Source organism: Cnephaeus nilssonii, assembly GCF_951640355.1.
Source record: "Cnephaeus nilssonii genome assembly, chromosome: 20".
In the NCBI taxonomy this organism is placed as follows: domain Eukaryota; kingdom Metazoa; phylum Chordata; class Mammalia; order Chiroptera; family Vespertilionidae; genus Cnephaeus; species Cnephaeus nilssonii.
Window position 1 is genome coordinate 2710095 of NC_137091.1, and position 70764 is coordinate 2780858.

General features: G+C 53.8%; 1 protein-coding gene across 1 annotated transcript; it reads right to left on the bottom strand.

Moving 5' to 3' along the window:
* Positions 1-304: 304 nt before the first annotated feature.
* Positions 305-24082, bottom strand: MMP2 (matrix metallopeptidase 2). Its single transcript, XM_079800032.1, has 13 exons — positions 23399-24082; positions 20090-20316; positions 18937-19085; positions 17760-17888; positions 17382-17555; positions 13774-13947; positions 12305-12478; positions 10662-10817; positions 9550-9685; positions 7716-7852; positions 6552-6711; positions 2593-2702; positions 305-1155 (listed from the first exon to the last, which is right to left on the bottom strand). Exons 1-13 carry the CDS (start codon positions 24041-24043, stop codon positions 1052-1054), a joined length of 2475 nt encoding a protein of 824 aa, XP_079656158.1. The 5' UTR covers positions 24044-24082; the 3' UTR covers positions 305-1051.
* Between the last annotated feature and the right edge of the window lie 46682 nt (positions 24083-70764).

Consider the following 70764-nt stretch of genomic DNA (forward strand, 5'->3'; position numbering starts at 1 on the left):
AAAGGTTCCATGAAATGATGCATGTACCGTGCCTGGCACATAGTAGGCCCCCTATTCATGGCGGGGGATGTTGTTCATTCGTGTTAGAATTGGAATTATTGTCCACGAAGAAACTGAGATTCAAAGAGGCTGCAATTACAGCCACAGAATCACTCACTGTTTCAAGCCCCTTTCCCTGGGGCAGAGGGACCCCAGCACACACCTGAGGACCTCTCAGGTGTCACCTGTGCCCTTCAGGGAGCAGACGTCTGGACTGTGCAGGCCTCCTCCTCCTGCGGGGGCTATAAACACAGACGCAAACACGGCCACTCAATTAGTGTCTTTATTCGTACTGTTGACATTTCCCATGGGGAATTGTTGAAGGGCGAGGAGGGGAGGGCGGAGCAGGGAGCCGTGGCTCAGTTTTCCTCCATCCGGTGGAGGAAAGGAGGGGACAGATTTGGAATAATAGAGTGAGCCAGGGAACCATCGCAAGGTGGGCTGGGACGCCTCACCCAGTGACTTCAGACGGCCCGAGTCCTTCTGTCAGGAAATGCGATTTCAAAGTGGAAAAGTAAAAAAAAAAAAAGTTGGAAAGAAAAGGACAAAGTGCATCCAGAGAAGGTTCTCAGGCAGCCAGCAGTGGGAAGCCAGGTGGCTGGGTGGCCTCCTGGCCACGCCTCTCCCCCAGGCCAGGCGAGGCCAGCCTGTTGGGCCACCAGTGCCCTCTTGAGACAGGCCCTCTGGGCTGGGAGCCACAGGAGGTTGTGGAGGGAGGAGAGCCTGAGGTGTGGCAGCACCAGGCGGCCCTGGGCAGGGCCGCGTTGAGGATATCAAAGCCTCTCTTTGGAGTGGCCTGGAAGGCCGGTGGGCTATGGAGGGGTAAGGAGCCCCTTTCCTTGGGCACAGGGCACAGTCACTCTCCGGAATCTTCTATTACCAGGTGGCGGTGAGAATGCTGGTTAACCACAGAGCTGAAGGCTGCCAGGCCCGTCCGGGTCCTTCCCTGGCGCTCGGGGCCCGGCGTGCAGAGCGTGATGGAGACGCCGGGCCGGTGGGCGCTGCGGCCAGCTCAGCAGCCCAGCCAGTCGTACTTGATGCTTCCCAACTTCACATTCCTCAGACTGTGATTCTCCAACATCAGGTAGTAATGGCCCTTGAAGAAGTAGCTGTAACCTGGGACGAGAGAGGAGAGACTGTGAGCACCCCAGGCCTGCTGGCCCTGGAAGGTTCCTGGGAGCTTGGAAAGCCGCGTGCCCTCGGAGAGCAGCGTTTAACCTGGAGGGGACCCTCCGAGGCTGGGAAAGGGACATGGCTGTGGGAGTCGGCTCTCGGAGTCGTCTTCAAGCGGGGAACAGAGATACTCTTAGGGCCTGTGGTGAAGATGAAATTAGACCACACGTGCTACTACTAATGTACATAGTGCTCCTCGGAGCACCATCCCTAAACCGGAGGCAACAAACCAGGAGGCTGCTCCTCCCACGGGCCCACAGATGGGTATTATTTGGCACACACAAGGTTTTTTGTTGTTGTTTTGTTTTGTTTTATTTTGAATTCTGCAAGTCGCTACCGTGTAAACATCTGTACGTGTCACAAGAAAATACGGACTTTTTCTGCTTCCTTTGAAAATAATTGGAATATCCAGCCACATCGGGCCCCGTCCTTGCAGGGCAGCCACCATCAGAAGCAGAGAAGCAACTGCATCCCCTTGTCAATGAGCCATGTGCTCTCTGGTTTGCCACAGACCCCACCACTCCCTACTGTCTGCCTCGCCTACTTCACTCATTTGTGCTACCGGCCTGTCCCCTCTGGGCTTTGGAGTCTGTGACTCCTGACATACATAATCTCGTTTACTTCCTTTAAAACCCTGGCACGCAGTAGGTGCTCGTTGGTTGTTTATTCCTGATCATTCTTAACCTAGCACCTGATCGCGCCTGCTTTTTGTTGGACAGGTGGACCTTCAGCCACTAGAGGTCAGAGCCATGTGCTTATCCAGCATACGATAGGGGCTCAAAAAAAATCTTTGTGAATTTAATTAAAATGGTCTCTAAAAAGCCACGCTGGACCACTTCCAGGGCCCAAGAGACTCCCAGAAGCCTCCTCAAGAATATGGCTTTCAAACCCCAAATTCTACCCCTCGATGACACTGGTTGTTCGGTTCAGCAAGGGACCAGGGCACAGTGAGTGAGATGGGGGCCTTTGCCACATCAGCAAGAGGCCGTGGCAGTTAGTCCTGTCTCAAACGGAGCCATCCTTCTGCTAACGGGAGGCGGTGACAGGGCCTGTGGAGCCCAACAGGGCCTGGATCAAGCCCCAGAATGAATGCAGGGCACAGAGCCCATGTTCCTGGCCCCGCAGGCCTCCCGCCCACCCCCTCCCTGGCTCCAGGGCCTGCAGCTGTGAGGGGCCTCTCTGGGTCTTGCTGCCTGGAGCCTGCTGCGTGAGCAGAGGTCGGGGTCTGGATGCCTTCCCAGCACTGGGCTGAAGGGGCCGGTTTGTTTTCCCCAGCACCACGAGCCTCCCTGCACAATGAGGGAGTGTGTGCTTGTAGGACCGGGGCCCTGGGCGGGGGCGGGGGGCCCTAGAAAGCGGACAGAGGCCTGGGCAGCTCACCACCAGCATGCAGGTCCACCGCGGCATCCAGGTCATCGGGGATGGCATTCCAGGCGTCTTCGATGAGCTTGGGGAAGTCGGGATCCATTTTCTTCTTCACTTCGTTGTATCTGCAAGGGACGGGACATGGTGGACCCGTGGGGCCTCCCGAGCGGCCACCCCTCCCCGGGCCTGGATGGGAGGGCCCCGCTGACGGCTCCTGGGTGGGCCTGGGAAACCAGGCCTCGCCTCTCTGGGAGGCTGCCGGCTTGTCAGAGCAGGTCTGAACCCCAGCTCCCTCCACTCGTGCCGTGACCTTCACAGGCCAATGCAAACCATCCTGTGATGACCGCCCACGTGGAAGCAGCGTGTTAACAACTTTCATTTCCCTCTCCGTCCGTCCTTACGACCATCCTACGACACCAGGGTTCCCGGAATACCCAGCTCACAGACCAGAGGCGTGAAAAGGGTACCCAGCTTCTAAGGCGTAGTCCAGCCCAGGCCTCTCTGAGCCTCGATTTTACCAGCTGGAAGATGGGGTTATATTTCCTCGAATGTCTCGATTCATGTGTACACCACAGACAAGAACACACGCACAGTGCCTATCCCCGCAGCTGGCAGGTCATTGGGGACATATTATCTCCTCTACAAACTTTGATGCCCACGGCAACGTGACGGGCACTGGACGCGATGTGCCCACCACGCTTTCCCTAGCTGGCTGGGACAGATCGCTGCCTGTCCCGTGGAGATGACAGCGCGTGTCCTGGGGGCTGATCTCGGCCGGGACAGCGAGGTTACCGTGCAGGTCAGTCCCAGGGCGCACAGCTCTCCCTGCCCTGCCCTGCCTTTAATCCGGGTAGCGACTTGGAGCACGTGGTTGGCATTTGCGACTTTCTGTCTTTGTAATTTCGGGAGAACGTTTTAAGTGCTGGGGTCACATGGATTCCTGCCCTTCTCCACTGATACTCCACCTCGTCATTATTCTGTCAACATGGAATGCGCTCCCACTCCGCGCCTGCGGGTATCTGGCGTCTGGCCTTCCGGGTGCTGACTGCCTGGCCAGCTCCGTGTCTGAGGGCCATCCTGGCGACAGCCACGCGCCCCTTTACCGTGGGGCACAGCTGACGTTTCTTCCCCACAGCCGGCCTCCAGCCCAGACGCCAGCCACGGCTTCCCCTCTGAGCGCCCTCCTCCAGGGGCTTCCCTCTCGCCCAGCACCCCGAAACTGCCAGAAAAGCCTTCCTTCACCCCAGCCCCATCATTAGACTTCTTGCAAGACCCAGCACACTCTCTCCTGACCTGGGGTCCCCACACCAAGCGTGCCCCTCAAAATCCCAGCACGCCACCGGCTCACCTCCACCGAGCCCTCAGCCTACACCCTCTACAAAGTGAGGGTCGCTCAGAGCGAGGTGTCCCTGAACGTGCCCTCGTTGCTTTCTCGCTCTACCCAAGGACGTTAGGGCGGGCAGGCATCAACCCCATTTTCTAGATGAGGAAACTGAGGCTCAGAGAAGTGAAGCCATTTGCTTCCACATTCCTTTCCCCGGGGAAGAGCTCAGCACCGTGGCGGGAGAATGTGCTCCGAAGGGGCCCCCATCTCTTCGCTCTCTCTCTGTCCCCAGAGTCTCCTCCGCAGTGTCCCCGCTCGCCTGTGCGCTGCTTTGAAAGGTTTCCCTGCGACACTCTGGAAGCCCCCTCTGCAGCTGGGGACATGGCCGTCAGGAACACGGGTTCCACGGGTGTATCCTTGAGGCACACAGGACTCAGTCTCCACACCTGGAAAATGGGGCTAATAGGCATATCTGCCTCCAAGGAGAAACAGGTGGCATGCACAGCCTCAGCCCGGCACGAACCACTGTTGTTGTGCCTAAGTGTGTTTATGTCTCTCGCTGTACTGGAGGCTTCACAAGAAGGGGGACTATTTCTTGACCCCTGTCTTTCCGCCCCCCGCTCAGTGCCTGGCACACAGGAGATGTTGAATAGATATTTGAGGGCTTTGTGGAAGCTTCCAGAAACAAAGGCTGAGCACTCCCTGGCATGAAGGAGGGGATGGCCAGGCTGGAGGCAGCTACTCGTCCTCTGTTGCTCTGGGGCCTCTCTCATTCTCCAGGAAGGGGGGTGGGAAGGTCTGGGGTCCCTGCAGACTCTGCACCAGGACCAGCATCTCCAGCTCATGGGAGCGAGCCCTGGCCCTTCTGGAATCGGTGCGCAGAGCCGCGGAGGGAACCTACAGCTCTGCCACTTTTAAGAACCTTGATTCTGGGAGGTGGGCTTGCTGCGGAACAGGACTGGGGGCAGTAACTTTGCGAGAAACCCCAGCACAGCACCATCGTGGACTGTGTGTGTGTGTGTGTGTGTGTGTGTGTGTGTGTGTGTAATGTGTGTGCACACATGCATGTTCACATGTGGATGCATCTGTTCCTATATGTGGACATACCCAGATGTCCACATATAGGAACATGTTTGTCCAGCCTGGTTGGCATGGCTCAGTGGTTGACCACTGACCTATGAACCAGGAGGTCATAGTTCGATTCCCAGTCAGGGCACATGCCGGGTTGTGGGCTCAGTCCCTGGTGTAGGGTGTGCAGGAGGCAGCTGATCCATGATTCTCTCTCATCATTGATGTTTCTCTCTCTCTCCCTCTCCCTTCCTCTCTGAAACCAATGAAAATAAAACGCCACGATTCAAAGACACTGGGGTTCTAAGGCTCACGTCTGTGAACGTGTGCCTCTCACTGCCCACATGCTAAGGTCGGGAGATCCGGAGTGCCCACCATGCCGGATCCGGCTGCACACGTGAGCCCGGGAGGGCTCCGGGGCCTGTGGGCGGGGAGCCCGCCCTGGGGTTTCCTGGCTGGCTGTGTTCTTTGGAGGCTTGAGATATCAATCAGCTTGAGCTGCTAAGTATCTTAGCAGTGTGTCTGGAATTCCACCCTTCGGAACGCCTGGGCAGCCGGGGCGGGTGGTGGGCGGGAAAGTGGGAGGAGCGAGGGCCCTTGGGAAGAAAGCAGGATTGTTCCAGGGAGGACAGACCCAGGGCCAGAGGCAGCGGCAGCCACAGAGGAACGTGGGTGGGTGAAGACGCCCGGCCACCCCATCCTTGCACAATCACCTCCTCCCCCTGACCAAATGACCCTTAAGGTGCCGTGGAGGGGCCCCAGGGTGAGGGGACAGGAAAGGCAGGTATGATCGTGGCTCTGTGGCCAACAACACACAGTGAACCACAATTTCCTTCCCTGGGAACTAGGACAACATTCAATCACCCCGAGGCTGCTTCTCACTGACCATTCCCAGCTGTGGGGCCGCGGCCCCTTCACCTTGACCCTGACCTCTCGAACTGAACCCTTCCCTTTAGCTGACCTGGAGGAGAGCTACCTGCTGGCAAGCTGGTCCCCGACTCGGATGCTGGCTCCTGGGGGAAGCTGGTGCGCCCATCTCTCAGGCTTCATCATATTTTGCCCTCTCCCATCCCTGCCTCTACACCCCATTTCTTGAGACCCCCCCACTATTTGGGGGGCACAGTGTAGAATAGCGAAAAACAGCATGTTCTCTGGGACCCAGAATTCCAGGGTCCAAAGCCCACACTGCCACTACCTGGCTGTGTGACTTTAAGCTGCATACTTAACCTCTCTGAACCCGTGTCCTCCTCTATAAAGAGGGAATAGGAAGAGCACCCATCTCCTAAAGCCCTTGGAACAGTGTCTGTAGGAGAAGCACCACCTTTCTTTTCATTACCCTTCCTTCAGTGAATCATCCCGAATTGTGAAGCTCCACACCAGACATGGGCCCATCAAGAATTCTGAGAAGGGGAAGGCGGTTCTAACCAGAATTGTGCCCATCAGGTGCCTACGTCATCCCTTGATGGCTTCTCAAAGGGGCTGCCGTCCTGGCAGGTTAGAGGCCAGAGAGGGGACATCCAGGGCCCACCAGCCTCCGAACGTGACCCAGGAGGCACGCAGCCGGCTCTGCGGCCCTCCTTACCTCCAGAACTTCTTCCCAGCAAAGATGTATGTCTTCTTGTTCTTGCTCCAGTTAAAGGCGGCATCCACTCGTTTCACACTGGGGGGCAGCCCCAGGCTGGTCAGCGGCTTGGGGTACCCGGGCTCCAGGGTGCTGGCCGAATAGACCCAGTACTCATCCCCTGGGGTGGAAGCAAAGAGCAGGTCAGGGACTGGCCAGCCCGTTCCTCCCCTCCTCCGTCTGCCGGGGACCCCGCTGTGGCCACTCTCAGCAGGGACATGCCTGGGGTCAGAGGCCCGGCCAGGGCTCAGGTGGACGGGGTTACAGTTGGTTATGGAAGGTGCCTGGCCAAGGAGGGGACTGGGGAGGAGTCCAGCCCTCACTCCACTCACCAGCCGTGTACTGTGGGTGCCACGCCTGCCACGTGGGGGCACCTTTTTCTAATTTGTGCACAGGAGCCCTGGGGACCAGCACTGCCCTGGCCACAGCCCACGATCCTGGGGCAAAGGGGCCTGGGAGTCGGCCGGTGGACGGGTACCCACGGGGTTGGCTGAGCCTTCGGCTCCTCCAAGAAGCTCAAACCTGCCGGTCCTCCCTCCCACGTCCCAGCACTGACTGCAGCCCCGTAACAGCCGGTGTGTGAGCTCTGTGAGGGCAGGGGCTGGATCCCCCGCCCATGGCAGGTGCTCAATCCACGCTGGATAAAAGCAGGGCTCCCCAGACATTCACCACGTGACCCTCTCTTGATGATTTTGACCACTTCTAGAGACTCCTTATACAGTTATTTACTTCTAAGGAATTCATTTTGAAATGTTTAAAAATATGTTCATTTTAAAGTTTAAAAATAAAAGCAAACTGTGTGTGTGTTTTTAAAATTCCAACTAAAGTTGTTGCCTGCTAGAAGCTCGAGCTGGCATCAGAGACACCAGCACGCAACTGCAATGTTCCTTCTGGAAAAGGAATCAGAAGGAGGGAGAAAGAACACAAGGTAATGACGTGCTCGCTCCGTGGGCCGGTGCTCTCTGATGCTGGGGTCGGAGCCAGCCTCCCAGACGAAGGCCACGCTTCCGGATGTGGTGGTTGGAAGAATGGGTCCCTAAAGCGGAGGGAGCACGCCCAGGTGCCCGGGAACCGGGAGGCAGAGCCCCGAGGAGCCGAGGGCCCGGCAGGATCCTTCCCACACACCTGCGAAGAACACCGCCTTCTCCTCCTGGGGGGCCTCGTACACAGCATCGATCTTGTCCGGAAGTTCAGGCCAGAAAGTGGCCACCAGCAGGGGCCCCGTGGGCTTCTCGCCTAGCGTCACCGACCGCCAGATGAACCTGAGGGCGGGAGGGGGACAGTGGAGCGGAGGCGGCCCTTCCCCAAAACGTATGGACCGCCGTCCTGCCCCACCCGGCTCTCGGCTCCTCCCCGCAGAAGCCAGGGACTCGCGCATCTCTGTTGGCTTTGCCCTTGCAGTTCCCCCGTCTCACGCACCCTCCCAGCCGGTCAGCCCCTCCCGTCCACCTGAGTCCACGTCTCCGGAAAGGCCCCGCCGAGGGCTGCCTCCCTGCTCTGAATGCGGCCACAAAGCCTTTGACCCACTGATGCTTCTGCAACCACGTCTTTCGTTCTGCCCTGTATGGCTGTCCGTGTTCTCTGCCTCCGTTTCCCAAACCAGACTCATGATGCTCAACTTGAACGTGCATCAGAGTCATCAGGGGGATGTGCTCAAATGCAGATTCCTGGGGCCCACTCCCAGAGATCACAGGCAGAGGGCCTGGGGGTGGGAGCAGACACCCACACTTTTCACACGCACACCCTAGGGGGTTTAGGGTAGAAGGCCCACGGACCCCTCTGAGAACACGGATCTAGGCATTAAGTAGCCTCTCTACCCGCAGCATCCCGTCCCCACCCCCAGCTCCTCAAGTCTAACCAAGTACTTGGCACCATCCATGCCAAGTGATTAGTTGTTGATGATACCAGCTAGCATGATGGACACACGGACGCTGTGCCAGGTGTTGTTCTACGGACGGAGCTCACCTATCCCTTACAACAGCCCTGAGACAGGTGGGAAAATATGTCCCGTTTCACAGATGAGGAAACTGAGATAAAGATACCTAATTAACTGGCCTACGATCGGGCCACTGGCGAGTAATAGGTCTGGGAGTCTAACCCAGGCCTTCTGGCCCCCGAGCCCGCTCTGTCAACTAGTATGCTCTATGAATGGATGGCTGGACAGATGGGTGGATGGAGGAGGAGGAGGAACTGATCATGGATGATAGATGTGTAGATAATAGATGGGTAATGGGTGGATGGATAGATCGATGAATGGATGGATGGGTATTTGTGTGTTTGCACGGATGGATGATGGATAGGTCTTTAATGCACCCCTCATACCATCTGCCATTATCCAGGAGGGCTAGGGCCGCGGGATTGGTCTCAGCCCTTGGTCAATAGAGTGGGGGTCTTTATAGCACGAAGGACACCCCCTTTCTCTACTCTGTGGTCACTTGCTCCCCGGACATAGGACAGTTTGGCCATTGGAGAAGGCCTGTGACAGCCGGGATGATTCTTCCCAATGTTCCCCTCCATCCCTCTGTTAGAAACACAGAGCCGTGTCTGATGCCATGTGACTCTGCAGAGCCGGCCCTGAGGGTAGGCCTTGGGCTGGGCCCTGGGATTTGCTCCCGTCAATGGGATCCCCTCAGACGTGATGTGAGCCTTTAACTGTGCTTGTGCGGCCCGACTTGGCCTCCTGTGCTTCTGCCATCGGCCACGAGCGGCCACAAATCCCAGGAGAATGAGTGACAGCAGCGCATGCCCAGCCACCCTGCAGCCTGAAGCCAACACGCCTAGTAGACCCACAGACTGGGAGAAAGCAAGAGATGCCTGTGGGGGTAAGCCACTGAGACCCGGAGGTCATGTGACACGCAGGGGCCCTTCCAGGAAGCGTCTAGTGGGGTCCCTGTGCAAGGGCTGGGGGTGCCAGCAAACGGGGCCAGGGCAGAGGACAAGCAGCAGGCCCCACACTCACCGGTCCTTGAAGAAGAAGATCTCCCCGCGGATCTGAGCGATGCCGTCAAAGACGATGTCTTGGGTGCAGATCTCGGGAGTGACGGGTCCCAGCGTGGGGGCGGGGCCGGGGCCGGTGTCAGTGTCAGGATTGGGCCCTGGGGGAGGACACCTGACCTCAGTCTCTCCCCCGCCCCAGGGCTTCTCCGCACCAGGCTGAGCCCCAAGGCTCCCACCCAACCTGCTAAGGTACCGAAGAAGCACTATGTTGGCCTTCGTGTAAGGCGGGGAGGAGAGGGAGACTGCCTGGACGTGGGGAGAGGGGCGTGGAGAGAAGCCAGAATCCCATGGCCCTTCACACTTTATAATGCTCTTCACGGACGTCACCCGAGTCGGTCCCCACTTCACAGATGAGGAAACTGAGTCCAGAGAGGTGAAGACCGGCTCCGTCTCTTACGGCCGGTGAGGGGCAGAGGCAGCATACAGCCCGGTGCCTCCCCCTCCATCGCGGGTTCAAGTTCACTGCTGGTTCCCCCAGCCTCTCGGCTCAAGCACCACTTGCACTCTTTCGGCGTGGTCCACGCAGCACCAGTACCGTTACACATCTACTTTTTCTAAAACATGGATCTAACTCTTTAGACTCCAGCCTCGTGGCAAGCACTAATAATAAAGCAAGCACCGGTCGCAGGTCCTAGTTGTATTGTTCCGATTACACATGCAAATAAAAGAATCGTCAGGAAAACTAGAAACCTGCATGCCTGTATCATCAAGGCCATGGCAACGCTGGGAAATCCTGCCCCGCGTTGAGCTAATTCTCCTGGATCCTAAACCTAACTTGGTGGCTGCGACCTGGTGACCCTGGGGCCAGGGAGGTGACCTCTCTCAGGTCTCAGTTTACTCCCTAAAAGATGGAGTGCCAAGAGGGGCGTGGACACTGATGAGATCTGGAAAGGAAAGGAGCTGTCCTGGGTCCCCGGGGAGGGCTGACCCCTGCAGACCAGGTCAACACCGGTGCCTCCTCCCTTGTCGCCTGCCATCCCGGAGAGCTGGGACCTTCCTGTGCACCCCCTGCCCCTCCATCCCGGCTGCACGGCCTCCCAGACGCCCGGCCCACAGCCCCGAGCTGAGGCTCACCGTAGAGCTCTTGGATGCCCTTGATGTCGTCGTGGGACAGGCGGAAGTTCTTGGTGTAGGTGTAGATGGGGGCCATCAGCGCTCCGGGGTCCTGCGAGTGCTCCAGCCCCATCGCGTGGCCGAACTCGTGAGCTGCCACCAGGAAGAGGCTGTACCCTGAGGGCGCAGGGGGGGCAGAGGAGAGAGACGAGAGAGGAGTCAGGCCTGGCTTCAGAGACAAGGACGTTGGAGGCCTCCTGCGGGGGAGAGGGCCTGGAGGGGCCCGGATTGATGCTTCCCGCTCCTGAGAATTCTGGGATGAAGAGACGAGGCCTAGTCCTTTCCCGCAGGCAGGCTGCCCGTGTGCTTGAAGGGAAAAGTGAGCATCTGCGCGTCCGCTGAAGTCCCACTGGCTACACATCGTGCCTCCGGGCGCTTTGTGTTTCTCTATGGAGACCAGGGCAAAACCTGCTCCGAAGTCTCCAAACCGATAGGAGAGTGGGGACAGGCTGGCCCGAGGGTCCCCCACGCCTGCCCCAGGGACAGCAGTAAAAGCCATTCGCACTTCCAGTGGCTGCCCAGGCTCAGCCGAGGGCAAACCTGTTGTGGGATGAAGTGCGTCCCTCCAAACGGTGGGCTCCAGTCCTAACCCAGAGGACCTGTGAGGGTGACCTGATCTGGAAACCAGGTCTCTGCAGGTCAATTAAAATGTAAAGCCCAGTCGGCCTGGCTCCGTGGTTGAGAGTCGACCTAGGAACCAGGAGGTAATGGTTCGATTCCTGGTCTGGGCACATGCCCGGATTTCGGGCTCCATCCCAGTGTGGGGCGTGCAGGAGGCAGCTGATCCGTGATTCTCTCTCATCACTGATGTTTCTATCTCTCTCCCTCTCCCTTCCTCTCTGAAATCAATAAAAATATATATTTTTTAAAATGTAAAGGCCCACAGGGGTAGGGTGATCCCTCAATGCAGTAGGACTGGCGTCCTTATAAGAAGGGATATGGAGACGAAACGGAGGGGAATGGCCACGTCATGACAGAGGCAGGAGCGCAGTGATTCCCCCGAGGAAACGTGGCCCCGCTGACACCTGATTTTAGCCTTCCAGCCTCCGGAGTACCAGAGAGCGCATTCCTGCTGTTTTAAGCCACCGCGTCTGGAGCTCTCTGGGCAGGCAGAGAGCTGCTCAGGCCGGCTGTGTCTCTGCACCCCCATTCACAACTTGGTGAAGGATAGTGCACGGGGGGCGGGGGGAGGTCAGGGAGGCTCTGGGGCTCTCCGCTGCTGCGTGGAGGCGGAGTGGGAGCAAAGATGAGCTCCCCTTGTTCTCCCCTCTCCTCCCGCCCACCCCCACCCGGGAGGCAGCTGTCTGTGGGAGTGGGGATGCCCGGTAGGAAGGGGAGTACCGAGCCCAGCACGGTGCCACGGCGGGTAGTCTCGGGGGCAGCGGGGCCTTCCGTCGGCAGCCGTGCCTCTGCCCGGATGGGCGTGGTCTAAGCAGGGACACGTGTCCACCGAGAGCGGGTGTTTCTGGGGAGGGCGGGTCCAGAGCAGGTGGTGTCCCCTCCGTGATGGGCAGGACCTCAGCAGGGACGCGCCCCGCCCCGGTGAGTGGAGGGCTCTGTCTGTGCTGAGGTGGGTGGGGCGGGCCCCGCGGCCGGGCCTGTACCTTGGTCGGGACAGAAGCCCCAGGTGCGGTCGTCGTCGAAGCTGGCGGAGGTGGAGCACCAGGCCTTCCCGTCGCTGCGGCCGTCGCTGGTGCAGCGCTCGTACTTCTTGCCCAGGAAGGTGAAGGGGAAGACGCAGGGGGCGCCGTTCCCGTTCCCGCCGATAGTGGACATGGCTGTGGAGTCAGGGGCGCGGGTCGGGGCCGTGAGCAGCCCGAGCCCTCCACCACCAGGGACGGCGACGTGACGGGGACATTCACACCCCCCCGACTGAGCCCTCGCCCGAGCAAGTGCTGGATACACTCTCACCCACCCACCGACAGCCCTGTGCGGTCGGGACCGTCCGCCCCATTTCACCGACGGGGAAACCGGGACCCAGAGATGAAAAGATACTGCCTGAGCCCTGGCCGGTTGGCTCAGTGGATGGAGCGTCGGCCTGCAGACTGAAGGGTCCCAGGTTCGATTCTGGTCAAGGACATGTGACTGGGGTTGCGGGCTCGATCCCCAGTAGGGGGCGTGCAGGAGGCAGCCGATCGATGATTCTCTCTCATCATTGATGTTTCTATCTCTCTCCCTCTCCCTTCCTCTCTGAGATCAATAAAAATATATATATTTTAAAATTGCCTGAGCAGATACTGCTAGGCAGGGTCCAGACTTCAAACGCAGAGCTTTAATCGGGTTCCATGGACAGGGACCGAGGGGCCAGAGGCAAAGGGGCTGGACAGGGATGAAGGGGCAACACCCTTCGCTGGACCCCAGCTCCGTCGCAGCGCGCCCTCGGGAAGGCTGCCTGCTCCCCTGCAGAAGGGAGCTGCTCACACGTACCCGCGGGACGAAGGGAGGGGGGAGGGGGAGAGGCAGACGAGAGTTCGTGCTGACAAAGAAAGGCCAGGGAGAGACTTCAAGATCCGAAGAGGAACAGCAAGGAACCTGGGGAGCATTGTGCTGAGCGATATACGCCCCTCAGAGAAAGGCAGTGCCCCATGATCTCACTCACAGGTGGGACCTAATGAACCAAATAAGCGGATGATCGAAAAGAGACCCAGAGACAGAGAAGCATGGGACAGACTGATGGACCTCAGAGGGAAGGCGGGGTGGGGGTGGGTGGGAAGAGACCAGCCAGTGAATTTGTCTGCATAGAGGCATTACCCGTGGACACAGGCTATGGGGTGGGGAGGGCCTGGGGGGGGAGAGAGGGCTGGAAGAGGTTCACGGTGGGAAACGGGGGACCTATGTCATACTTTCAACAATAAAGCTTTTTTAAAAGAAAGAGAAGGGATGGTCAGGGAGGCTGAGGGAGTGTGAGCCATGCAGAGGGGGTCCCTGGTGGGCCTGACACCAGGCAGCACCGACTGGGCTGAAGTGGCGATTGGTTCTGTGCTGCTAAGTATTGGGGCAGAGCCCCGGCCTGGGGAAAGGAGGCTGGGGTCCTGTGCGTGTTCTGGGGGAGGCGGGGGGAGGGGGCACGCACCGGTCTCCGGGCAGAAGCCGTACTTCTTGTCGCGGTCGTAGTCCTCCGTGGTGCTGCACCAGCGGTAGCCGTCGCTGCGGCCCTCGGTCGTGCAGCTGTTATAGGTGGTGCCCTGGAAGCTGAACGGGAACTTGCAGGGCTGTCCGTCACCGTTGCCACCCAGGGTGAACAGGGCTGGGGTGGGGGGAGAGAGAGGGTGCACATGTGAGAGAGGCCACCCACCGGGCACCGGGAAATCAGCCGGGCCCCTGCTGGGCACAGAGCTGGCTTCACCAGTGAGGTGACAGCGTTCAAATATTAAAAATCACCCTAGCCCCGTGGTCGGCAAACTGCGGCTCTCGAGCCACATGCAGCTCTTTGGCCCCTTGAGTGTGGCTCTTCCACAAAATACCACGGCCTGGGCGAGTCTGTTTTGAAGAAGTGGCGTTAGAAGAAGGTTAAGTTTAAAAAATTTGGCTCTCAAAAGAAATTTCAATTGTTGTACTATTGATATTTGGCTCTGTTGACTAATGAGTTTGCCGACCACTGGCCTAGCCGGTCTGGCGCAGTGGATAGAGCGTTGGCCTGCAGACCAAAGGGTCCCAGGTTCGATTCCAGTCAAGGGCACGTACCTCGGTTGCAGACCTCTTCCTGGCCTGGGCCCTGGCCGGGGGCCCATGCAGGAGGCAACCAATCGATGTGTTTCTCTCACATCAATGTTTCTCTCTCTTTCCCTCTCTCTGAAAAATCAATGGGAAAATATCCTCGGGTGAGGATTAAAAAAGAAAAAATCACCGATACTGGTTGGTACGCAGCTGCTTCTCTGAGTCCTGGGGACCTCCCCGGGCTTCCTGGTCAACCCCAGCCTTCCCCTGGGCCCTGATGGAGGCTCACCCTTGTGGTGAACTCGTGGCGCACAGCAGGGAGCCCCCAGGAACCCTGCTCCAGCCCAAGGTCACTGTCCGCCTGCCTGGTCGGTGCCCACACCATGTGGATCATTAAATACATCATCCATGGTCGGCAGGACCACCAGAGTTTCTCCATTTGATGGACAGGGAAACTGAGGCCCCGAGAAAGCTGGTTCCGGAGCCGCTCACGGTCACATAAACGGAAGAACTGGGTGAGGGGTGTCATGGAAAGCCACAAAACACATGAATGTCAACCTCTCTTGCTCACTCCACCCACCCACCCACCCACCCACACACACACACACACACACACACACCGGGCTTCACCTCCTTTCACCCCAGGCGGTTTTCTGTGGTCCCTGTAGGAGGCAGTGGGGGAGGAAGAGGGAGGGAGAGGGGAGTCTTTGGAAAGCTCCATCCATGCTGACCTCCCCGAGACAGGGGCCATGACTGGAGAATTGGGGGCAGAGAACGGGATTCAGAGTCTGGGCTTATCTGTCTTGGGTTCTTCCCCTGTGGCCCGTGGCCTCATCCACCCCGGAGCTACACCATGGTGCATCTCTGGAATTGCCAGCTAGCAAAACCACAGTGCGTAACGAGGACCATCTGTGCACCACCGCGCCAGAGCTGACCTCACCAGCGCGTTAACTCCACCACCACCAGGATGGAGCCCAGTCGTGGGACTCAGGCCCCGTATCCTCACTGGCTCCTTCTCCCCAATCAAGAGACCTTCTCCTGCCCGGCTCGGTGTGGCTCAGTGGTTGAGCGTTGACCTGTAAACCAGGAGGTCCCTGGTTCGATTCCTGGTCAAGACACATGCCTGGGTTTTGGGCTCAATCCCCGGTGGGGGGCGTGCAGGAGGCAGCCGATGGACGACTCCCTCTCATTATTGATGTTTCTCTCTCTCCCTCTCCCTTCCTCTCTGAAATCAATAAAAACATATTTCAAAGAGAGAGAGAGAGAGAGAGAGAGAGAGAGTGAGAGAGAGAGACCTTCTCTTGCAACGCCAGCAACAATGGGATAAGAGGCCACACTGAGGCCAGATGCCTGGTGGCCTCCGAGTGGGGAAAGGCAAAGAGTTAACCGCCCCGCCTCTGGCTCCCCATCGGCTGTGTGTCTACCGCCCAGGAAGCCCCGATCTCCTCTCAGATCCTGACCCCAACAAGGATGAAGAGAAACAGACACTGACTCAGCAGTCAGGAGGGGCTGAGTAACACAACATCTGCCCCCAGACGCAAACACGTGCGTGCTGTGCGTACTTGCATCTGGCTAGATACCAAGTAAATGGCTAATGTCCCAAACTTATGAATTACAGCTGTTTTCGCTTCGAGCATCAAGGCATTCTTTACTCATCACAAGGCCTGAGGCCTGGGAGGGGGACATGGCACCTGAATCCCTCCTGGGAAATGCAGCCTGCAGAACAGACTTCTATTGGAAGTTTCTGATTTATTAATGGCTCGAACTCTTACTTAACATACAAAGCATCACATGGGCTTTGGTACCAAAAGCATAAACAGAACCCTTCTGTCAAGATGGCTTGGGGGAGCCCTAACCGGTTTGGCTCAGTGGCTAGAGCGTCGGCCTGTGGACTGAAAGGTCCCAGGTTCGATTCCTGTCAAGGGCATGTACCTGGTTGCGGGCACATCCCCAGTAGGGAGTGTGCAGGAGGCAGCTGATTGATGTTTCTCTCACATCAATGTTTCTGACTCTCTATCCCTCTCCCTTCCTCTCTGTAAAAAAACAATAAAATATATTTAAAAAAATGGCTGGGGGGGGGGGGCAGTCAGTATTCAATTGCCATGGTGTCAGATGGATTCACAAACATGTAGCATTACAGCCAAAAAGACAAAGGCATGTACGGATCAAGGAGTCTACGGGGTGGAGGAGAAAGAAGTATTTAGAAAAATGCTTGGATTTTCTCCCATTTTTCTGGCTTTCAATCTCCAGAATCATCATGTAGGTTGACTTGACAGAGTATGAAGGTATACGTACTATCATTCTCAGATTCCTGATTAAAAAGTGTGTCAAGGGTGTTTTTTAAAAGGATTGTGTAGGTCAACACCCGTTAAAAATGTTTCCCTCGATATGGCTTCACAATATCTGAACATGTTATGTTTTGGGCATTGACAAACACACACACAAATACTGGGTCAAGACACAGAGATGTAGACACAAGCAAAAACAGACAAGAGACCGAGAGGCAGATGGAACAGTCCCCATACACAGACACAGACAGACAGACAGACACACACACACACACACACACACACACACACACACAGAACCAGGAGTAACGGCTGAAATGCCAGGGGTCGGTGTCCCCCAGCCTTGGTGTCTGAGTCTCGGTCCCCAACCCCATTGCTAAACTTCTGATCCATCCCTGAGCCTCTCTCTCCTCGTGCCCCTGAGCCCCCAATCCTGCCCGGAGGGTACAGAGTGGTTCTAGAGAGAACCACTGGGCACATTAATAGTTCTAAGTTCATCCTAAGGTGTGCAAGAAAAAAAATAATTAGCACATCAAACCTGTGATTTTGCAAATATCGTTGCTCATGGCGAGACATAAAAAAGAACTGACTTAATGAAAGCATCAAGTGAATAATTATACAGGTGAGAGGCACAGTAGGGTGTCAAGGGGGTTGGGGGGCGCTGGCTGCCTGGCAGTGCCAGGCCTGGCAGCGTGGATGACGGGGGCAGCAGGGAGCCTGGGGCCGGAGGACTCACACTCGTGGGGGCAGAAGCCGTATTTGTTGTCCTTGTCGAAGTTGTAGGTCGTGGAGCACCAGAGGAAGCCGTCTGAGCGGCCCGCGTTGGTGCAGCTGTTGTACTCCTTGCCGTTGAACATGAAGGGGAACTTGCAGTACTCCCCGTCCGCGGTCCCGTACTTCACTCGGACCACTGGGGGGCGACACAGGGTGGGGTGAGCCTCTCCAGGCCCTTCTCCAGAGACCAGAATCCTGTGTGGCTCGCCTCCCCCTCCCGTCAGAGTCAATGGAGGTGCCCAGGGTTGTGGGGGAAGGTACGGTCCTTGTTGCTAGGTTACGGGGAGACAGGCAGAGGACTGGAGAGGATACTTGGGCGTGGGGACGGTCCCTTTCTTACCTTGCCCTTCTCCCAGGGTCCACAGCTCATCGTCGTCAAAGTGGGAGTCTCCCCCAACACCTGGCCCCGGGGCGAAGGCGTGAGCCAGGAGCCCGTCCTTGCCATCGAAGGGGTATCCATCTCCATGCTCTGGAACACATGGGGTCTCAGCTTCTAGCTGCCCCCCTGGGCCCTGACCCCCAGCCACACCCCACCCACCTGGCATGTGTCCCCTCCCCTATCCTGTTGGAGTTATCCAAGACTGGGACACAGCAAGTCAACAGACAGTTGCTGGCTGCATGGTCAGCATCCTGAGGTCTCCATGGTCAAGTCTATCACTGATACTCACATCTCTAAGCCCCAGGCCTACTTGGCCACCCAGGTCCACACCACCCACCCGCATCACCATGCTACTCACAGTGTCTATCCCACCTACCTCTATGTCTACACTACAGCCAGTGCTCACACCACCCTCCCGCATCACCATGCTCTTCACAATGTCTATACCACCTACCTTTATGTCTACACTACCACCAGTGCTCACACTACCCACCCGCATTACCATGCTACTCACAACGTCTATACCTCCTACCTTTATGTCTACACTACCACCAGTGCTCACACCACCCACCCGCATCACCATGCTACTCACAACGTCTATACCTCCTACCTTTATGTCTACACTACCACCCGTGCTCACACTACCCACCCACACGGCGCCAGTGGCCACAGGTGCTTGTCCACTCGCTCTCCTGTCTACACCGCCCCATTCTTTCTGACCTCCTCCCAGGCCTGGATTTCCTCAGGGCGGACCCGTGCTACCCAACAGAACTTCCTGCGATGACGGGGACACGCTTTGTGCGGTGCATCACCAACTGGCCCCCTGTGGCACAGAGCACTTGAAGTGTGGCCAGTGTGACGAGACACGGGACCTGGCTTTTACTGCACTGAACCCAATGGGAATGTGACCAGCCCCTCGTCTGTCGCAGCTGCTGTACGGGCGGCGCGGGAAGACCCCGTGCTCGCAGTTTACGCTGCCTCACACCCACGTGGCACTCCAGCGTCTGGTCCCAGCTACCACTCGGCGTCCACCCCTTCTCCTCTCCCAGCTCAGCTGCTCTCAGGACCCCGGTGCCTCTCCAATGGCTGAGCCCCTCCATCTCCACAATGAGCCCCTGCTGGTCCCAATTCTGCCTACCCCAGCGGCCGAAGTTGATCATGATGTCGGCGTCTCCATCGTGGATACGAGAAAACCGGAGGGGGGTCACGTTACTCCAGACTTGGAAGGCGCGGGCGAAGGCATCATCCACCGTCTCGGGGTCAAGGTCAGGTGTGTAGCCAATGATCCTGGAGGTGGGAGAGATGCAAAGGAGTGAGCAGGCACACGCACGCGAGTGTGTGTGCATGTGTGCAAGGGCGCATGTGAACCTGTGCGAGTGCACGGATGTGTGCAAGGGTGGCGCATGTGCACAGGTGTGAGAGTGTGTGCATAAGCATGTGAGGGGTGTGTACACAGACAGGTATACGTGTAGGTCAACACCCTACACGTGTGCAGAGTGTGTGCAGAGTGTGTGCACGAGTATGTGCCGGTGTGCACGAGTGTGTGCACGAGTGTGTGCAGGTGTGCATGAGTGTGTGCACGAGTGTGTGCAGGTGTGCACACAGACATACGTGTGTGTGGTGAGAACAGCGCGCCCAGAATGCCTTGCATCCTAGACCAGCCAACATCCTCAGGCCTTGTCTCAGGACTCTCACCCGCCCCTTCTGGCTGGGGGACGCACGGGGTAAAATCAGTGCACATGGGACATGGGGCCGAGCTCTCTCTCATCCTGGAATCCAGCACGAGCCGTACAGAGCAGAGGCCAGAGCCAAACAGGCCTCCGCAGAGCGTCATCCCAATCGACAACCAATGACAACTCCATCATATAACCGATTAGCAACCGATACCACAGTCTCCCCACCTGCCCCAAAGACCCCAGCCAGGAGACACAGTGACTGGCAGTTATTACACGCTTACTACACGCCCAACACTGAGAAATCCCTTCGCATACGGGACCCAGCTCAGTTCCCAACCAACTTACGAGGAAGGTTTTGTTTTAGCCCCATTTTGTAGATTGGAAAGCCAAGGCTCGGGGCATTGAAAAATAAGTAGCCCGATGCCTCACGGCTACTAAGTGTGAGAGTCGAGTCCAGGTCTGTCTGACTCCAGCTCCTAAGAACTTTATATGTAAACTCCTTAAGACTCCGAGTCCTCATAGGACACCTCCTGGGTCCCTGGAGCGGGGCAAGGCCCCAGGAGACCCTGTGTGCCCCGGCCCAGAGGCCCCGCTGCCGCAGCCCTGCCTCGGTACCTGTACGTGATCTCCTTCTTTTCCCACTTGGGCTTGCGGGGGAAGAAGTTGTAGTTGGCCACGTCGGGGTTGCCGCAGCGCGGCTTCTTCATGGTCGTGATGGTGCGCTTGTCGAGGTTCCCCGTCTCGGGCAGCCCGAAGAACTTCTGCATCTTCTTCAGCGCGTCCTTCAGCCCAATCAGGTTGCACTTGTCCTTGGGGCAGCCGTAGTAGGTGTTCAGGTATTGCTGGGAGAAATGAGCGCCAGAGGTGAGCAGCCACAGGAGAGCGGCATCGTCCTGACCACAGCAGGCGGCAGTCACCAGCCCCCGCCCAGCCCGTAGCCCAGAACAGGACATCCTCCAGGGGCCCACGGGCACTGGGTGGAGTGTTGGGTTCCCAAACCAACTTGGACGCCCACTAGTTGAGTGACGTAATAGCTGTAGAGAGCGTGACGTCAGCATGTAACCCTCATGCTCACAGCAGCTCTATAATGTGGTTATTATTACTATCCCCATCATACAGAGGAAGAGACTAACGCACAGAGAGGTTAAGAAACTTGCCTAATATCACACAGCTCACAAATGGCAGAGCTGGATTCGGACCCAAGCAATCTGGCTCCAGAGCCACGCTCAGAACTGTAATTCACTACCCCTCTTGACCTCCATCATCTTTTACTCCACCTCACGGCTGATGATGACATAGGAGTTATTATTCTCCCATTTCTTACATAGAGATTCGAGGGCTCTGTGCATGGGTGGCAGCAGCAGACAGCCCTGGCCCCACACCCTGGATCAGTCGTTCCAAAAATGCACTTCAGGGACTCTGCCCAAACGGAGGCCTCTGCAGAGGGTCAGGGGCCAACCAACTCGGTTATTTCTTCACCAAATACTTTTTGACACCTGCCATGTTTCAGGCCCTGTGCTAGTGCTGGGGTAAACTGGTGAACATGACAGGTGTTTCTAACTATGTTTTTTACTGACTTATTGAGGGGTGTGGGGGGAGAGAGAGAAACAGAGAAATATCTATGAGAGAGAACCATTGATCGGCTGTCTCCTGCATGCCCCTTACTGGGGACCGAGCCGGAAACCCGGGCATGAGCCCAGATGGAAATCAAACCAGAGACTTCTTGGTGCTTGGGATGACGCTCCACCCACTGAGCAACACTGGCCAGGGTGCAACAGAAATAAATGCAAAATTAAATGTGATGGGCGCTGAGTTGGAAAGGTGAAAGCAGCCAGGAGACCTTACGATAGGGACTCTCACCATGTTTGGAGTAGTTAGGAAAGGAAAATGCAGGGTATAATCTATATATATAAAAGGCTAATATGCAAAATGTCCCCTTGGGAGTTCGACTAGAGACCAGGAGTTTGATCGCTTGCTATGATGTGCACTGACCACCAGGGGGCAGCGCGGAACAAAGGACGTCCCCGACCGGCAGCTGGGAGGCCCCAATTGGCCCTGATTGCTGGCCAGGCCTAGGGACCCTACCTGTGCACGAATTCGTGCACCGGGTCTCTAGTAATAATAACAACCATGATAACTAACACTTACCGAGTGCTTACCATGTGCCACTTGGGAATGTGTAAGATTAGCTTTAACGGGCACCCGTATTACCCTCAGTTTGCGGAAGAAGCTGGCACTGAGAGGGGAGGTCACTTGCCAGGCTCACGAGGCCAGCTGGTTCGTGCACCTGGGATCTGAAGCCAGGCAGCCCAAGCCCAGCGCCTGCTTCTCAAGCCTCCCACTGCGCTGCCTCTGGGCAACATGGACGTGGAAGGTGTGGACCCAGGTCGCTTTGTCAAGGCTCCAAAGCTCCACCCTCACCCCTAACCAACAGCCACATCATGATGCCAGCCAGCTCCAGACCCATGAGAAAGAATAGCAGTGGTTGAGCACCGACCTATGAACCAGCAGGTCACGGCTTGATTCCCAGTCAGGGGACACGCCCGGGGGGCTCGATCCCCAGTGTGGGGTATGTGTGCAGGAGGCAGTTGATCAATTATTCTCTCTCATCATTGATGTTTCTATCTCTCTCTCCCTCTCCCTGCCTCTCTGAAATCAATAAAAATATATTTAAAAAAATATATCAGCCCCTAAAAATGTAAGCTCTCCCAACCCATTTATCCAAAAGGGACAGAGGCTTGGATGCTGGAAAGGAGGGGTGTTACATGCTGAGAAGGGGTTCCCAGGGTGGCCAGCGGGCACAGGAGTCCTGTCTTGAGTAGCCTGGGAACCAGGCTGAAGAACTGGGGATTTCTTGGGGCGGGGAGCAGTAAGATTTCAGATTTCTTATGGGCTAGAAGGAACATCCTGAGGGGTCCCCCAGCTCGAGGCGCTAACAGGTAGAGGGATGGTGCCCTTCCCCTGTGCCCAGCCAGGCGCGCGCTCACAGAACAGCATCCGTAGGAGCCGCTGCTGGGCGCCCCGCCAGGAGGGAGGGCTGGCTGGCTGCTTTCCCACCCGCTGGGCGCCTCCGCCCCCGCCCCACGCGCCAGGCCTCCAGCGCCTGCCCCTCCCTCCGACCCCGCGGGCCACCTCTCTCAGGTCCCCCATCCCTTTGCAGAAGTTGCAGAAATTCGAGGAAACTTTCCAAGATCCAACCGTTGACCCTTCTGGCCACCTTGTCCACTGGGCCAGGCGAAAAAGATGCGCTCTCGGCGTCACTCCCGCCCCCAATATTTGCCCAAAGGTCCCCTCGAGCGGTGTGTCCAAGGCCCCTCTCCAGATGTGTGCCAAAGGTCCCCAATGTTTGCCAAGCCCCGCTTGGCCCAGAGCTCCCAATGTGTGCAAGAGTTTACCAAATCGCGTGCCACAGGAGCCTCTTTCCAAAGTGCCGCGGGGCTTAAAAAACCCTCCACCGTTTGCTAACGGGACCCCTGCAGGCCTTTTGCCAAAGGCCTACCAAGATGCTTGCCAAGGGTCGGCCAGACCCCCTCCCCCAGATGTGTCCAAAAGTTGTTTACAAAGCCGCCCCTTTGCCAGATCCTTCAGATACCAGACAATGTCCCCGTTATTTACAAAAGAGCCCTTTCCTGCAGTTGGCCAAGCACCCCATGCCCTCCCCCGCGTCTCACGCCCCCTGCTGTGTCCGGAAAGTTTCCAAGTTGTTTATCAAAGGCCTTCGCCACGCACAAAAAGCCCCCCTACGGTTTCCAAAACAGACCCCACCTCCGGCTGGCCCAAGACTCCCGCTAGGCGGTTTACGGAAGCCCTTCCCCCACGTTGTGTGCCCCTCGGGGTAGGAGGAGGTGTAGCCGGAGACCCCCCCCAACCTCGCCTACAAAGTTTGTTTAAACTTGGCTCCTGGAGGCCTGCGGAGCAACTCACCACGGCCATCTCTTTGTCCGATTTGGGGGCGACATCACCCGGGAACTTGATGATGGGCGACGGCGCAGCGGCGATGTGGCCCAACAGGCAGCCCAGGACGCAGAGCGCCCGCAGCGCGCCGGCGAGCGCGCCCCGGGCCACGAGCGTCTCCATCATTGCGCTCCTGGGCCCCGTGCGTCGCCCCGGAGGTCGCTGGTTCTGGTTCGAGGTGTGTGGCCGCGTCCCCGCCTGGCTGGCCCCGCTCCGCCGCGCCGCGCTCCGAGGGACAGCTCGCCTCCGTGGCCTCGCTTTGCCCGGCGCAGCTGCGCGAGGCCCAGTCCCTGCGCCTCCGTCTGCGCGGCTGCCTGTGCTGCCGGTCCCCGAGTCCTTTTGTATGTTTAAAGCCCCAGATGTACAGCCTCCAGCCACCCCTGGGGGAAGTCTGGATGCAGCGGAAACAAGGGAGGGCAACCGCCAGATGTGGCCGGCTGGGCTGGGAGGGCGTTGGCAGTGCAAGGAGGTAGCGGTGGTGTGGGGGGATGGGGCGGCGCGCTCAGGCCCGCCCCTCACTGCCCTATTCGCCCCGCTCACTCTTTTCTCCTCTTTTTCTTCCTCAGCCTGTTTTCCCCGCCGCCTGCTGCTGCTCCAGGCCTCCTCTTGCACCATCAGTTCTCGACCTCTCTTCCCCTTCCCCCGAATGTGGGCACGAAGCCCAGCGACCCCCTGCGGGGAAACATCTGGTGTGCCTCTCCAGGATCTGAGGTCAGAGCAGCGGTTCTCGGAGGGGACGCAGGCCTGCCTGCACTCCCAGTGACAAGGTCAGAGATGGGGAGGCGGGGTCAGAAACAGATGGGGTCATTACAGATGATTAGACAGGCTGCAGATGTTTAAGGTGGAAATGGAGATGGTCAGAATGGAAAAAAGAGATACAACAGATACAGGGAAGGTCCTTCCTTCCCTCTTTCCCTTTTTTCTTCTGCAAACATTTAAGCATTTACTGGGCCTCGGGCATGATGCTAGGTGCTAGGTATACCCTTGGGAACACAAGTGCAGACCAGTGTCCCCTCAAGCTCTCCGTAAAGAGAATTAATTGGGTGCAAGGCTGTGATGGGGAACGCCTGGCCTCTAAACCAGCTCAGATGGGCCCGGGAGACTTCCTGCGGGAAGTGACTTCTGAGCTGCGACCTGAAGAGTCCAGGACAAAGGAGTATTCACGGGGTGGACCTGGTGGGGTGGCACATGTGTTTCAGGCACAGTCTAGGGCACCACCTGGGAAGGTCCAGAGATGAAAGACAAGATGCCTGGAGGGAAACGTTCCCTGCATCTGAGAAAGGTAGGGCGCAGAGTGATGAGCCAGGCCTGGGGGTCATCAGCGGGGACCAATTTGAGGAGCAAAGTTATGCGCTGAAAGGGTCAGCAATGGTCTGCCTGTGAGGGCCTCGGGGGGTCATGGTGATGAGTCTGGTCTTTATCTTAAGAACCGAAAACACCTCTCCAGCTCGGATCTCAGTGAGTTTAAAATCGGTCCAGGCTAGTCTGGCAGGCATGGCCTGCTGGCCCGCCAGAAGTCAGCCCGTATGGAGGCCTTTGGGAGGGACTTTGCCCTGCAGAAGGGCGCTGGGCCCATCAGTCTGACCCCCAGGGTGAAACCTTGGCTTTTGGGGAGGGTGAGTCTGAGGTCAGTGGGGAGGGGGGTTGCCTCTTGGCTGGGCCCCTTTTGGCTCCTGTCATGGGCTCTGGAGAGTCAGCCAAGTTGGAGAGGCTAGAGCTGGGAGTGAAAACGGAAAATGTTGTCTCACTGAAGCAGGGCCTGCAAACTCGTGGCCTGTGGGCTAAATCCAGCCTGAACAGCATTTTGAAACTTGGGAAGCTTCAAGTAAAATTCGGGCTTTCTGGTTTCATTTCAGAAATTCCCAAAGCTCTGGCAATCCCGGGTGCCCATGTCCACATGGCAACAATTAGGCAAAGCTAAATAACGGCTGCTCCCTTCAGATGAGGCAAGTACTTTGGTTTGCCACAGTCCACACCATTCTCTATCGTCTTGCCTGTGACTCAGCTCCCTTTTGCTCATTTACATCACTTGCCCCTGTGGATGAAAGGGAGCCATATCCTAAACCTGGCAGCTCAGGGGCGGCCTGCGTGGGGGGCCTTACAAACTCGGAGACCAAAAGTAACCACATAGGATGGTCTGAACAGAAAGATCGCTAACTTGGGTTAGAAGTGGGTCATGGTGGGTAGTCACATCCTAGGCCTGTAACTCCCGGGACATAGGTCAGTTTTTATCTTGCGTGAGTCTGTCTACTGACCTTTTGCACCTAAGATAACAGGCCTCTGAAATGTTAGAGTAATATCCGTTTTCAGACCCCTCGCCTCAGGCACATGGGCCAGAGCACAGACCACAGATCCCTTAGTTACCTTGTTCCCATCTTATGTGCTGCCCATGCTCAGTGTTAACTCTCCTGTGCCCACCGATGTAGAGAAGTAGGTGTCTCTCCATTTTACCTTTTATTCAATCCCAGAGATTTCCCCGCTTTGCTTCCCCTGCCTCCTTAGTGTACCACCGATGGACTTCCTGTAACCCTCCTCTGTCTCCAGCTTTGATTCCAGCGTCAAGGACAAGCTGCAAAGTGCCATTTTCTGGAGCATTTTCTTGAACCATCGAGATTTTTTGCTCCCACATAATTATCCTCAGTTTGGCCCAGATAAGCTCTTATAAGACTCATTCTTAGGCTGGATTTAAAATATATATAAGAAACAAGGAGGCATCGATCGGACTATCAGGCCTCAGAGGGAGGATAGGGGAGGGTGGGGGGAGGGGGGAGAGATCAACCAAAGGTCTTGTGTGCATGCATATGAGCCTAACCAATGGTTAAGTCCAACAGGGGGTTGGGGCATCCGTGGGGAGGGGTGTGGGATGGGAATGGGGGGATGAGGACAAATATGTGACACCTTAATCAATAAAGAAATTAAAATAAAATAAAATAAAATAAAAAATATATATATTTTTATTGATTTCAGAGAGGAAGGGAGAGGGAGAGAGCGAGAGAAACATCCATGATGAGAGAGAATCATGGACCGGCTGCCTCTTGCACACTCCCCACTGGGGATCAAGCCCACAACCTGGGCATGTGCCCTGACTGGGTATCGAACCGTGACCTCCTGGTTCATAGGTCGACGCTCAACCACTGAGCCACCCTGGCTGGGCTAGGCTGGATGTACCTCAACGTTTACTTGGCATAGGAGGTAGGATTCCAAAGAGGCACCCCAGCACCCTGTGGACTGGGACACGGTGCCCCTCCTCCTCCCCAATTTGCACTGCGTGGACTCGGATGCGTTTTTCTCAGATTTCCGGACCTTCCTCAGGTAGGAGGTCCTGTCTTTATTTGAGCTGTTCTTTTAAAAAATGTCCTCGAGGTGGCACTAACGGTTAAGGGCTGAGATAACTCGGGGATGGGAGGAAAAAACGGGTGGCAAGGTTTTCATTTTGGCTATTCAACTGGAAAATACTGTCACTCTGAACAAAACCTTTGACTGGATAAACAAGAATCTGAACTTGTTTGGCTCCAAAGATAAGGGCATGTACTCCCTTCAGTTCACATTCTTAGATGACCAAGGATCTATGTGGAGGGGGTTGAGGGTATCGCTCAAGACAAGCAGGGCCCCATAGGGAATGTCAGCACAGCTGTGATTAATTGACCCGTCCTGGGACACACACATAAAGGGTGGTCACCTAGTGCTCTGAGGCCTCACACTATACTAGACTAATCAGAGGGTTGAGTGACTCAGGAAGTGAGAGCCCCTTGAAGCTGAGCCCATAAGCATCACACCTCAACGCACTACTCAATCTCCCTAGAAATTGGTTCAGACTCTGCAGATGTCAAAAGAAAACTGAAATTTCCATGGGAAGTCAGGCCTCGAAGGCAGAAAAGCCCTGGCCCCAACCCCCAGCGTACGCCTACAGATATGCAATTCTTAGGGAGCCTTTACTGTACTTGCAGAAATGGGACGATTTCACTAGAAGCCGTAACTTAAGATGCCCTAAATGGAGTTCTTTTGACACCTAATTTTTTTTTGGGGGGGGGGGGGGGATATGACCCATGGAGGAGTGGGTGCGATGGGGACCCCACTCTAAAGTCAAACTGGATGATTGAGCCGCTTATCTCAATTGTTTTCTCTCCGGAAAGCTAGGAAGAAACTTGTCTGTGAGCTAAGGGAGGTTTCTGAAGCGGCTCAATGCCAACACTCCATCTCCCCACATCCCCAACCGCCCTGCTGTGCCCTTGACTTCCTTGTCTGGATTTACTCTCTTATCCCTCCCCCCCTTTCTTTCTCCCCTCCCCCCCCCCCCCCCCCCCCGTCCCTCTCTCTCTCCCTCACCTCCGCCGCAGCCCCCCACTGACCTAGGGGACACAGAATAAAAAACCAGACCAGGATCAACTAGCAAGAACAAACAGGAATCCGGCAGCTCCCTCTGCAGACAAGCCCTCCTCAGGCGCCAGCGCCTGTGTCCCTTGGACTAGAACAGAATGAAGGAATCGAATGATTTCCCCGAACCCTCCAGGACCCCGACAGGTTTGCAAAGGAATCTCATTTAACTGTTAGGACAGACGATCCTGGCTGTTCTGACCTGGACCAGTGAACACACCTACTGGGTTCTGAGAGGAGAGCAATAGAATGGACACATAAGGTTCTCTGGGAACAAAGAGAGGCGAACCAGAAAAATGCACGGAATTATCCCACCAGCTTTACCAAGCCAGACCTGAGGCTCCCCCTGCCTCTCCGCCCCCCCCCCCCCCCGAAAATGGATTGAACCAAGATAGAAAAGCTTGATGAACCAGCACTTGATTTCTTTAAAGATTTCCAAAAAAAAAGTTCAATCAAGATTGAGGTCTGCCTCTGGGCCGCTTTAAGGATCATCAAAATGATCGCCTACCGAATTAGGCATTTTGGGAAGGACGAGATGAAGAGCTTATAGCTCTGATTAACATGCTGATGAGCTGGTGATTCAGGGTGACCCTCCATCTAAAACGATTCAAAAGAGAGAAAGAGACAAAGTTGCCAAAATCATGAACTTACAGCTCCAACAATCAAGCAGTCAGAGACCTCCCCAACGCTCTTAGACAAGGGAGCGGGGAGTCTGTGCCTCTTGTGGAAAGCCGGTCGCCTTAAGAAGGATTGGAGAAAACGGAATGGGATTTAACAAGAGAAAAGAAACCGAAGCAAGCATAGGGCTGCTCCGACTCTGAGAGCATCTCCCCCCTGCCCCCCCTTCCGTACCGACACTTCAGGCGACATTGAAATGGCCACCAAAGGTGAACATGACTAAAGCCCTTGGGGCTATTGGAACAACTTTATCTGTTCTTACCCCTACCCAGCCGAGCGGCCCTCTCCCTCGGGGAAAAGCTTGTGTACAGATGGGAGGGATCTCTAATCCACCAGGATCTAAGTACAACCAGTCTGTTGCCTTCCAGCCAAGGTTAAAGGGCAACTCATATGTCTACTCAAAGCTCCTCAGCTCACCTTCCCGATAAGGTGAGGCTCTCTTGAAACCAGCCATGTCCACCTATTCTTCTCCCAGAAGGGGAAGATGGACTTCGAACTAATTAAGTGAGATACTGAGTCAATCTTAAAGGACCCTCCTTACGAGGAAATGAATCTTGAGACTGACTGTTGGAAGATGCTCCAGTACAGCTTTGGATCTTTTCCAGTACAGATACCAGTATGACCAAGTCAGCCACTTACTAAATTAACTATTGACAAAACTTTGCCTCTACCTAATATTCACCAGTATCCTGGAAGACCGGATGAGCTAAGTCCGTTATTCAAGATGACATTAAAGGAGGACTTATAATTCCATGCATGAGCCCTGCAATTCTGTCATCCCAGTAAAGAAACCCAGTGAGCAGGGATGGGGATTTGTATGGGGACTCAGAGCTATAAATAAAATAGTTATTCCCACCCGGGCCGGCGTGGCTCCGTGGTAGTGTTGGCCCTTGCACTGAAGGGATGTGGTTTCGATTCCTGGTCCAGGGCACGGGTTCATTCCTGGGTCCCCACTGCAGCACATGCAGGAGGCAACCAATTGATGTGTTTCTCTCACATCAATGTTTCTCTCTCTCTCTCACCCCTCTCTCCCACTCTCTAAAGATCAATGGAAAAAGATACCTGCTGTGAGGATTAATAAGCAAAAAGTTATTCCCAGACATCTTGTGGTTCCAAACCCACATACCCTGTTACCAGCTATCCCTGTGGAGGGCAATAATTTTCAGTGATAAATTGATGCAGCTCCTTTCTCAGCATTCCTGTAAACAACTAAAGGATAGTAAATATCTCTGCTTTAACCTGGGAGGATCCAGAATTTCCCGGGACAGGAATGCCCCAGGGATATACAAAGAATTCCACCTATTTCAAATACGAAAGGCTGATTGGAACGATATTAGAATTCCCATGATCCCACATATGGATGATTGACTTTTATGCTCTAGAACATACTGGACTCCCAGGAGGACACAACTTACCTGTTATAACAGCTAGCCATAGAGAGACATAGGTCTCCAAGGGCAGGCTTTGATTCTGTTTTTCCCAAGAGAAATGCCTTGGTTATCTCCTAACCCTGAGAGACTCAGAGGAATAACAACCTCTCCTCTCCTAAACACAAACACACACGCAACAGCTTAGACTCTTAGAGGGTTCCTGGGTCTGACTGGATACGGCACAGCTGGAATCCACAATTCCATTCATGGCCCAGCCTCCATGTGTCCTATGATACTCAGATGGAACCCAGAGGGAAACACGGAAGAAGCTCTAAAGGCCCCATGCGGGGACGCAGTGCTGATAAACGTTCTTCCTTTTTATACATGAAAAGAAAAGAAATGCTGTAGGAGTTTTAACTCAAAGACATGGAGATCATGCCTGGCTGGGATGGCTCAGTGATTGAACACCCACCTACAAACCAGGAGGTCATGGTCTTTTCTTTTTTAAATATATTTTTATCAATTTCAGAGAGGAAGAGAGAGAGAGAGAGAAACCGTGATGAGAGAGAATCATTGACTGCCTCCTGCACACCCCCTACTGGGGATCGAGCCCGCAACCCGGGCATGTGCCCCAACCTGGAATCGAACCGGTGACCTCTTGGTTCACAGGTTGGCGCTCAACCACTGAGCCACACAGGCCCACAGGAGGTCATGGTTTGATTCTCAGTCAGGGCACGGGGGTTGTGAGCTCTATGTCCAGTAGGAGGTGTGCAGGAAGCAGCTGATCAGTTATTCTCTCTCATCGATGTTCCTCTCTCTCTCTCTCTTCCTCTCTGAAATCAAGAAAAACAAAACCCAAACACCATGGAGGTCATCAGAGACCCACAGGGTATGACAGTCAGCAATTAGACCCCACAGCCAAAGGCTCCCTCCCTGCATGGCGGCATCTCGGCCACAGCGATGCTGTGCAAACACACAGCAGACACAGTTGAGGGCTCTTGATGGACGTGCCTCCTTTGGGGGCGTCCCCACTGAATTCCCATCATACTCCACGCTCCCGTGGGGCGAGGGGATTCTCTCTGCACCGAGTACTCCTTGCACCGGATGTCGCCGTGTGAACCCAGCCGCTGGCTGCCTCCTTTGCAGGCTGAAGACAGCCGCGGCGGGGGGTTGCTGATGGACCCCCCTCTTGTTCCTGGGGCAGGTTACAGGAACTTCTTCTCGGTAGTGCTGACCTCATTTGGTTCGTGGAGGGATCTTATCTGGAAGAGGATCAGGCACGGGACGTTACCGAGCTGCATCTGCAAGAACTTCCACAATCAAGAGTTCTATCTGCCTGCGAGAACTAGGGCCTGCCCAGCGCGGGATGAATGGCTCTAACGGGAGCTTATCAGTCCGCCAGAGATCCTATAGCCAGTGTTCGCACTGATAGCCGCCATGTCCCTGGTGTGTGTAGCTCAGGAGTTCAGAAAGGTGTGGAGGCGGCCCTGGCCGGTGTGGCTCAGTGGGTAGGGTGTCGGCCTGTGGCCTGAAGGGCACATACCTTGGTTGTAGGCTCCTCCCCGGCCCCGGGCCCTGGTCGGGGCATGCAGGAGGCAGCGAATGGATGTGTGTCTCTCACAGCGATGTGTCTGTCTTTCCCTCTCTCTCCCACTCTCCTAAAAACCAATGGAACAATATCCTCGGGTGAGGATTAAAAAACAATGTGGAGGCAGCGAGACTTCTTCACCTCCTCAGGGCAGCCCCCAAAGAATGGGGAAGAGGTGGCAGGACTATTAGATGCCATACAGCAACCGGAATGACCGGCAATTATAAAAATTCCAGGTCGTTCTAAAGCTGCCCCCATGGAAGCGAAAGGAAATCATTTAGCTGACGCTGCAGCGAGACAGACAGTAGTAATAGCCACATTATCACACTCAGGAATGCCCCTTGCTTCCTAGTAAAGAAAAAAAAAATACTCTCACATTTCCAACAGGCAGCTACCGAAGGAGAAAATAGGATGTGGCTACAAAAAGGGAGAACCTCGGGCCCCGACAGACAGATACGGATTGGAACCAACCAGAAACCGATCTTACCTACAGGAGCCCTCTCCCTCTGCTTCACCACGGACAGGAGCTAACGCCCTGGGGTCCTGAAGAGATGATTGCATGGACTGGACCATCGGTGGTCCTGGAAACCTTCACCTACTGAAGCTTGTGAAGTTCTGTCTGTTCAAACATATCCTGGGCAATCACTGCACGGGTCCCAAGGACATGTCCCACTTCCGTTAGTCCATTTGAGGCATGTCCATTGGATTTTATCCAAATGCCACCATCTCGCGGATACAAATATGTGTTAGTGCCCAGCTGGCATGGCTCAGTGGTTGAGCGTCGACCTATGAACCAGGAGGTCACGGTTCGATTCCCGGTCAGGGCACATGCCCGAGTTGTGGGCTGGATGTGCAGGAGGCAGCCAATGAATGATTCTCTCTCATCATTGATATTTCTCTCTCCCTTCATCTCTGAAAGCAATAAAAATTTATTTTGGAAAAAATATGTGTTAGTTATGGTCTATCTGTTTTCTCACTGGATGGATGCATTTTCCTGCAGGAGGGCAGCAGCCTTCATGTAGGTAAATTATTATGGGGGGGGCGGATCCAATTAGGGAATTCCCTCTGAGTTACCAAGGGACTCATTTTGCTGGGCCAGTATTGCAATCCGTTTGTAACATTTGGCCTATTCTATCTACAGTGTTTCACTCTGCTCATTGCCCCAGTCCTCTGGATTGGTGGAATGTGCGATCGGTACAATTCAAAGTCAACTAGGTCAGTCTTCAGAAGGGCTTCACCTCCCTGGGCCCCATGCTCGCCCTGTCGTGCTCCTCAACCTGCCATGTGCTTCTTTGGGTCAACATGGCCTTTCTCCTTATGAAATAGTCACCGGTCCCCCTAGGTCAGTGGTCGGCAAACTCATTAGTCAACAGAGCCAAATATCAACAGGACAACGATTGAAATTTCTTTTGAGAGTAAAATTTTTTAAACTTAAACTTCTTCTAACGCCACTTCTTCAAAATAGACTCACCTAGGCTGTGGTATTTTGTGGAGGAGCCACACTCAAGGGGCCAAAGAGCTGCATGAGGCTCGAGAGCCACAGTTTGCCGACCACGGCCCTAGGCATCTGGATGAAGGGGCATATGGACCAGCCTCCCTCAAGGGAGACGTTCTGCCTTATTATCAAGGACTCAGTCACCAGCTTAAAGAAGCTGGGAATGGGTGACTGATGGATTTCGCAGTGTGCTCCCGGGGGATGGAGACTCAGCTTCGAAGACCACGACTTACAACCGGGAGATTGTGTTCATTGGGAAAGACATCCATGAAAGACTCCAACCCCATTGGAAGGGACCTTATCAGGGATTGCTAACGAATCCTTGTGCAGCTAAACTTAGAGGTGTTGACTCAATGATTCACATTTCTCATCTAAAAATCAAAAAAGGCGCAGAACTGCAAATGGGCGTCTGCCCATCTCTGACCCTCGCCCCTGCCTAGAGCGACGCCAAAGACCCCTCGAAGCTGAGAAGCTGCTGGCAGCAGAGATAGACAGCTATCCCAAGACATTGAGAAGCCGAATGCCCACAAATTGATGTTGAACTTAAAAAAAAACAACTGTGTTTGATTGCCTGTCTGCTAATACTATTAGCCATAATCATAGTTATACTTGTTCTTTGGGCTGCTCTCAAAACTTGTTCTTAAATAACCCAACCAGTAATGACCGCTGAAGGTGTGTGAGATGACTGTTGTACTATTAATAATACTCCTTCTATGGTTTCTCTTTTGAAATTTAGAAGAAATGTCCTTACAGAAGGAAGGACAGGGATGTGTGTGTATTTGAGAGAAGTTAAAAGTAGTTTGTCCTAATGAGTTGGTTATTTCCGAATGAGTAAAAAGAGACAAACCAACGACAGGGGGAGTTGTAGATTAGTGAGGGGAAAAATATTGACAAAGGAATTTTATGTAGAAACGCTAGAACCCAATTATGGAAACGTGCTTAGCCCCTAACCCCATAAGGACTACCAACTGTGTTAATTGAGACGGAAGCTGCTGTGGCTATAGAAATATGGCCCTCTATAACAGCCTCGAGGCACAGGAAATATACTTATGAAATTCTTACTGTCCGTCTGGCCTCTGGAAATTCATAGAAATATGGCCCTCTATAACAGCCACGAGGCACAGGAAATGTACTTATGAAACTTACTGTCTGTCTGGCCTGTGGAAATTCGTAGATGGTAATTATCACTTACACCATTGTGTTCTTACAGCCTTGGCCCCGATTGAACCTTAAAGTTACAGTTTCCAATTGCACAACCAGCAGGAATCAGATAAATAATGAATGACACTTGAGTGTTTCCAATGGAAAGTAGATGGGCCATATTAAAGTAGTAGTACTAATAATCTATAATAATAAAAGCATAATATGCTAATTAGACCTGATGTCCTTCTGGACGAAGCCAGGCCTGCGAGGGAAGCCCGGGTCCCAGGGGCCAGAGTGAAGTTAGTGCTGGCAGCCAGGGTAAGGAAGGACTACTCTTGCACGAATTTCATGCATCGGGCCTCTAGTAATCCTATCTAATAAAAGAGTAATATGCAAATTGACCATAACCCCAATACACAAGATGGCTGCCCCCATGTGGTCAAAGATGGCTGTCCCCATGTGGACACAAGATGGCTGCCACAAGATGACCATCAGGGGAGGACAGTTGGGAGGGACCAGGCCTGGAGGGAGGGCAGTTGTGGGTGATCAGGCCAGCAAGGGAGGGCAGTTGAGAGGGACCAGGCCTGCAAGGGAGGGCAGTTTGGGGTGATTAAGCCTGCAGGGGAGGGCAGTTAGGGGTGACCAGGCCGGCAGAGGAGGGCAGTTAGGGGCAAACAGGCTGGCAGGGGAGCAGTTAGGCATCAATCAGGCTGGCAGGGGAGTGGTTAGGGGGTGATCAGGCTGGCAGGCAGAAGTGGTTAGGGGCAATCAGGAAGGCAGGCAGGCAAGCAGTTGGGAGCCAGCAGTCCTGGATTGTGAGAGGGATGTCCAACTGCCCGTTTAGGCCCTACCTGGATTAGGCCTAAACGGGCAGTCGGACATCCCTCAAGGGGCCCCAGATTGGAGAGGGTGCAGGCTGGGCTGAGGGACACCCCCCCATGCACGAATTTTGTGCACCGGGCCTCTAATCTTAGCTAATAAAAGCCTAGGTGGTCCTCACGCCGTCACAAGATGGCTGCGCAAGTGCAAGCAGGTGGGTGGGGCTGGGCTTGACGCTGAGTGCGTGGCACGGAGCCTGCCTGGGAGTCCTGCCTCCTCCCAGCTCTGTGCGTGGCCAGGCCTGGGGGCCCCATGGCTCTGTGTGGTGCGGAGAAGACCAGCAGGTCCCCGTGCGATGCGGAGACCTGGGGGGCCTGGCCTCCTCCACATGGCATGGGGGAGGTGGGGCTGGCGGGTCCCTGTGTGGCATGGAGGCCTGGGGGGTCTGCGGCTTCGGCCTACCTCTTTGGGGCAGTCCATCGAGGAGCCCGGGATGGTGGGTGGGGCCTCTCTTTGGGGTGATCCATCGTGTGGCTCCTGCACTGTGACAGGGCACAGGCCAGGCTGGGGGGGGTCCGCCCCCCCCCCCCCAGTGTACGAATTTCATGCACCAGGCCACTAGTAATAATAATAATACCAGGAATTGGAAACCCATCTCATGGTCAGATGTGAAAACTGAAGAGGTGTATAATGGACCCTCAAGCTACACATGTTTTCCTAGGTGCAAAATACAGAAACAGGAGACAGACAGAGCTTGGATCATGGTGGTGTGTAGGCTGGAAGTGACCCAAAGTGTTTTTGTTTCTCAGTGAAGGTCCATAAGACCTGACTGCTCCCTTTCACCCGCCTTTCCCTTTTGAGACAAATTTGGCCTTGACTTTCATCCAAAGTTACGGTCTTGTCCCGTCCCCAATGGTTCCTTGTTCAGCAAGACAAACGCTGACACTAACACTTTCTAGGAATGAGCCTTCCTAGCACTGTGGGACCATAGTTTCCACCCCAGAGGTTGGTCATCAAGGCATCCTTTGGATTGATTTATGACCAAAAGGAGAGACTGGACAAAAAAAGGGGGCCACGTACTAAACCTCACAAGCTCGGGGAAGGCCTTAGAAACTCAGAAACGAAAGTGACTACATAGGATGATCTGAACATAACATCGCTAACTTGGGTAAAAAGTGGGTCAGGGTGGGTAGTCACATCCTAGGCCTGTAGCTTCCTTGACATAGGTCAGTTTTTATCTTAAGTGAGTCTGTCTACTGTTCTTTTCCATCTAAGATAACGTACATGTGAAATGTTAGAGTAATATCCTTTTTCATACCCCTCAGGGCACATGGACCAGAACCACAGAACCCATTGTTATCTTGTTCCCATCTTATGTGCTGTAAATGCTCATCGTTAACAATCCTGTACCCATCGATGTAAAGAAGTAGGTGTCTCTCCATTTTACTTTTTATGCAATCCCAGAGATTTTCCTGCTTTGCTTCCTCCTGCCCTCCTTTAATCTCTCCCCCACTGGATTTCATGTAACCCTGCTCAGATCTCCTCCTTTGATTATAGTATGTAAAATCTATAGTAATGAAAGGGTAATATGCTTATTAGACCGGATAGACCTGATGTCTTCCGGATGTCCTTCCGGACAAAGCCACGGTGGTGGGGGCTGAGGCAGAGGTGGTTAGGGGTGATCAGGCCGGCGAGGGAGAGTGGCTAGGGGCAATCAGGATGCCGGGGAGAGCAGTTAGAGGTGATCAGGCCAGCAGGGGAACGCGGTTAGGGGCATCAGGCAGGTAGGCAGGCAGAGAGGTTAGGGGAGATTAGGCAGGCAGGCAGGTGAGCGATTAGGAGCCAGTCATCCTGGATTGGAGAGGGTGCAGGCTAGGCTGAGGGACCCTCACCCCGACCCCCAATGCACAAATTTTGTGCACTGGACCTCTAGTTTTATATAAGCTGCAAAACTGCCATTCTCAGAAGGGAGTCCTAATATGAGGTGACAGGAGAAGATATGACTTTGGGTGGTGGGCATACAGTGCAATATACAGATCTTGTAACATAGAAGTCCACACAGGAAACCTATATGTTCATGTTGACCAATGTCACCCCAATCAATTTAATAAAAACCATCAATCAAGCAAACAAAAAACTGCCATTCTCTGGAACACTTTATCAACCCGTTGAGATTTTGCTTCCTGGCAATTGTCCAACGTTTAGCTCAAATAAACTCTTGTAAGAGTTTTTCTGAGGATGGGCGTTCTTTCGTTGACAACCCATTTGACATTTAACCTCTTTGTAAGACATTGGGGCCTAAACAACCAATTAATGAATTAAACAAAATTTAATTAATTGATCAATGAATTTCGGGCCTTTTGCTGGAGGTATCTGGGATGCAGACTACACTCTCAGCTGTCGATGAAGATGGCGTGATGATGCAGGGGATAAAGGTGAACTTAAGGACAGAGGCTTCCTGAGAGGAAGCAACACCAACGAGAGCAGAACTGGCGACCTGAGCTCCTGTTGGCCAATTCTTGGATCCAGCCATACCTGCAGCCAGATAATCCTGGGCTATTTACTCCTTGAGCCAATACATCCCCCTCCTCCTAATGTCGTGTTTTTCTTCTTTTCTTTTGACCTTTTTTAATGACAGGTGACACACAATATTATATTTGTTTCAGGTGTTCCACACAGCAGTCAGACATTTATATAATTTACAAAGTGATCCCCCAATGAGTTTCGTATCCATCTGACACCGTAACAGTTTTTACAATACTAGAGGCCCGATGCACAAAGATTCATGCAAGAATGGGCCTTCCTTCCCCTGGCTGCCAGCACTGCCTTTGCTCCGGCCGGAGCCGCCTTCTGCCTCCCCACCTGCCCAGAGGCCCCCAGTGGCTGTGTCGTCGCCATAGTGACCATGCAAGAGTCCAGCCCTCCCCCTGGCAGCTCCACGCCTATGCATGCAAATTAGCCCGCCATATTTGTTGGGTCAATTTGCATACTCACTCTTGATTGGCTGGTGGGCGCCACAAAGGTACAGTCAATTAGCATGTTACTCTTTTATTAGTGTAGATTATTGACTATATTCCCTATGTTGTGCTTTACCCCCATGACTCATTTTATAGCTGGAAATTTATAGGTCTTAATCCCTTTCACCTTATTTTTGGTTTTTGTTTTACCTAAGCCTGTTTGCCTTGAGTTTCTGTTGCTTGCAAGCAGCGGGTCCTGACTCCTTCGGTGAAAGACTTAGCTGAGAAACCAGGACCAGTGAGACCTGCTGCCCGAGGTAACGGTCCTTCCACACTTCGGCTCTGCCCCTTGGTCCCAGGGACACCTGTGGCACTCATATTGGTGTGCCAGCACACACAGCCCCACAAGGGCAGAGGCAGGACCTTCTTCGGGGCCAGGGAATCCCAGCAACCTTTGGGACCCCAACTGCAGGCTGTGATCTTCAGGCTCAGAGGCTCAGCAGGCCTGGCTACTCTCTGCTTAAGACTTTCCTGACATCAACCCTCTCTTCGAATAAACCCTGCTTCCTTGTCATGCTCGGCCGACTCTGCACCACTGCCTTGGCTTCTCCACAGCGGCCAGGAGCCCCGGGGTGGGGGGGAAGGGGCAGATGGCCCTGCCGGATGAGGATAATTCCAAGAGAGCTTATGACAAAGGGAATAACTCCAAAGCATGTGGGTGGGGTGCAAGGGGAGCCAGCCAGGCGTGCAGGGCCCTGGGCCAGAAGCTGCAGGACTTTGACCACTGCAGGCCCAGAGGGTTGGCAGGAGAGGGCAGGTGTGGGAGCCCAAAAGAAGGGAGAATTTCACAGAGCAGTTGTCTTACACGAAGCAGCCAGCCTGAGACCTCCCGTGGGGGTGAGGGGGGCGGGATCCAGGAATAAATGCCCTCATCTTGTTTCCCTGCCTGTGATCCTTTGTTGGGCTCCCTCCGGCCAAAGCAAGCCCCCCCCCCCCCGCCCCCCGCCTCAGTGTGTCTGTATGGTTGAGTGTTGACCTATGAATCAGGAGATCACGGTTTGATTCCCAGTCAGGGCACATGCCTGGATTGTGGGCTTGATCCCCAGTGTGGGGCATGCAGGAGGCAGCCGATCAATGATTCTCTCTCATTATTGATGTTTCTCTCTCTCTCTCTCTCTCTCTCTCTCTCTCTCTCTCTCTCTCTCTTGAAATCAATAAAAATATATTTAAATAAAGAAAAAAGCTAGGGCTCTGGAGCTGGGCAATGCCATTTGAGGGAGGGAGGGAGGGGAAGGGAGGGGGAGCACCGTGGTGTCCTGTAGAAGCAGGTGGTGAGGTTGGCATCCCTGTGTTATGGTTGAGGAAACTGAGGCCCAGAGAAGAGGACTTGCTGAAGGTCACACCCCCAGCATTAGCCCCAGGATAGCCCTGGGGTCTCTCTGACACCAGAGCCCTTGTACACAGACACCCCACAGACATGGCCACCTTGGAGAAATGGGGAAACCGAGGCACACGGAGAAGGACTTGCCCAGGAAAGAAAAGCAGCAACTCCCAGGGGCTCACTTGGAACTAGGAGTTGTGGCTGGCACCTCTACCCAGTCCTCCCAACGAACCTGTTCCTAGGCTATGAATATGTGGGAACGTGAGCCCAGAGAAGTCAAGTAGCGTGACCAAGGACACACAGCACAGCACTGCAGTGCTGGAACCTGAGTTGAGTCTTTCTCCTGCTACCTTCTCAATGGTGGGGTCTTCCGCCAGCCAGCTCCCCAACACCACTCTCTTCCATTCCCTCCCAGCACCCCTGCAGCCAAACGGGGCCTGCTCCCACGGCCACCCTCCACTCATTGGTTTCCCCTTTGCTCAGGGATGGTCTCCAAATGCCCCCCACCCCCTGTCCAATGCATGACTCTACTCACCTTGTCAGCTGGCTCAGAACTCACCCTCTGGGCACACAGGAAACAGACAAAGGTCATGGTTCAACTCCCCGTCAGGGCACATGCCCAGGTTGTGGGCTCAATCCCCAGTGTGGGGCGTGCGGGAGGCAGTCGATCCATGATTTTTTCTCATCATTATTTCTCTCTCTCTCTCGCCCCCATTCCTCTCTGAAATCAATAAAAACACATTTTTTTAAAAGAAGTCTTTGCTGAGCACCTACTGGACACTGGGATCAAGTACCAAGACCACCGGCAGTTGGGCCTCTGATGGGGACAGTGGTTTGATGTCCATCACTCTGAAACAGAACTGGGCTCCGGTGGCCTCAGGGTTGGGGGCTACCCCACCTCAGCAGGAAGGGGTGTGGGTACCCTGATTCTGTAAGGCGGGGTTATCCAGGTTCGCAGTCCTCAACAGGCTAGCGGCTCCCTCTGCGGATAGGCTGCGCCATCTGGTGGCCACTCCTGGAGAAGCAGCCTCCGGGATCGGAGGCACTTGAGTCAGACCATTCTCTGGGCTCATGCCTCCATCTAGCGGCATTAATGTGCAATCACAGCCGATCAGTTTCAACCTTCGAGTCAGCACTGCCCTAGGCCAGTGGTGGGCAATGAGAGCCAAATATCAACAGTACAACGATTGAAATTTCTTTGGAGAGCCGAAGTTTTTAAACTTAAACTTCTTCTAACGCCACTTCTTCAAAATAGACTCGCCCAGGCCGTGGTATTTTGTGGAAGAGCCACACTCAAGGGGCCAAAGAGCCGCATGTGGCTCGCGAGCCACAGTTTGCCGACCACGGCCCTAGGAGGTTCTTTACATTCCTGGACTCCATTTTAGGACTACGGAATCCAAATTTGGAAAATGTGGGGGTGTATTTTCAGAACCTCAATTTTAGGCAAGATTCCCAGGTGATTCTTAACTCTGGGGAAGTTTAAGTTTGAGATGCATGACCTTAAAGGGACTTCTGTCCATGTATCCCCCGATCTGTTCAGTAATAAAACTGTCACCCACTTCACATCTGAGATACTCATTTCCAGTACAACAGTGAGGAGACCAAGGCCCGTGACCACACAGTGGGCTCTGCCAATCCGAGATAAGAACGTGGGTGCCTGAGCAATAATAACGGGCGTTTGTGGACACGCGTTATGATATCGCCAGACCTGTTCCGAGCACGTTATCTGTATCACCTCCTCTGTCCTACAAACAAGCCCCTGAGGATCATCCCTTTACACATGGGGAAACTGAGGCACAGTGAGTGAGTGTTGACCCAGGCGGTCTGCTCTGAGCCCACCCTTCCCCTGAGCCCGCCAGCTTTGGCTTCTGCAGCCTCCAGGACATGGCAGCCCCCTCTCCGGACATCCGGGGCCACGCCTGCCTCCCGTCTGGTCTGGGTCTTTCCCCAGTTGTTTATTTATCTGGCCAATGTTTATGCAGCTTGTGCTGGGCACTGAATACACAGCAGTAATCAACTACGTCCTTGCTCTCCTGGGGCCTGCAGTGGGGGGGATGGAGGGTAATTTAGGCAATAGAGATGAAGTTGGGGCTGGAGGGCGGGGGGGTCATGCTGGTTGGCCCAGCTAAGGAGTTGGATTGCGACCTGAGGACAGTGGGACCCTGTGGATTCTCCTGGCACAGCCCTTCTGAGAGCCCATGATCGTGTGTCGGTAGCTTCTTGCGTGTAGGGATGATCTTCGTCCTACCGGCCCCTGTCCGGAACGGCTCCTTCTGCACCCGGGCCAGACCCCTGCGAGCCCTACAACGAGCGAGCCCTGCCCTCTGCAGGCGGCTTGGCCAGTGGTCGGCAAACTCATTGGTCAGCAGAGTCAAAGATCAACAGTACAACGATTGAAATTTCTTTGAGAGCCAAATTTTTTAAACTTAAACTTCTTCTAACTCCACTTCTTCAAAATAGACTCTCCCAGGCCGTGGTATTTTGTGGAAGAGCCACACTCAAGGGGCCAAAGAGCCGCATGTGGCTCGCGAGCCGCAGTTTGCCGACCACGGGGCTAGGCAAAGAACGGAGCCCGTGGCTTTGAGCTTGAGAGGATCTGTCTGTGGCCTGTGCTCCCCCATGAGGTCCCCGTGGCTGAGATAAACGCCTCTATCTCGGTACCCCCCCCCCCCCCCACACACACACACAGACTTGAAGAAACATCCGTGAGATGCAAGGAGAAATGGACCATCAGAACCTCCTGCATGTTGTGGGGCCAGCAGGGGGCCCGGGAGCCCTGGAGCCCGAGGTTTAGCCCCCGCCTCAAAGCACCCCCTGCCCTCGAACTCCGTGGCATCAGGCACCAATCACATGCTCAACCAGCCAGCTGGTGACCCCAATCCTTCCAAGGCAGCAACAAGCTCTGGCTATTGTTTTTCTAAGAATCTGGTCAATCCCCTTTCCTGTAAGGGCCGCCCATCTCCCCCCTTCCCCCCCCCCGGCCCCCCTCCCCGCCGGCCCCAGCTCGGGATGCACACTGCCTGCCTCCCATAGCACCAGCCTCCCTTTGCACAGGACAATCGGCCCAGCCACAGCCCAGAGCCACACACTCCCGGGAACGCTGGAGTCTCCTGGGGCCCATGTGTGCCCCGCCGTCTCCATGTCCCGTGCCCACTCTCATCACACTCAGCTGGTCCTTGCCTTCCTGCCTGGGGGGCCAGCACAGTAGGCCGCACCCCACCCTCCACTAGGGGCAGCCCCATGGGAAGAGGGGCCTCGACCAGAATCCCAGAGGGACTTCCGGTGGACATGCAGACCATGCAGCCGGCAGCCAGGGGGCATTTCAAGGGGCTCCAAACTCCACTTTGTGGGGGCAACACCCCAGCCTCCTTCGTCCTTCCCTCCCTCTGCCTTTGAGAACGCTGTAACAGCCTCTCTCCCACTGAACCCGCTGAGGGCACGCAGCTGCCCATCACCCCTGTTCTCCAGGGAGCCCGTGAGTCCACACGGGCCAGGCACGGGGCCTGGGCAAGTGGCCTGGCGATCCCCCTGAGCCCTGGCCTCTCCGTCTGTAAAATAAATCCATGCCACACCGGGCTCAGGGCTTGTCCCGGGAGGCTGCATGGAGGTCACACCTAGTGTGTCCTTAGTACGTGCCTGGAGCACAGTAGGTGTGCAGCAAACAGTGCCATCTCCATTTCTCAGCAGCAGTGCGTGTGTGCTGGGATCCATGTCAACTTCCTCATTATTTTGCAAGGGTGGGGGTGAGGGACACCAGACACGCCGGCAAAGTACTCGAAATGATTGCCATCCGGGGATCCGAAGACGAAGATGGGTTGCCCGTCTCTGACTCACAGACAAATTAATGGAGCGGCAGCTTTGGGTGCAAAATGTGATTCTTGTTGAAAGGATTAGACACACTAAATCCAGCTGGAATATACTGTCATCGAGAGGATGTGTGTGTGTGTGTGTGTTTAAGCAAAGCTGCAATCATCATACATTTATGATGAATAAATTGGGCCCTTTAATTCCTCAGCAATAAGCCTTGGAAATATAATCTGTCATTTCAGACTAAAGAACATGACTTCTCCTAATGACAATTCTCCAGCACACTTTACTACTTATAATTACATTCGCTTTTAAGACATCCAAAGCGTATTTCTTTGTGGATTATCTGTTTGTATGAAGTCATAATGGCAAAATGAATGGATAATCTCTTGAATAGGTGTGGCTAGTCCTTATACAGGACACACACTCTGATGTTGATCAAAAGCTGGAGAGACAGACAAGATGAACTAAATATGGACGATGTCTGAGCAGCAGGCTGAAACACACCGGGGCCCTCTCCCAACCCTGCCTCTCAAAAGGGCAGCCGGCCCCACGGAAGGAGACGTTTTGACAGAGTTGAAAAAACGAAAATGTGAAATTATGGCCAAATTATTTGCTGGGGAAGAGGCAGGCCCGGGATTCTGAAAAGGCCCCTCCCTGGATGAGTAGCAAACACCCTAAAAGTCCTCAAATCAGTGAACACGTGTAGGAGGCATATAGAGGCCCACAACCTAAGACACAGGAAAACCCGAGCTGACCAAGAAGCTGGGAACCTTGGACTTCATCAGTCAACAGAGCCAAATGTCAACAGCACAACGACTGACATTTCTTTTGAGAGCCAAATTTTTTAAACTTAAACTTCTTCTAACGCCACTTCTTCAAAATAGACTTGCCCAGGCCGTGGTATTTTGTGGAAGAGCCACACTCAAGGGGCCAACGAGCCGCATGTGGCTCGCGAGCCGCGGTTTGCCGACCACTGGTCTAGGGGGACCACCTTGAGCTTTTTGATAAAGAACGGCTGGAAGCTGCTCTGTAGATTTGCAGCTCAACCTAAGGTCAAGCCTGATGCACCCCGAACGGGTGAGGACCCCCACGGGCTTTGAGAGAGGTGGCCGCTTCCTCAAAGAGGGGGTTGGAGAATGATGAGGAATTTCTCCCCTTCACCCCCACCTACAAAACGTCCTCCCCCGATGTACGCCTGCGTGTGAGGCCCGGGAGTTAGTTCCCTGCGAACGTGGCATTTCCTGAAAGGACCCCCTGAATGGGAGTCACATGGTTAGCATGAACCTGGGCACCTTTGGACAGAGGCGTGCGGAGAAGGCAGCCTCTGCCCCATGGCCAGTGAGTGTGGTAAGAGCCTGGTGACCTGGTGCAGAAGTGGCCTCCGGGGGCCCAGGGCGGGGGAAGGTTCTGAGGACGCAGGCATGCGTGCAAGAGGGAAAATTAAAATCAAGAGGCAAGACGTCCCCCCACCTCCGGAAATGACTTGATTTTTTTTTTTTTTTATTGCTTTCAGAGAGGAAGGAAGAGGGAGAGAGAGAGATAGGAACATCAATGATGAGAGTGAACCATGGATCGGTTGCCTCCTGCATGCCCCCTACTGGGGACTGAGCCCACACCCTGGGCATGTGCCCTGACCAGGATTCGAAAGTGGGACCCTTCAGTCCGCAGGCCGACGCTCTATTCACGGAGCCACACCGGCCAGGGCTCAACTTCTTTATAAAGTGATGCCACCCTGGTATTCCTAGGTCTTCTGATTTTTTAGCATTGTGTACGCACAGATGCGTTTGTTTTCCTGGGAGGAATCAATGATTAAATTATCAGAAATCGAGCTAACATCCAGGCTGCCTGCATATCCCACACACCTCCCCAGTGTCCCCCGCGTGTGAGGTGCCGGCTCTGTCTCGGAAGCTTTAGTTTAAATGTCCAACACATCTTATTAATGAAAGTGATAAGCTGTTGTTTATACATGTCCGAATGGGGAATAGGACTGTTTAATATGAACCTGACATTTAAATTCCACTTGGCTCTGCGATGGGGATGAAAGTACGGCGCAGCTCAGCACCCGGAGTCCCAGCTCCCGGGTCTGCATTTCCAAGCATTGAAGTTTTCAAAGTAATCAGCCTCCTCCTCCTCCTCCCCCCTCCCCCCTCCTTTTGCTTTTCCAGAGGAACCAACTTGTGAAGACATCTGTTCTGTTATTAATTTCACATAAATCTTAAGCTCCTCAAGGCCAGAAATGAGGCTTCATTCACGTCGAATTAATGAAACATGATTGTAAGTCCCGCGCATGGAAATGCTGTCACACAGTTCTGAGCGGCTTAGAGGCCCTGGGTAATCTCAGGGGCCGCCCCGGGGGGACCGCCACGTGAAATCTGCCCCCCCTGCCCCCCAAAAAAACAATATCCGAAATATCACGGCGCTAACCCTGTCCCGCCAGATTAATAGCAGATGAACATTTCTGGGAAATGAAGCAGACTTTCTCCGTAAAGGATACACTGTCCTGGGCGAAAGCAGATTGCAAAATGTAAGAGTCCTCAGATAGAGTTTAATATCCCCCCCCTTCCCCCCGCAGCCCGAGGATACACCGGATGGAGGGGGCCCAGATGTCACAGGATGTCTGTTGGGAAACGTAGTTCAAATATACTTGGTGTCGGTTTAAGATGAGAACCTGGGAGTGTGAGAAAATGTGTGCGTGTATGTGTGCACACATGTATGAATGTGTGTATAAATGTGTGTTGTGAGTTTGTAAGAGTATGTGTGTGAGAGAGAGTGTGTATATGAATATGGGCGAGTCTGCCCTGGCCAGTTTGCACAGTGGTTAGAGTGTCGGTCTGAGGATTGAAGGATCCCGGGTTCGATTCCGGTCAAGGGCATGTACCTCAGTTGCAGTTTCCGCCCAGGCCAGGCCCGGGTCGGGGCGTGTGCAGGAGGCAACCCATCGAGGTGTGTCTCTCACATAGATATTTCTCTCTGTCTTTCCCTCTTCCAGTCTCTCTAACCCAGTGGTCGGCAAACTCATTAGTCAGCAGAGCCAAATATCAACAGTACAACGATTGAAATTTCTTTTGAGAGCCAAATTTTTTAAACTTAAACTTCTTCTAACGCCACTTCTTCAAAATAGACTCGCCCAGGCCGTGGTATTTTGTGGAAGAGCCACACTCAAGGGGCCAAAGAGCCGCATGTGGCTCGCGAGCCGCAGTTTGCCGACCCCGGCTCTAAACAATCAATGAAAAAATATCCTTGAGGGAGGATTAAAAAGTTATATATGGGTGAGTCTGACGGAGAGACTGTATGATTTTGTGTGTGTGCATGTGTCGAGTGTATATACGTATGAATGAGTGTGCCCATGTGAGTTCGTGTGTGCACGTTTGTGTGTGTATGCGGGTGCCGGGGAGAGAGAGTGTGTCTGCAAGGTGAGCTGTGTGTGTGTGCGAGCGTGTACCCAGGCCCACACATAGAAGGACGCCTCCCGAGGCAGACAGGACCCGGGCACCGGGAGATGGATCTTGACCAGCTGCTCAGCACAGTCCTGTGCGCGTCGGGGCTGATGCTGAAAGGAACTCGCTTCTGGGGCTGCGCGGGTGCGGCCTGCTGTTGGCTGTTTCTGTCAAATAACCCAGCTTGCCGGCCAGAGGAGTGTCTTGAGGGAGCCGAGGAAGGGGGAGTGTGAGATTTCTTAATCAAACTTCCAAGCGTTATTTTTGGTCTTCCGCTGAGCTGGGACCCCCGAGAAGAATCTGCATACGCTCTTTACATCCCAAATCTTCCGGGCCTCATTAGCTTTGATATTTATTTATTTATTTATTTGCAGAAAGGAATGTAAATCAAACGGAGAGGCACGGAACGCAAAACCTTTGAATGCAGCGCAGCCGTTAATTGAAACAGGCATCCGGCGGGCGGAGTGGAATACAATGCGACTTCGGAGAGAAGACAAGGAAACTAATTAGACTCTGATGGGAAAAGCCGACCTCGCAGAGTGATCGCCCATCGGTAATTAATAGGCGACAAGTGTTGATATTGGAAGGAAATGCCAGAATTTTAACCCTCAAATTATTCGAGGTTATAATTATTCTGTTTCAGAGGAATCCATCTAGTGACTAGATTCTAGTCTGTACCTTCCACCATCTCCAGCATGACACGTATGTGGACTGAATTAACCAACAGCGGATAAGACACCTCCGAACTCGAGGGTCGGGGAACTCCCACGGTTAACGAGAACGCAGGGGAGGAACCCATTCTATATGGGAACACACACCTTCCCAGCTACATTTTTGCCCCAGGATACTTTGGGGCTTTGTTTGACCACCTATGCTTTGTAGATCTGTGAAAACATTTCCATCCATCCAGTTTAAAAAACCTTGACCGATAATATCAGAAAAACGTAGCTTTGTTTAGCCTAGGATGGAGTGAAGGGGACTGGCTTCTTGTCGAAGTTCTTTTCAATGCCGCTCTCAGAGCAAAAATGGACTTGTCTTCCCTTGTATTCGCTCCCTTTCATAGGCTCGCACACAGCCACTGTGCCTGGGGTGGAGATGGGGGGTTCATAAAGGTTGCTTGGAGTCCAAAAATCCACCCACTGTCCATGCCAATGGGTCAGTTTGGGGGCCCAGGTGGGAGCTGGGAGAATCTGGCCTTTGTTCCACCTGTGAGCCAAGACTGAAGCTGTGGGAGACTAAAAACTTGGGGTCCATGGAGCAGAAGTCCCTAAAAGATCCATGGGGAAGAATTCAGAAAGTCTGTGAGCTTAGAGATATACGTACATATATGGCACACACACACACATATTTTTTTATACTAATTTCTCACTGAAATGTAGCTTTGCCTTCAATTCTGAATGTAGGCAACAAACCACAACTGTATCAGTACTTCATGCATGTGACTTCTGTGCCTTAGTCATCAGTAAAAATCACAGATTGCATATCACATTATAGTTGCTATTGGATATCTTAAAATATTTGTCTCATGACTATCTTGAAATTATAACTATTAGATCCACCTATGGATCTTGTTCCTTAAAGGTTAATAAAACCCTGTGAATTACTCTTAAAATTCTGTGGATAACTGTCATTTAATAGAAGTTGTTTTCTTTGTAATCCCATTCTTTTTATTTTATGCCTATAAATAAACTAGAGGCCTGGCTCACGAAATTCATGCACAGGTAGGGTCCCTAGGCCTGGCGGGCGATCAGGGCCGATCTGGGTCTTCCAACTGCTGGCCAGGGCTTTCCTTTGTTCTGCACTGTCCCCTGGTGGTCAGCATACATCATAGCGAGCCAGCAAACTCCCGGTCTCCCGGTCAAACTCCCAAGGGGACAATTTGCATATTAGGCTTTTATATATATAGATTACTCTGCAATAAACCTTGAAGACAGTGCTACATGAAATAAAAGCCCACCCCCAAAGGACAAACACTATATGATTCCAATTCTAGGAGGGTCTAAACATTAAATCTACATGAGACAGAGGAACAAGAGAACAATAACAAATTTAATTGCGTACGTATGTACAGGAACCCCATATCCATGCGAGGTTCAGAGGCAGAAAGAAAAATGAGGTACATAGGACATTCTGAGCTAGGGATGAGGTAAGGGGCCTTGGGGCTTCAGAGGGGAGGAGGGTAATCCGTAGGATGATAAGAAGAGCAGATGTTCAGTAATTAGAAGTTTTCCCTGCTCTACAGATAAGTCATAAAGAGTTATTTCTGGTGATATCTCTTATTTGGGCAAGGCCCCACATTTAAATTCTTTAAGGGCGAGGTAAAGTTTATCACGAGCCCACGGGGTCTCTGTCACCTTCAGCTCAAAATAATCCACATGGCAAAGTAGTACATCTTGGGGAGGCCTGTTCTGACCCCCCTTTGAGACACACCGGCATCCAACAGAGACTTCCTTGATGTAACGAGGAGGGTCCAAAGAGAGTTAAACAGAACACAATGCACTTGCTGTGGGAGTCAAGGTCATTTCATGTCCCGTCTGAGCATCATCTAAGATCACCTGTGAGCTCCATTAGTCTCAAAACACGGCTACCTCAGTTCATCCTCACAGCCACCTGGTGCCTTTAGTACTAGCCCAGTTAGTACTTGTACTAGTTAGCCAACCCCCCCCCCCCCCCGATTTGATGAGCACAGAGAGGCTGCTCCATTCGCCTGAGGAGGCACAGCCAGCAGGGCCACCCTGCTCCCTTTTGACCCAAGAGTTGGAGCTCCATCCTCCAGGCAGCCTGACCACAGTGGGGTTCTGTTCTGGGGCCACGTCTGCCCAGGAGAAGGACATCTGGCAGCATCCGTGCATCCCCAGGAGCTGCCAAGGCCAGCTGTCCATCCAGGCACACACTCCCTGTGAGAAACCCCACGGCGAGACGCCCTCCAGGCCTGCAGCCCCACATTGCGTGACCGCGGTGTGCACGCAGCCGGTGACCCTGGACCTATCAGACTTAGTGAAGATGGCGTCGATGCAGGGAAGAGGGAGTGGACAGGAGGGGAAGGAATGAATGCAAGGAACGGAGAGGAGGGGAGGAGCGGAGGGGGATTAAAAAACTGACCTCACAGGATGAGTTGGGAGGATTTGAGTACACAGTAGGGGCTTCATACTCCCTCTCCTCCCCTCTTGTCTCCTTCCCAACCTCTCTCACACACACACACACACACACACACACACACACACACACACACGTGTGTGTGTGTGTATTATTTACAGTGAAAATAGTTTGTGGCCAAGGTGAACATAAATGGGACCCATGGGACAAGAAAGAGAGGCAGACAGAGCCCGGGAGCTTCAGGGCCACCTGAGCAGAGCTGGAGGATGGGGTTCTCCAAAAGGCATCCTCTGACCTGCCCCAGGAAGTCCCTCTCCGCCAAGGGGCTGGGGTCCCACCATGGGAACCTCAATCTGTGCGCCAGGCATGGCCCCTCTGCAGGTTCTCCAAGCAACGCAAGAGCTGACACATAAAGCAAGAACGCATGGCCCAGGCCCTGGCCGGGTTGGCTCAGTGGATAGAGCGTTGGCCTGTGGATGGAAGGGTCCCGGGTTCGATTCTGGACAAGAGCACGTACCTCGGTTGCAGGCTCCTCCCGGGCCGGACCCGGACCAGGGCCTGTGCAGGAGGCAGCCAACTGATGTGTTTCTCCTCTCACATCGCTATTTCTCTCTGTCTTTCCCTCTCTCTTCCACTCTCGCTAAAATCAATGAAAAAGGATTTTAAAAAAAGCATGGCTCAGGGGCTTTCTTTCAACAGGGACCCCGGGGAAGCAGGGACCCGGGAAACGGACAGGACCTACCCAAGGAGATGCCTCTCCCTCACACAGGCTGCGGGTTCCCGGGGCTTCCCCTGTGCCTAGAGGGGGGAGGGGCGGCCTGCCAAAGGCCCAGACCCACGGATGCCAAGGAGACTGTCCTGGGGCGCGTGAGGGTGCGTCAGTTTCCGCCACTCCAGCGCCTTATCTTCTGCTGTGGGCGGAAAGGCGAGGCTGACGGGCAGTGCCGATTGCACGCCAGACCAGTGCGGCGGCGGGCGCACCACTTCCTCGGCTCCCCGGAGCTCAGCACATCTGGCCACCCGGTGGGCTGTTCCCTCGGGGCCGGGAAAACACAAACACAGAGACAGGGGGTGTGTGCGCTGCATAAATACGCCAGGCCTGCGCAGGGACGGGGCGCAGGGACGCAGGTGGGGAGGGAGCCTGGGAGCAACGGGCTGCCTTGCTCTTGGGGGGTCTCAGTTGGTGCTCCCCGGGCCTCCGCCTCCTGAACTGGGAACTGTTGGAGGAGAGACAAGTCTAGCTGACAGCCAAGGACGCTGCTTGTTCTTAAAATAAATACGAAGAAGAATGATACGGACATGGCTCTCACATTAAAATACAGACACACAGGGAAGGCACAGAGGAATCCTTATGGATATTACTGCCTACCGAAGCCTGGTTTTTGTAGGGCCAAACACCTAGGTATTAGGAAAAAATTCAGCCCTTGTTGGGTTGGCTCAGTGGATAGAGCATCGGCCTGAGGACTGAAGGGTCCCGGGTTCCATTCCTGGTCAAGGGCACATGCTGGGGTGGTGGGCTCGATCCCCAGTAGAGGGCATGCAGGAGGCAGCCAATCCATGATTCTCATCATTGATGTTTCTATCTCTCCCTCTCCCTTCCTCTCTGAAATCAATAAAAATATATTTTAAAGAAAAGAAGTGGATTTGCGGTCATAAGGCAGTTCCACTAAAAAAAAAAATTCAACTTAATGAGAGAATCTTAGTTATCAGCTGATAAAACCATTCACAGGCCGAATGTATTTGCTCCCCAGGAATGGTTTTAATCTGGGCCCATGCATCAGAATTCAGACGCTGGTGCTTGCTTTTTTTGCACTGCACAGAAGGGTTCCCATGAAAATGCCAATATCTGGTGTCGCTAGGAAAATCATTAGAGCTGGTGACAGTGAGCTGGAGTTGAGCCCAGGGTGCCTGCCCATCACAGCCATCATCTGACCGTCCTCGTCCCTCCTGGGCGACATTATTCTCTCGCCACCTGCGCGGCCCGGGCGGTGGAGTTGGAGACTGCTTTCCAAGGCGGTGTCTGGATGTTCAAGGCGGAAAGGGAGCTGTCCTGTGGGAGTGCCGTTGTCCCTGGTGACTGGCACAGACACAGCCATGAGTGAGCCTGCTCTGCCTCTTTAAAAAAACACACCACGTTTTTATTGATTTCAGAGAGGAAGGGAGAGGGAGAGGGAGACAGGAACATCAATGATGAGAGAGAATCATTGACCGGCTGCCTCCTGCTCGCTCCACACTGGGGATCGAGCCCGAAACCCCGGCATGTGCCCTGACTGGTAATCAAACCGTGACCTCCTGGTTCACAGGTCGACGCTCAACCACTGAGCAACACCGGCCGGGCAGCCTGTTCTGCCTTAAAACAGCCAGGCTGCCTGCCTCAGCCCCCAGCGACCTTGCCCAGGCCCCCCTCCCCTGGCTGGGCCTGCACACTGGCTGCCCCGGCCCTCAGCATGGCGTGTGAGCCTGGAGGGCTGGGCCCCAGATGCTTCCCAGAAACGTCCCAACCTCCCCTGTGATCCGGGTTTCCTGCTCAGGCTCCCGCGGCACCTACTGCCAACTGGCGGCCTTTCGTTTCTCTGCCCTCGGCCCTTTTCCGACGTGAGAAATTGCTTTCTCCTGCTTTCTGCGGATGGAGGCTTTGGCAGGAAGGACTTTTCAGAAGGCATTTCCCTCCGAGACTTTCAGGATCCGCTTACCTAACGCTCTGGATTCTCCAGCTCACATCCTTAGCCGCTGGGCCCCAGAGGGCGGACAGCTGGGGGACAGCAGGAGGTGGAGGCCAGGGAAGGCTTCCAGAGGGGGGCGTGCTTGAGCCTGGCGGTGGGTCTACAGCTAAACACGCAGGAAAGGTGCACGAGGAAGAGAGAAGAGACTTCGGACGGCCACCCAGGCCGGAGAGGGCAGGCCGGTTCTGGGAAGTGTCTGCTGGGTGCGTGGAGGCGCCTGTGGGTGTCGGTTTAGGGGGTTCTGACCAAAGGACAGGGAAGAAGAAGTCGTAGGTGGGGCCCAGAACCAGGGGCTGTGCTCGCCATGCTAGGCTTTGCCCTGAGGCCAGCGGGAGCCGCTGAGGTTCACAGGCAGTCAGATCTGGGTTCTGGAACCTGCGATGGATCGACTGGAAGACAGACAGGAGGAGCCAGAGTCCGCCAAGGGGACCGGTGGCTGAACCGTGTGGTGGCCGTGTGACTGCGGGTAATGGGCCAGGACCTCACGTGACTTGAGGGAACCGGCTGTGGTTCGAATGTGGAGGATGAGGAAGAGGGAGAGTTGGAGGTGACCCCCAAAGGCCTAACCTGGGCTCCTGGACATTGGTCACTCCAGGAGGAGAAGGAGGGGGAGCAGCGCAGGAGCAGAGCCAGGGTGTGGCTTTACCGGGAGATCAGTAATGACGATGCAAGAGAGCGGTGCATTGTGGGATTTTTCGTATCTGTTTGCACACTCTCCATCCTATTGGTGGGCTGCATGCATGCGTTTTGAACTTATAAAAGATTGATGCGGTGTAGGCAGCACTTTGGTATCGAGGAAAAGCCCCTCTCTCTGCCCTCGCTCCCCGGAGACTCACACCCAGCCTCCCGGGTCTGGCTGACAGGACGTCCCTTCCAGGCAGAAGGAGTGACTTTTTCTCCCGCGTCCCCATGTCTACTTCTCAGCAGCCCTTTCCCATGGCCTCAGAGCTCGCTGTTCCCGTCTCTACCTCAATGATAAGCATATTGACTCAATCTTTAAACCCGCCATCTGGCACAGTGTTTAATATATAGAAACTGCCACTAAAAGTTGAAGAACAAATACATCATACTTTTTATATCCTCCTTACAGCTTTAGATTCAAGGCACAGAGAATCCCAAGGGCTAGTCCCAGATTGCACAACGATCTTAGGCCAGGTCCCAAGGGACTCTCTCCCAGCTTTGCCTCTCCCGGGAGACTTCATTTCATGTTTCATAAAACACGCATTTGTGCGAAGCAGTGATTTATAAGTCAGAGCCCCCGTGAAAACTGGGAGGCTTCACAACGAATTCTGAATTTCTTGTTTCTTTGGCTAAGTCAGAAGATCTAAAACCTTAGACAAGCTCCCCAATTTTCCACACTCCCCACCTTTCCCCAAGGTCCACCTCTCACTATAGGGAGGACAGTCGCTATGTAGTTTTGTGCTGCTACTGTCATTTTTACCTACATGAAAAAACTATATATCCAAAAGCCTAAGCGACCGTCTGACCGTTTGACCGGTAGCTATGATGTACACTGACCACCAGGGGGCAGACGCTCAACACAGGAGCTGCTGAGCTGCGGTGACTTGGCAGCTGTGGTTCTAGGGTGACGCACCCGGAACCAGAGAGGAGGGAGCCCAATTCCAGGGTGTGTCACCTGAGAACCACCCTCTCACACTCCAGGACCCCTTGGGGGATGTTGGAGAGCTGGTTTCAGCCCAATTCCCACAGGTCAGGCTGAGGGACCCCACCAGTGCACAAATCCGTGCACCGGGCCTCTAGTTATTTATACAGCGATGGCTTTAACAAATGGGGAGTCAAATGAAGCTGGAGTGGAGAAGGAGGGAGGACGTATTTTCAGTGGAAGTCATGATTATTCTGACGTGGTGTCTTTAAGGTGCAAATGATTCCCTACGTCACTCATTTTTTACCGTGATTCCTGGGCCCAAGGACCCAGGGCTCGAGGCTCACCCCACAGAAACTGTGGGGCACAGTGGTTAGAAACATGGCTTCTAAGTGACCTCCGGCGAGTTCCTTAACTTCTCTCTGCCTCAGTTTCCTCATCTGCAAAATGGGATGATGATGATGATTCCTGATACTGCATACATACACAGAGCAAGGAGGCCGTTTTTGTCATTGTGGTGAGTGGGAAATTACCCACTCACTGATGCATTTGTCCGACAAGTCTTTTTTGATTTATTGACTAAGAAGGTAGTTGCCACTGAAAAATGCCCATCTACAGGTTTTAAAGGTCTAAAACCACTTGGTCTTCACGCAGTCCAGGGGAATGATTCACTCCCGTCCACACACGGACCCTCGGTGCTACACGGATGCCTTTTCACTTTAATAGAGCAGCTGCATTTCTACCCCGTCCTGGGCCTCCCGGCAGCACACGCTTCAAGAACGCTGCTCATGTCAGCATCATGCCTCCTCAACCACGACGTGCATGACAATCATCGGACAACGCTGGCAAAGAGCCACCCCGGGGCCCCACCCGAGGCCGATTACACGTGGGTCTGTGGAGGCCGAGTCCCGGGCCTGTCATGATGACAGCGGGTCAGGTTAGGGCCAGGCTGGGGAACAGCCCTCAAGCCAGAGCCAGGTCCTGCTGGTCCCTGACAGTGGGGACCTCCTTGCGTTGTGCACCCTGGTGCCTCACCCCGTCGCTGCCCCGCCTCAGACTAGAACAGAACCCGCAGGAGAGCAGGGATTTTATTTTTTATTTGGGGAGAGGGGGTGTCTTTGTGGGAACCCTAATCAGAGTTTGCCCTATGCATGTGGCATGCGCGAGGACAATGACTCAGCAGTAGCAATGTGCGCCCTGCGCAAGCGCATCCTGACGTAAGCTGTTTATGTTAATGTAGCACGAGTGTGTATCGCTAATCGGCACGAGGCCTCTTTTGTTTGTGCGTGTGTATAAGTTGCCACTGACCAGCCAGGTGGCGGCCGCTTTGTGGGGCTACTCTGTGGGGCTACTTGGAAGAACTGCTTGATTGGATGCTTACTGTCATAGCCATGGCTACTTGGTCTGCAGTCAACTCTCTCCTCTACGCCCAGGACGTCTCCTGGCTTCCTCTCGTACCGGGCATTGGAGGGGCTGTGCGCCCTCCGCCTATTTCCCCGCTGCGGTCTCCCCAGGACCGGGAACAGTACTGAGCACACAGCACGCCCTCGATAAGTCTTTACAGAAATAGTGGGTGGACGGACGAGCCCATGCCCCTAGCTGCGTCCTTGCTCCGTCTGCTCACACAGACGAGGGGTGCATACTCCTAAACTTCAGGTGGCCAGTGTTTGCGGAGGGGACCTGGGGCAGCCTTCCCCAAACCAAAGGCATTGGAGTCTCTATCGACCTCCCTCGTTAACTGTTATTATTATTATTTTTGCATTCATTGATGCTCACTTGTATACATTTGTCCAACAACGAAACCTTAAACTAGTTCTGTAAAAGGAAAAATTGACTCTCCCTGGCCGTACAGAGGTCGTTACAAAAATAAGCACAAAGGAAAGAAAGCGCCTTATTCAACGCGGCGGGATGTCGGTGCCCGCGGAGGCCCGGGAGCCGGGCTCTCTCCGCTCGTTACGAGGTTTATGGGGCAGGTTGTTAAAGGCGGATGGACTGGCTTTGCCCCTTTTCTTAGAGGGAATCAGATATCTTGAAAGAAGTGCAAAAGCGGTGCCATGCTCCCTCTGTGCACGGGTGTGATTTGTGCTCTCTTCATGTTAACCACCCAAACCATCTGTGTGGGACTCAACCCCCTGGGGCAGTGGTCAGCAAACCTCGGTTCGCGAGCCACATGCGGCTCTGTGGCCCCTTGAGTGTTCTAACGCCACTTCTTCAAAATAGACTCCCCCAGGCCGAAAACCGGCTTCTGCGCATGGGCCACGAAGTTTCAATCGCCCTGTACGTGCGCGCCCGCATGTGGTGTTTTGTGGAAGAGCCACACTCAAGGGGCCAAAGAGCCGCATGTGGCTCGTGAGCCAAGGTTTGCCGACCACTGTCCTGGGGGAATCCTCAGCTATCCAGCCCCTCGTTTTACTACAAGACGTCGGCCCACAGGGGAGGGTCTGCCCACGGAAAAGGTCACATTCATGCATCCATCCGGCCTTCACCGGCCACCTGCCCGCGGACGCCCGGCACTGGACAGCCGAGTCCCGGTCCTCCCGCAGCGCCCACCCGGGCAGAGAAGGGGCGCCCCGGGGGCCCTGACTCAGTCTGGCGCCCCTTCCCTGCTCCTTCCCGTCGGGGAAGGAGTTGTCCTCATTCCCGCCCACACCCTGCCCACAGGGGGGACGCGGACCCTCCGTGGGCCACGCTCCTCTTCTCCCTTCAATAAAGCAGCTACGCGTTCACCCGTCCTGCCTCCCGGCAGCACACACTGCGAGGACGCTGGTCATTTCAGCGTCTGGCTTCCAGACCCAGACGTCAAAACAACCACCTTTCATCTCGGCTTCGCAACACAGAACACCTTCAGTATTGGGAACCGATAGCCTCGGCGGTGGGTTCCTATCTCTCAGCAGCACGGCTGTAACCTAACTCGCCCGCGCCCCATCAAGGCGCTCTCTCTCTGGCCTCGTAGGTATTTTAATACAAATGTTCCTTTCATTTGACTGATTGAAGGTCCCCAACCTGCAATAAATGAAACATCTGATCCCCTTGAATCCAAATCACTTTTTCTTTGATTTTCTTTTACTTCTGTTTCTTCGTCCTTTGTTCTACGGTGCGAGTCAAATTTCCCTTTAGAAATTGAAAGAATGTGTGTGGGTTTTTTCTGCCCCCCACCCCCGCTTTTTTTTTTTTTTTTTTTAACCAGGCCTTAGTGCAATTGCTGGCCCGTGGACTAGAACATTAAGATCGAATTCAATGGCTGACTGTCTCCAGCAAAGTGCTTTGAGTGTCATTGTTCCTCCCCCCCCCCCCCCCCGCCCCCTCCTCCTCCCACTTTTGGGCAATGGCCATACAAGTTAGCCTCTGTGTACGAGTCACCGAAGCCTGCTTCCTGAGTAACCCCTAGGCTTGGGAGGAAACAAGACTAAAGATTTTTCCCCTGCAGAAAGAGCTGGGTTAGCCATGCACAAAGGCCTGCATCTGGCCATGGAGGTGAGCGCTTAATTGCCTTTATAATGACTTAGAGCATCCACCTGGTATGGGGCCCCCAGTTCAGGGAACGGGCCAGTGGAGACGGTCAGTCTCGGGATGACTGGCTTATCCGCATCCGTGACTTCAGGAGGGGGCGGTGGCCTTTGGGAAGCTGGCAAAGCCCTGCGTGTGTTCACTTCCCCGACGATGCCCCGGGTCCATACTGAACCGGGTGCTGATCTGCTCAGGGGTCTTGGCCTCGCATCTGGGAGGCTGGGACTGTGTGCACCGTGGGTAGTGTGCTGGCTGTTACAGGCTAGGGAAACCGCCTGTCTCCCGGAATTGGTGGAAAGCGTCATGGTGATCCGGCAAGCGTAAGGAACACTGTTGCATTCCTTAGCCTTTGACCTGCTACTGTCTGGGTGAGCCAACCTTCCTGAACCTGTGAACTCTTCCTGGCTTCAAGGATCTCTCTCTCCATCTGGTGTCTAACCCCTGACTCTATTTACCTACCTATGCTCTGTTCATGTTTATCACCCCAAACCTAGGCGGGGTAGCCAGCCTTCAAGATGGCCTGCGAGGATCCCGCCTCCTGGTGGACCGCCCTCGTGTGGTCCTCTCCCACCTTGCACCCGGGTTGGTTCCTGTGACCAAAAGAAAATGGCAGAAGTGACGGTGTGTCTCGTCTGAGGACGGATAATAAAGAACTGTGGCTCCCATCTTGAGTTCTCTCTCTCTCTCTCCCTTCCTCTCTCTGCCTTTCTCTCTTGGATCTCATGCTCCAGAGCAATGGTCAGCAAACTCATTAGTCAACAGAGCCAAATATCAACAGTACAACGATTGAAATTTCTTTTGAGAGCCAAATTTTTTAAACTTAAACTTCTTCTAACACCACTTCTTCAAAATAGACTCGCCCAGGCCATGATATTTTGTGGAAGAGCCACACTCAAGGGGCCAAAGAGCCGCATGTGGCTTGTGAGCCGCGGTTTGCCGACCACTGCTCTAGAGAAAGGCTACTATGCTGTCAGCAGCCTGTGGAGAGACCTACGTGGCAAAGAACTGAAGCCTCTGACCCACAGCGGGCGGAGAACTGAGGCCTGCCAATAACCACGTGAGTAAGTCTGGACGTGGGTTCTCCAGCCCCAGTTGAACCCCTAAAAGATAGCAGCCCCAGCTGGCAGGGCGACTGCAGCCTTGTGAGAGACTCAGGACTCCCCAGCTAAAATGTTTTCAGATTCCAGACTCTCAGAAACCGTGTGAGATCACACATCTGTGGTTTTAAGCTGCTAAGTTTTTGGAGTAAGTTGTTATTCGGCAGATAGTTAATTATTACACCCTGTAAACTAGCCCCAAGGCTCTCTGGGGTATTCTGGGTCAGCTCACTCAATCTGTGTGGCCAGGTTCGCTTAATATGTATTTTTCAGTTCTCCCTTCATAAAAGAGACCACTAGCTTTTAAACAGCTAGTTGGCTGCCTAGAGTAATAGGCTGCCCAGCTTCCCTTGCAGCTAGGAACAATCATGTGACTATGTTCCGATTAATAGGCATCTGTGTTAGTGGTATATACCACTCCTGGAGAGTGCCTTCACCAGAGATTCTCTCTTCCATCTTCCTTGTTCCTGCAGGCTAGATCTATGCATAGAGCCTGGAGCCCCAGCAGTCATCTGGAATGATGCAGAGCAATGAGACAGAAGGCACAAAGGTCCCTGACACTGAGAAGTGCCAAACCAAACCCTGGTCACCAACTTGAAAATCTTACATGGGAGTGAAACGATGTCCAGTGGTTAGAACACTTCGGCAGCACCAGGCACATAGACAGTGCTGTGCTAGTGTTCAGCTCTGGAACCCCCACCAAGACCATGCTTTGCCCTGTCAGCCCAGAGGTTTCTTTGGAAGCTCTCTTTTCTCCCACATGTTTGAACGCTCTTACTGAAGCATTCACTCTTCTTAGAGACCCATCCATCCTTCTGTGAGTCCCTTCACTGTATGGTAGGTTTCAGGAGGCCCATCTCTCCCACACATTCTTTCCAGTTGCTCACTCTGCACTCATGAATTCAGACACCTCGGGCCCTTAGGGCAGGGTCTGGGATAAAATTTCTAGACTTGTTAAATAGTCATCTCCAAAGCATTTGGCTGGATCCACTAGATGAGTGATGGTGTCCTTATTGGAGTCAGATGCGCTACCGTTGCATGACGAGGTCCTATGGTGTCCTTATTGGGATAAGGAAGACCTGAGGGTGGTGAGGGAGAAGATTTGGAGGGGAAGCATCGATTGTAGAGGGAGTTGAGGGTGGAGGTCAAGAATGGGGAGATAAATGTGAGTGCAGAGCATGCTCATACATATGCATATCAACAGTAGGAGACCTTCACTTTCCAACTTTGCTGTCAGAGTGGACAGTGCTGACAAGTACAAGTCCAGGAAGGTGCCAAGTTCAAGGAACTCATATATATATATCATGCCATAAAGGATTCAACTAAGAGAAGACATTAATGTATCTTACCCCCCCCACCCCCCGCCCGGAAGGGAAACCACATACACACACACTATTTTTCCATGGTTCCTGAATAAGTTTTGGTGGCCAATGTGGTGAGTGAAGGCAGGAAGGTGTTGCAATGAGATGAGAGCTTTGATCTTCAGTTGGCACCTTGGAATGTTCCAGAACTATAGGTGCTACAGCAGAAGCCCAAGGTGATTTTGACCAAAAAAAAAAAAAATCTCAGCGAGCAAACATTAGCCTCCCACCTCAGTGCAATTAAAAGTTTGAGAGAGAGAGAGAGAGAGAGAGAGAGAGAGAGAGAGAGATTAAGACTCATTGGGTCTTCTGGCGCAAGTCACAAGTTGAACCACAAATACAAATAAGGGTCTCAAAAAGGGTATTTATAGACCTGGTGCCCCGGCTGTGAAAGTGGCCACGTGAGCTGGAGTCTCAACTTGGCGGGTGGCGGCCTCCCGGTCCCGGCTTTCAGAATGCCCAGCTCTGGTGCGTAGAGAAAGGTCTGGAATGCCCACCCTGAGTGGGCTCAGCTGAGTGGTGGGAGGGCCCTGGCTCAGGCTGACTTCCTGCTGACCCAGCAGCTCAGCCCCTGGCTGCCTTGCGGGTGTTTGTAAGCTCTTTCCCGTGTCCTATTGTGACTTTTAAAGGGTCTCCTTGTCCTTACAGCTCTCCAGACAACACTGGTCTCTCTCTTCCTTCTTCGCTTCCTTTCTTCCTTGTGTCATCTCTCCATTTGTTTCCAGCGGATTGGAGACCCGCTGCTGGGAGGGGAAGGCACCTCTTGTCCTCCGCCTGCTTCTTACTTGCAGGAAGGCAGACATCAAAAGGCCCCACGCCGGCGCGGCTCCCCACGTGGCCCAGCGCTTCCCCAATAACGTGGAGGGGAAACTGGGGCCTTGGGCTTCCCTCGCTCAGATCATATCAAGTCAGTTTTCTCTTCCCTTAATGTGCAGTTGGAGTCGTCCTCACAGGCACAGAGGTGGGTGAAGAGGAAGGTCAGGAGCGGGGAGGAACCGGGCGGGGCTGGGCTGGGCTGGGCTGGGCGGGTGGACCCCGAGGATTTGGGAGTGTGGGGGGCGGGGAGGGCCAGCAGAGTTGGGTCAACCTCCGGCTGAGGGGTAGGAGAGGGTCTGCAGCGTTAACCCCGGCTGCTCCCGGCCTCCCCAAGGCTCAGCTGCTTCGTGTCTCGAATCCACGAAACAAGGAGCTTGGACCAGATGAGCATCAGGCACCCAGTTCTGTGTCTAAAGATACGGCCTTGGCCACATCCCTTCATCCCTAGGCCTCCTTTTCCTCCTCATCTCCCCCGTGGAGGCTGTGCGGTGACTCAGTAAGACAATAACCAGAAAGGGCTTCGCTGGTGCCACTTAAACACGCCTCTCTTCCCCACCCTTCCGGGGTGCACGTCGCGGGGCGGGGAGGGGTGCCCAGGGAAGTCTTAATTTTGACATATTGGTTCTAGTAAACATGTTAGGCTTTGTGGGCCATATAGGGTCTCTGATACCTGTGTTTGCCCCAAGTATTAAAAGTTCTTAGCTCGCAAAAACTTGTGGTGGGTTGGTTGGCGTTGGCCTGCGAGCCTTCGTCTGCCAACCCTTGCAGTGACCACGGCGGGGGTGTCTGATCCATCACGTTTCTTTATGTCCAGGACGGGTCGTCTCAGTCTGACCTGACCACGCATGGACGCTGGGGCCTCGGCTCCCTCCCACCAGCACCCCCCACTTCTGTATTTTTGGGTTCCCTGGGTGACTACTGTATGGAGTCCAGCATGCTTTGATGTGGCGCGCTTGCCCACGGAGCCCGCTGCTAACTTAGCACCTGGTCTCTCAGTTCCTGGCTCACCTCCAGCTCGTGCCAAGGACTCTCTGCTCCTCTGAGGAGCTAAATATTCCCGTCAGGACTTGACCCTTTTGAGAATGTCTGATGGGCGTATCATAAAACAATGACAAGGCAGTTTAACCGAGCCTTTGTTTAAGTGCATATTGACATCCGATATGGAATGATAATGCTTAGCACTCACAGGGGACTCTTCTTCTTCAAAGCACTTTGCTGCCATTAAAGGCCACATTTGCTGAACACGGATCCACTTTTCTTCATGTCACACGGAATCACATCAGAGTGAGTTTGGAGGGGACAGGAGCAAGGACTCCCTGGGAGTGCGGAGTTGTGCTTGCAAACAGCCTGAAACTGAGCACTGGGCTCTCAGAGAATTGTCATTTCCATCGAATTCCTTCCAGTGTGTCTCATTTCTTTTCTTTTTTGGGGGGCGGGGGGAGGGCAGGATAGGCTAGGTTATGCTGCAAACAAACAATTCCCTGATCTCAGAGGCTTAGGAGAACAGAAGTTGACTTCTGACTCCCATAGGCCAGGCCGAGAGACCCCACCTGTGCATGAATCTGTGCATGGGGCCTCTAGTATGCATATAAGATCTTTGTTTTTTTTTTTTTTTTTTTTTAAATATATTTTATTGATTTTCCACAGAGAGGAAGGGAGAGGGACAGAGAGCTAGAAACATCGATGAGAGAGAAACATCGACCAGCTGCCTCCTGCACACCCCCTAACGGGGATGTGCCCGCAACCAAGGTACATGCCCTTGACCGGAATCGAACCTGGGACCTTTCAGTCCACAGACCGACGCTCTATCCATTGAGCCAAACCGGTTTCGGCTGCATATAAGATCTTTGGTTAATCTCTTCCCGCTCTCCCCCCTCCCCCTTCCCTCTGAGATTCATCAGTCTGTTCCATGTTTCGATGCCTGTGGTTTCCACTCCTGCATTGAGCATCTGCCCCTTGGTGGTCAGTATGTGTCATAGCTACCGGCCGATCAGCCGGTCGCTTAGGCTTTTATATATATAGACTAGTGACCCGGTGCATGAAATTCGTGCACATTAAAAGGGGATTAATTAGAGGAAATAATTTAATATTGCTATTTGCCCTTTCTCTATAATAGAAGTGTCAGAGATGAAAGAAAATTAGTAAAATCTATATTAAAACCTTCCTCCTGTCAGAGTCTGGGGCACACCATGGGACCCAGAGTCAAATCCCCGCCCACCCACATGCACCTCAAAATCGAGTGAGGCCCAGACCCAGCCGGCCCCACCCCCATTGGGCTAGATCCAGACCCGGCCAGTCCCACCCTTGTCAAGCCCTGCCAGGCAGGGGGCGAAGCCTCCGGTCCCCTGGAGTGGCACCAGGACGGGAGGTGTGGCCTGAGGTCTCCCAGCCCAGACCAGGGTGGGGGGCATGCCTTGAGGTTCTCCGTCAAGCCCTGCCAGGTGGAGGACACAGCCTGAGATCCCCTGTCAAGCCCCGCTGGGTGGGGGGCATGGTCTGAGTTCCCCCGACCCAGCACTGGGGGTGCACCTTGAGGTCCCCCGTCAAGCCCAGCTGGGTCGGGTGCACCTTGAGGTCCCCCGTCAAGCCCAGCCAGGCAGGGGGGCACGGCCTGAGGTCCCCTGGCCTGGCACTGGGGCAGGGGGAGCAGCCTGAGGTCCCGTAGCCCAGCACCAGGACAGGAAGCACACCTTGAGGTTCCTGTCAAGCCAGGTGGGCGGCGTGGCCTGAGGTCCCCTGTCAAGCCCCACAGGGGCGGGGGAGGGCATAGCCTCAGGTCCCTGCTGATTGCTTATTAAGGCTCCTTATGGGAACTTGGCCTCAGCTGTGGATGCAGCCATCTTTGTGATGGAGTGATGGTCAATTAGCATATTCCCTCTTTATTAGATAGGATAGTTTGTTCTTGGACCCTTCACTGGCATGTATGTTCTACAAGGGTAGGAGCCATCTGTCTTGTTTATCACAAAATCCCCAGCCTTTGGAATGGTGTCTGGCACTAGGGGATTCTATGAACACCTGCCAATAAATGGTATTGATTAAGATGTCGACAAACTGGCTGGTTTTGTCACTGGGGGAAATAATCAAGGGATTTATCTTGGTTGTCTGATATTTCAGTTGTATCATAACAGATATTTTCTAGTTGTTCCCATGAGAATGAGAGGAATTGTCTTCCAAATTTCTATTTCTCGTTCCCTTTCTCTCTCTCTCTCTCTCTGGCTCTCTCTCCCCTTTTCAGCCAGACAAAGGCATACACATCTATGTGCAAGCCTCTACTCAGAACAACTTTATTAGATCGTTAGCTGAGGCGATGGATAGTTGACGCTCTTTGATCTGGTTCTTCATGTGTTGTAGGTTGCAAATAAATTAAATTAGTCCCAAGAAAACAAAGCATGGATTTTTCAGTCTTCGGAGAGTTACTGGAACCAGCTCTCCAGCATGAGATACGCGTCTATAAATATTTTCAATGCTTAAAGCAGTAATTACATCTCGCTGCCGATTCCCACGTAAATGTTTTTATATTTCCACCACATGCATGCTGGCGAGTACATGTTTTTCTTTTTCTTTTTTTCTTTTTAGGAAAGCACATAAGATACAAATGTTTCCACTTCAAAGTGGCAGCAGAGGAGTTAGAGTTGTAAATATTCTCTGATTTGGAAGGGTGTTCCACTAGCATGAAACCAGCATTTCATCAAAGCCGTTCGCTTCCATCAGGGGCGTACCGGTGAGATATGAATTATAAATCACATCTTCTGTTTTACATGCGAAATGGGAGCTCTGAGGTGGAGCGCGCGCCAACAGATGGGCGCGAGGTGGTTTCATGTCTTCTGCTTATGTTTGGCTTCTCATGTCATTTTCAAAGATTCCATCATTAACTTCAGAGGCGCCTGGGCAAGGAACTTTCAACAACTAAATATGGGTTTTGGCAAAGATTCCTGCAGCCAAACAAGGCAGGGTGGCCTGGGGTGGCTGGGGAGGCCAGACCGAAATATCCGAGGGCTGGGCACGGGGACGGGGACGGGGACAGGAGCAGGGGACCTGGAGAAGGGATATCTTCCCCTGTGTTCTCAGTCCCTTCCCCTCAGACCCATTGCTAACCCCGGCTTCCAGCTTCCCATCTGGAGCGGAAGGAGGCTGCACTAGATCGGGGCTGACAGGCTGTGATTGTGCAGTTCAAGGTGTTAAATGTTGAAATATCTGTTGGCCAAAAGCCCCCTTGTATTAGCCTCCCAGCGCTGCTGTAACAATCACGGACTGTGTGGCTTAACACAACAGAAATGTATTCTCTCCCTGTTCAGGAGGCTGGGCGGCCCCAATCCAGGGGTCAGCAGGGTCATGCGCCCTCCGAAGGCTCTAGGGGACCATCTTCCTTGCTCTCTCAGCTTCTGGTGGCCCCCGGTGTTCCTTGGCTTGTGGCCACATCACTCTCCTCTCTGCCTCTGTCTTCCCGGGGCTCCTCCTCTGTGTCCGCCCCGGTAGGACATCAGTCACTGGATGTAGGGTTGTACCCCAAATCCAGGATGACTTCCTCTTGAGACGTACGAGGAGCCCGGGTCCGGGAGGTGGTGTGTGTGAATGGTCACCTTTTTTTGGCCAAAGTGGATGCCTTCATTATGGAACCCGGCAAACTGTGCTTTCCCGCATCTGAACTTTTACCCCATTTAAGTTAGACTTGGACGATGACATGGGAGAGCGGGGGAAGCTTAAAGAACAAGGACATGATTTCCTACATCCCTTTGACACTATGGCCCAATGCAGAAGCACCTGTCCCGCCGGGGTCTCTGAGAGACTCCAAACAGCAGCGCCCCCTGCTGGCCGGTGATGGACGTGCAGCATGAATGAGAAGTCAACTCACTGCTTTATTTTTTTTTATTTTTTATTTTTTAAAATATATTTTATTGATTTTTTACAGAGAGGAAGGGAGAGGGATAGAGAGTTAGAAACATTGATGAGAGAGAAACATCGATCAGCTGCCTTCTGCACACCCCCTACTGGGGATGTGCCTGCAACCAAAGTACATGCCCTTGACCGGAATCGAACCTGGGACCCTTCAGTCCGCAGACAACGCTCTATCCACTGAGCCAAACTGGCTTACTGCTTTATTTTAGGAGATTGCTTTTGCAGCGTGATCCAGCCTTCCCGGACTAATTTCCGTGTCTTACTCATTCTCCTAGCTCCTGGACCCAGTATAACGCCTGAGATATTGTGGCCCCTCGATAATTATTTGCCGCAGGAATACAGGAATGAAGACAGACTCCTTTCCTTCAAAAGGGGCAGTTATCATGTGAGTAGGAAGGGGTGAGGGTGGGAATATAGTGCTAAGGGTAGGGTGGGTGTAGAAATAGAAGGTCTAGTTTCCAAACTGGGGCGCTGGTGCTCGTTAATCCTGTCTCGTTGGCAGTCTTAGAGGTTAACATCTGGCTCTGAGAATATTGACTTGCGCAGTGCCTGGGCAGTTAAAAAAAATTAAAAAGGCAGAACAAAAATAATTGATTCTGGGATGATGAGATAAAATGAGGCAGAGGAAACAGCAGGTGGTGTATGTAATATCCTCCTTCCCCATTTCTTTTTTTAAAAATATTTTTTTATTGTTTTCAGAGAGGAAGGGAGAGGGAAAAACATCAATGATGAGATAAAATCATTGATCGGCTGCCTCCTACAGGCCCCCTACTGGGGACTGAGCCTGCAACCTGGTCATGTACCCTTGACTGGAATCGAACCTGGGACCCTTGAGTCCACAGATCAACACTCTATCCACTGAGCCAAACCAGCTTCTTTCTTATGACTTAATATAAATGTGCTCATTCATCTCCTGCCCATTGCTCTTAACTATTCAGTCAGTCCACAACCATCGTGAGTAGTTCCTGGGTGCCAGCTCCTGAGCTAGGTACCACGTGGATGCAAGGCGACCTCTTCTCTTAAGAAACGCACCACAGCATAGGGAGAAAGACCCACTCTAAGTGCTGTCAGGCCCAGGCCCGAGATGCTGGCCGGGAATCCACCCAGCCACCTGCGTGCAGTCTGCTCTAGAGTCCTTTAAGTTGCCTCTGCATCCCTGACCAGCTCAGCGGCGATTGGAGGAAGGAAAGGCCAGTCTTATGGTCCTATGTCCCCGTTTGCAAGGTGAGGAGACAGAGGCACCGACGGCTTAAGGCAGTGACAGAGTTGTCACAGGGCTTTGCGGTCAGAAGGTCAAGCCTCTTATTTTTAGGCAAAGACACCAGGCCAGCATAGACCAGTGACTTCCTCAAGGTCATCTGGTAAATCAGTGCCAACATCAAGACTAGAGTCCGACGCTCCAGGTCGGTGAGATTCCTGGATGTGTCTTGTTCGGGATATTTAAAAAACCAGGCTCGGGTTGTGGGGACGAGAAGAGATAAACCAAAGAACGTATATACTTATATGCATAGTCCATGGACACGGGCAACAGGGTAGTCACGACCTGGGGGTAGGGGTTGGGAGGAAGGGGGTGAAAGGCGGGAAATGGGAGATATCTGTAACACTATCAATAATAATAATAATCTATTTAAAATTTTTTAAAATTAAAAACCAGGCTCAGGTGGACTAGCAAAAGCTCTTCCTGTAGACCGGTGTCGCTTCCACTCAAAAGCAATCAAACGCAAGACTCAGAACCCCCAGGCAGACAACTGCCTCCTCGAGACCCTCCCAGCCCTGACACGCGTGGGTGAAACCGGCCTGCGCTGTGGGTGGTCCACATGCTGAGTGGACACCTTCCAGCCCTGCGGGCCCGTCGCACACAATCAATGCCGTCGGTGTCGGGGCAAGCAGCTCTCCACGCCAGAAGCCGCGAGGCAGGTGGATAGGTTTGCCGAGGGGGGGGGGTAGGGGGGTAGGGGGAGGGGGGAGGGGGGAGGGGGGGGGAAGCAGGCTTACTGGGTATCCGTTACTCGGCGAGAGATGAAAGGGGAGTCAGCAGGCCCTTTCAAAGCTGAAAGCAGCCTGCCCGGGCCGGTCACGCGGCCGGCCGGCCAGCTGGACCGCAGGAATTCCTTCCACTGCGGTTGACCAGACCAGGAAACCTCTGGGCTGCTGTGTTAATAGGTTGTTAATGATTGATGCGGAGGCCTTTCATGTCACCCAATGAAAGACAGAAGCGGGGCCTGGCTTTGGACTTGATGGCGGCACCAGCACTTGTTTCGTGCGAGAGCGGAATTTTAAAACATTTATGTTGGCGGAGCCGGAGCTGGGCTGCACCGCAGCTCGTCGGAGGACGGAATGATCCTGTCTGGGGTCCGCCTCCCTGTGTTCTTTCACTCAGACGTTAAAAACACAGCAGGCTAACAGCAGAAAACAAATTCAAAGGTCCCGCTAGGTGTCAGGCGCAAAGAGCAGGCGAGAGGTGGGGGGAGTCGGCCAAACAGATAAAGCAAGGAGGTACGGGCGGTTTTGTTCTGTCTGGCTCCTCACAGCCTCCTCGGGGGATTTCGTGTCCACGGGCCGGGTGTCCCCGCTGCCCTGTGTCCTGGGTTCGGGGGTGTTGCCGAACACTCTCGGGCGATTCGTGAAATAGCGATTCTCTTTGCTTTGACTCAGCTGAGCTGATAGCTTTCCGGAAGGGGTGTGACTTGGCTGCTTAAAAACAATCGAGTTATGTATTGATGTGTCACAGAAACGCAGTAAAGTGTCATGTGTAAACCACACAGGTGCCCCTTTCTACACGTGTGTTAGGTATGCATGTGCTCACGGGTTGAATACACCCATGTGACCGGAGTCCCTGGCATCCATGCACTGAACACATTGTGTTGGACACACTGCATTCAAAAGACCAAATGCTTTCTTTGGAACTCCCTTCCCGTTGCAGATCAGACTCCTTCTTACTTTTTAAAAATATATATATTTTATTGATTTTTTACAGAGAGGAAGGGAGAGGGATAGAGAATTAGAAACATTGATGGGAGAGAAACATCGATCAGCTGCCTTCTGCACACCTTCTACTGGGGATGTGCTTGCAACCAAGGTACATGCCCTTGACTGGAATCGAACCTGGGACCTTTCAGTCCGCAGACAACGCTCCATCCACTGAGCCAAACTGGGTACTTTGATCATGGCTAATCAGTGGGGTGGCCGTGCTCTTCCCAACGGGGATCCCCTTGGGAGTGAACATGTACAACGGGTCTAAACTGGCGCTGTCCCGGGAAGCTAGGATGTACTATGTCCAGTGACAACCATCCCCCGATGACTACAGGGCACATTTATGAGCCCTGTGTTCCCGTTGGCGCTGTCCTGCCCCATCCCTCTCTGCCCATCTCTCCCTGCTCTGGGCTCCAGGAAGCGGGCTTCTGTGCATTGCATCTCTGAGTTTCCTTGTGCTCAGGCTTCAGCCAACGGGAAGCCCAGGAGGCGATCAGAGGGCGGCAGGAGAGAGAAGCCAGCGCATTTCTTCCCAGCTCCTTTCCTACACCGGCACAGCATCTCTAGCCGTGGCTTCTCCCTTCTCTGGCCCCAGCCCCTGGCTTTCTTTAGGCGGGTACATCATCGACTGTCTCCACTTTCCTCTTTTTGAGCCGTTGCTTTAATTCTCTAGAGCGGTGAGGTCCCCCGACCTATAGCATCAGTATCCATTGTTAAAATGCCAGCCCAGGCCCCACCCCAGACCTACTGAGCAAGCTGTATTTTAACACCCCCCTCCCCCTCCCCCCGCCCAGAGGGTGCTGATACCCTGGCCCCTGGGTTTCTGCAGCTTCCTGCCCAAAGCCCGGCACTGCCTGGCTCTCAGACTTCCTTGGGATTTCCCAAAATCTTCCTCTGTGCAATGGGATTGAGGACAGGTGAGATGACATAAAGACTCCAGGGCCCCTGCCTTCCGGCTTCCCCTGTGGGCCCCTCTCTGTTTGGGCAGCTGTTAAAATCACTGAAGCATTTGTTCATGAATATTTCAGGGCCCCTGACACATCCTGAGACCAATCAGCAGGGCACAGGGGCGGGAGCCCAGACCTGCCTGACCTTATAGCCTGTTGCTGATAGAACGAGTTAGTTATTCGTTGAATCCTAGTGGGGCCCCCACATCTGGAAGGAGGGGGCCTTGGTAAACAAGGAGCCATGACTGGTGGTTGGGGGCGGGGAGGTCACAGCTGACCTTCTCCCTGCTCAGTTTCTACAGGAAGAGTGCTGGGGACATCCTCAAGAGCAAAGTTGAAGTGGGGTCCTGTGACTTGGTGATAAGTAACAGAAACTGACTAAATTAAGGAGGAAAAAAACCCCACACACCAAAGAAGTTTATTAGAAGGTGTATCAGCCAGGGTTCAATCAAAGAAACAAGCCAGTAGAAGACACATAATAAAAAGTTTACTGCAAGGTCAGTTGGCTTACAGGATGGTGGGGCTGGCTAGGCAAGTCCCAGCTCCATAGGACAGGCCGTCAGGAAGGGCAGGCTGGCCTCTCAGGCGTGGACAGGAGCTGCTGTCCGTAGGCAGGATTCCTCTCTTCCGGAAAGCCCCCACTATGCGCTGAAGGCCTTTCACCTGATTGGACCAGGCCCACCCAGCTAATGTAAGACAGGTTCTCTTAGTTCAAGTCAACTGATTAGGGACTTTAATCACACCTACAAAGGCCCTTCACAGGAACATCTAGATTGGTGTTGGATTGGATAACCAGGGACTATGGCCCAGCCAAGTTGACACATACAACTGACCATTATGGAGAAGTTCCAAGCATAGAGGAGAAGCCACAGTATAAGGATCAAGGACTCGTCTGGAAGTCAGAGTAGCTGGAGCCCATAGAATGCTTCCTCTGGGAGCCATATTGAGGGGGAAGAGTTCCAACCAATGTTGACCTCATGTCATTTCTGCTCCAAGTGGCAAATCTTGAGTTTATCGGATACCTTCCATTCAATTTCAAATGTCACAGGGTTCTTCTTCCCTCTCCCCCATTCCGTCTGTGTATTCCCTCCTCACGGCAAGGACACCGGGTCCCAGCAGCAGTGATACAATCACTCATTTGCCCCATCACATGAGCCACACAGAATCAGAATCACTGCAGATACCCCTGTAGACAAGAAACGCTCGAAGCGACGTTCCAGCTTCTGTTATACTTTTTGTTCTGAGGCTACATCCCACTCCACGTG

What these genes read in the sequence shown, in the direction of transcription:
- MMP2 (XM_079800032.1), bottom strand. Translation starts at nt 24,043, where the DNA reads ATGGTGCAAGAGGAGGCCTGGAGCAGCAGCAGGCGGCGGGGAAAACAG. An exon ending in GATCAACTTCGGCCGCTGGG is followed by an intron (nt 17,889 to 18,936) that starts GTAGGCAGAATT and finishes CATGTGTTCCAG; the next exon opens with AGCATGGAGATGGATACCCC. An exon ending in GACCCTGGGAGAAGGGCAAG is followed by an intron (nt 17,556 to 17,759) that starts GTAAGAAAGGGA and finishes GTCGCCCCCCAG; the next exon opens with TGGTCCGAGTGAAGTACGGG.